The 65,941-nt window shown below is 42.2% G+C and overlaps 5 protein-coding genes across 6 annotated transcripts; 2 read left to right on the forward strand and 3 right to left on the reverse strand.

Moving 5' to 3' along the window:
- Positions 1 to 321: 321 nt before the first annotated feature.
- On the reverse strand, positions 322 to 4,402 carry LOC108430686 (interleukin-12 subunit alpha; the record flags this gene model as incomplete). The annotated part of the gene is made up of 6 exons (XM_017703324.2): positions 322 to 708; positions 804 to 845; positions 3,309 to 3,431; positions 3,511 to 3,552; positions 4,030 to 4,116; positions 4,211 to 4,402. Coding segments are annotated over 6 exons (624 nt in total), but the record flags the coding sequence as incomplete, so codon positions are not given.
- A 7,455-nt stretch (positions 4,403 to 11,857) lies between these two features.
- On the reverse strand, positions 11,858 to 31,641 carry zgc:153615 (uncharacterized protein LOC777747 homolog). The gene is made up of 7 exons (XM_017703373.2): positions 31,449 to 31,641; positions 28,285 to 28,403; positions 21,301 to 21,418; positions 19,659 to 19,859; positions 15,332 to 15,455; positions 13,440 to 13,533; positions 11,858 to 12,804 (listed from the first exon to the last, which is right to left on the reverse strand). The coding sequence occupies exons 1-7, from the start codon at positions 31,476 to 31,478 to the stop codon at positions 12,732 to 12,734; spliced, it is 759 nt and encodes a 252-aa protein (XP_017558862.1). The 5' UTR covers positions 31,479 to 31,641; the 3' UTR covers positions 11,858 to 12,731.
- Positions 31,642 to 35,614: 3,973 nt separating this feature from the next.
- Positions 35,615 to 46,629, forward strand: LOC108430723 (glutamate-rich protein 6). 2 transcript variants are annotated; one of them, XM_017703374.2, is made up of 11 exons: positions 35,615 to 35,961; positions 36,504 to 36,556; positions 36,808 to 36,921; positions 38,349 to 38,441; positions 39,152 to 39,324; positions 39,430 to 39,494; positions 39,789 to 39,955; positions 40,636 to 40,718; positions 41,705 to 41,854; positions 42,523 to 42,745; positions 45,104 to 46,629. In XM_017703374.2, the coding sequence occupies exons 1-11, from the start codon at positions 35,832 to 35,834 to the stop codon at positions 45,365 to 45,367; spliced, it is 1,515 nt and encodes a 504-aa protein (XP_017558863.1). In that variant the 5' UTR covers positions 35,615 to 35,831; the 3' UTR covers positions 45,368 to 46,629. The 2 variants fall into 2 exon arrangements, with proteins under 2 accessions (XP_017558863.1, XP_037401723.1); XM_037545826.1 differs by lacking the exon at positions 38,349 to 38,441.
- A 2,688-nt stretch (positions 46,630 to 49,317) lies between these two features.
- On the reverse strand, positions 49,318 to 59,019 carry selenot1a (selenoprotein T, 1a). The gene is made up of 6 exons (XM_017703375.2): positions 58,845 to 59,019; positions 56,552 to 56,662; positions 54,859 to 54,985; positions 52,124 to 52,211; positions 50,959 to 51,125; positions 49,318 to 49,874 (listed from the first exon to the last, which is right to left on the reverse strand). The coding sequence occupies exons 1-5, from the start codon at positions 58,973 to 58,975 to the stop codon at positions 51,001 to 51,003; spliced, it is 582 nt and encodes a 193-aa protein (XP_017558864.1). The 5' UTR covers positions 58,976 to 59,019; the 3' UTR covers positions 49,318 to 49,874; positions 50,959 to 51,000.
- Positions 59,020 to 60,225: 1,206 nt separating this feature from the next.
- LOC108430725 (stress-associated endoplasmic reticulum protein 1-like) lies at positions 60,226 to 65,230 on the forward strand. The gene is made up of 3 exons (XM_017703376.2): positions 60,226 to 60,450; positions 60,894 to 60,969; positions 64,493 to 65,230. The coding sequence occupies exons 1-3, from the start codon at positions 60,370 to 60,372 to the stop codon at positions 64,531 to 64,533; spliced, it is 198 nt and encodes a 65-aa protein (XP_017558865.1). The 5' UTR covers positions 60,226 to 60,369; the 3' UTR covers positions 64,534 to 65,230.
- Positions 65,231 to 65,941: the final 711 nt, after the last annotated feature.

Below are 65,941 nucleotides of genomic sequence, written 5' to 3' on the forward strand. Positions count from 1 at the left end.
TCAAACAGAATTAATTATATTAATTTACCAGTTATAACTTTCCACTCCGTCTTTTATGGTTAACCCCTCCTATTAGCCCCACAAGTTGTGATGTTTACGCTCACTCTGCTCTAAGTCTGGGCTCTGAAAGGGTCAAAATGTGATTTAAAACCCCCAGACTTCAACTGGCCGGTCCTGCTGAAGACCACTGCATCAAATCTACCATGAATGAAGCTTTCCAGAATATAAGATACCTGCAAATGTGTGTCTGAATGAGAGGATCAGGTTTTTACAGCCAATTGTTCATTCAATGAGGTAAAATGTGAAATTATCAGTCAGAACTTTTGTATTGAGTGAGTTTTATTCCTTTAAAGGCAAAACACTTGGTGAGCACTCAGCACTTGGCATTTTGAGGAACAATGCATCATTTAGAACATCAAATAATTTACCAATAAATATGAAATAAATAGGTTTAAATACAATTACAATAGTTCTTGCATTATGACACCTAGAACAATTAGGCGTACTTGTACTTGTCAAAATGACAAAATCATTGCCTTGGTCTGAAGCATGACTACGTCAAATGACATTTCATTCATCAACTCCCTGACCTGTGGTCAGGACATAGTTCAGCACTCGGTTGATGGTGACAACACGAATCTGGAAGGCCTTCAAGACTTTGCACAGCTTCAGTCGGCCCATGAAGGTGTTTTTATGCTTCATGGAAACCTGTGAAGAACACCAGGACATGTATTAGAGATGGATGACCAGGACAAAAAGAAGTAAACCAATGTTTGAGTACATGATTAGCAAGTAAGTCTTACCAGAGGCTGGGAACCATCGGTCAGTGTGGCAGAAAAGCAGTTCTGTTTGAATAAAACGTACATTCAGCTTTAGATAGTTATGATTTCGACTTACATTCAGTATCCTACACCGACTGACTACTTGGTAGACTTGCTCACTTGCCATTTTATCAGATACACCTACCAAATGTCTACTATGCAGGTATACAGTTACAGATTGTAGCCCATCTGTTGCCACACAATTTGTCAGTATCTTCCTCAGAGGCCACATAGAACCACTGGTAACCCAACTTGTATCACTTCCCCAGTGTATCTTCTAGAGCTAAAGCAGGAGTCGGCAACATGCAGCTCTTACTGCCCTGTTGCGGTTCCACAGCAGAATTAGATTTTTAGGTAAAAATAAAATAATCCACCGTTGCAGACTGCTGGTCACCATAGCAATGCAGACAACAGCTAGTAGCTAACAAAAGATCAAAGAGAGATTTGAGACAAATATCGTTAATTTTTGACAAATAGCCTTATTTGCGTTTATAATCTCTTAAGCTGGTTTCCTGATAAGTTTAATCTTCAACGAGAAACTGTCAAACACTAAGAAGTCATGAAACTGAAGTCGAATTTTCCCGTTCCACCTTAAATGGTGCAGCAGGTATATTCTGATGCCTGAGGAACCATTTAAGGTGGAACATTTGAACAAGAAGCTGGCAAAGGAGAAGCGACTTCAGCCTCGTAAAAAGTCAAACCTTGAGAGACATTTTACAAGAAACTATTCTACTTTTTTTACTTTCTACTATTTTACTTTTATTCTATATATATATATATATATATATATATATATTTTTTTTTTTTTTTTTTTTTTTTTTTTTACTTTTGGGTTGCCAACCCCTGAACTAAAGTATATTCTTATTTCATGCAGCCACCATCTTGAAATCCAAAGCGAGACTAAGGTGGGAAAATTATGGAATTGATACACATTGTATTAAAAAAAGGCACAAAGGAAATAAAAAAATAATATTTCAATTTTATCATTGAAGGAATAAGCATGTGTGCTCAGGTACTCAGTTACGGATGCCAATATTTTAACGCTAAAATTGCTATTTGGGAATTCATTCCACTTCATTCCGGAGACGGTGCAAATAAACAGGCTAATGTTTCACTGAAAGATTAAGAGACCCTTATTAGTCCCACAACGGGGAAATTCCACCTCCGCATTTAACCCATCCGTGAAGTGAAACACCACATACACACTAGTGAACACACACACTAGGGGGCAGTGAGCACACTTGCCCAGAGCGGTGGGCAGCCCAATCCGCAGCACCCGGGGAGCAGTTGGGGGTTAGGTGTCTTGCTCAAGGACACCTCAGTCACGTGCTGCCGGGGCTGGGGATCAAACCCCGACCTTCCTGTCACGAGGCTGGTTCCCTAACCTCCAGCCCATGACAGCGGTCATTTTTAACAGGACTGTAAATGTGACTGTTTTGCTTGTATTCATGAGTTGGTAGGCTGTATCTTAGCTACTTAGCTTCTCTGAAACACAAGAGCCTTAACGTAAGCATGTTGCTGAAGATGTGACTGAGAAGGGCAGCTTTATCGCCAAATAAAGTAAATAATTCCTCCAGCTGATGTTAGCTAACGTTAGTTCCAGTGACAGTGAGAATATATTTCTCCGACGGATTCCACTGAGGAGCAAAGACCTCGCGTAGGAGACAGCGAGTCCTCATCAGCAGGACTGACCATGCCTTAGTAGGTTAGCCTCAGTCAGCTAACCGGCTAACTTTATAATGCAAAACGTTTTTGGAGAAGTTTAAACATAATGTATGTACAATTTGTGAATACCTGCTATAGCGTGGTGTAGAACCATGGTTCTACTAGCTCTGTAGCCTTTAGCATGCTAACTAGCAAACTAGCCAGGTGAAGTGATGTTGTTTCTGCAGTTGTGTGTAGCAGAAGGAGTAGTTCGCAGTCTAAAGCCCAGCAAATTGGATGCTATGTTTTTGAAATGTTACGCATTATAAAGTAGTTTATTGCTATAGCTTATAAACAGCTTTGTCCACCATTATTTTGGGTTTTAAAACGGGAAAAATGCTGGGTTGCAGTGAATTCTGGGTATGTTCCATTGCTAAAATCGACTCACTTAAACTAACAAAGTATTGGAGCAGCCCTCAAAAGGGCGTTGGTGTTTTTCCATGAAACGAAATGGTGAATCCCACTTTAAATCCCAGTCTTATTGCATACCAAGGCTTATTATTCAGCAACTACAGGGACTTCATTGCAAACTGGTTGAGCTATTCTTAGGTTATAGAAGTGTATAGTAAAACTTTATGTCTGACAGGGTCATTTTAGGGGGTTAAAACCAGTATTGTGGGTGGTAGTGGTGGCATAATTGCAGGTGTTGCACTGGTATCAGACTACGGTGAACCTAGAAAGTGCACCTATAAGGTAGATGTACAAAATAGCCAAGCATGTCCAAAATGCACCACATCAGCCTGCAGTGCAAGCTGTTAATAGCTGTTAATATCCAGCTCATACCTGCATGAGGTCTTCAATGCTCCTGAGCACTGACTGTTCCAGGATATGGGCTCGGTCACTGTAAGCTTTAAAGGTTGCCCGGTACTGCCTGAGATCTTCCAGAACACTCTGGAGGCATTTGTCCTACAGGAGATATTTAGGTAATTACATGAAGAACATCAAGATAAACTGGGATTTGTTCAAATCAGACTAAATAGCATACCTGGTTGAATGTGAAGTCTGCACTGTCTGAGCACTTTGAGTTCTGTTGAATGAAGGGTAGATATGTTTTTGTTTAATGTCTTTGGTCTACCGTATTCATTGATATGCACACAGTCACGTCTGGCTCTAAAATTGCTGGAGCTTCTAGAGATAAGACAGTCATTTTAGGCCGTTTTTTAAAGTTGAATTGGGGCACAATAACATTACAGCCTATCTGAAGCACTGTTGAGAAAAAGAGATCAGTACAAAAGCTACCATCGCTACAAATGTTGATAAGAGCAGTATAAATGCTAATTTAAACACGATGTTAATCAATTTAGACTTAAAATGGACAAAAAAAATCTGTACCAAAAAAAAAAACCCACAGAGGTTTTCAGTCTGGTTCTTGTACCCCTCAATCCAATCCATATTTCTATTCTGTTCTAGCTCCAAATGAACCTGAACCAGGTAAACAAAGAATGTAGCATCCAGCAAAAATGTGGCCCAGGGGGGTGTCCCCTCCTGTGCCGATGTTCCTCACCTGGGGTATGCACACAGCTAATGTTTGGGTCCTGAGGTCCTGCTCAGCGCTCTGATCCGTGCAGTTCAGCCCTCTGAACAGCTGGTCCTGTACGCAGGCAAGACAGTTGCATTTAACTTCATGCTTTCCTCATCAGACACACTTTTTAAAAAAGATATAGTTTAAGTTAGACCACACTCACAACTGTCAGCGCTGCCGTCACGTTCCAGAGCAGAGAGCGTGCAAGGCCCTTGCATGAGCTTCCATCAAGGTGCAGCGATGGGATATGTGATCCCACTGGACTTGCAGTGCTCAGCCGCCATACTGAGGAGGAGAAGAGCAGAAGGAGGGAGCCTGCAAAGAAAACACACCAGAGTTTTGCAACTATGCTCTGTCATTTGTAACTTAAACCCAAGTGTAGAACAATGTTCTCTGCTGATAAAACTTGTAGTCCAACAAAATTCTGTTTAAACTTGAAAATAGCCTACAAATTTCTTTTTGAATTTGACTGTAACCTGACCAATTTCTGTCTAAACCTGACTGTAGCCTGATTAAATTGTCTGAACGTGACTGCAGCCCACAAAATTCTGTCTGAACTCGACTGTAGCCCTCGATATTCTGTCTGAACTCTAGCTCCACAAAATTCTGTCTGAACTTGACTGTAGCCCTCGATATTCTGTCTGAACTCGACTGTAGCCCTCGATATTCTGTCTGAACTCGACTGTAGCCCTCAATATTCTGTCTGAACTCGACTGTAGCCCTCGATATTCTGTCTGAACTCGACTGTAGCCCTCGATATTCTGTCTGAACTCGACTGTAGCCCTCAATATTCTGTCTGAAATCGACTGTAGCTCCACAAAATTCTGTCTAAATCGACTGTAGCCCACAAAATTCTGTCTGAATCGACTGTAGCCCACAAAATTCCTTCTGAACTCGACTGTAGCCCCGCAAAATTCTGTCTGAATCGACTGTAGCCCACAAAATTCTGTCTGAACCGACTGTAGCCCCGCAAAATTATGTCTGAACTCGACTGTAGCCCACAAAATTCTGTATGAACTCGACTGTAGCCCCGCCAAATTCTGTCTGAATCGACTGTAGCCCACAAAATTCTGTCTGAACTCAACTGTAGCCCCACAAAATTATGTCTGAACTCGACTGTAGCTCCACAAAATTCTGTCTGAATCGACTGTAGCCCACAAAATTCTGTCTGAACTCAACTGTAGCCCCACAAAATTATGTCTGAACTCGACTGTAGCTCCACAAAATTCTTTCTGAATCGACTGTAGTCCACAAAATTCTGTTTGAACCGACTGTAGCCCACAAAATTCTGTCTGAATCGACTGTAGCCCACAAAATTCTGTCTGAATCGACTGTAGCTCACAAAATTCTTTCTGAATCGACTGTAGCCCACAAAATTCTGTCTGAACCGACTGTAGCTCACAAAATTCTTTCTGAATCGACTGTAGCCCACAAAATTCTGTCTGAACCGACTAGCCCACAAAATTCTGTCTGAATCGACTGTAGCCCACAAAATTCTGTCTGAATCGACTGTAGCTCACAAAATTCTGTCTGAACCGACTGTAGCCCACAAAATTCTGTCTGAACTCGACTGTAGCCCCACAAAATTCTGTCTGAACCGACTGCAGCCCACAAAATTCTGTCTGAACCGACTGTAGCCCACAAACTTCTGTCTGAACCGACTGTAGCCCACAAAATTCTGCCTGAATCAACTGTAGTTCAACAGAATTCTACCTAACTAAATTCTGACCGATCCTAACTGAGGCCAAACAAAATTCCGTCCCAGTCCGACTGAGCTAAAATTCTGTCTGAACCTCGCCACCCTCTGGAGTCCAATGAAACTATTGATTTCCATAAATCTATCAACTATTATTTGAATGATGAAGTCAAGACCAATGAAGTCATCATGCCTTTTGCTCTATCCTCTCCATTTGCCACCATCATTCAAAGTTCAGTCGGTGCAAAAAGAGAGGAGATTTGTTTTGTTTATGGTCAATGACAAAAACAGGAGCCATATTGCCCCCTACAGTTCCTGAAGTGTACTGCAGCCTGCCAGAATGACCGCTGATATTACAGAGCATTGTTGCTGCTGTACTGTTATCTTCAGTCTTGTAGACCCTGGTGCAAACAGCACAAGTGGCTCAAGTATGCCAGATTTAAACTTGTTTAAGGCAATAAAAGCACCTGACAGATGTTTTAGAAATGATGTTCTAACCCTGCAAAACCTCAACTTGAATGACTGGGTCCCACTGGATTCAGACATATCTAGTCCCCTGCACTTTGACGCCATTGAGAAGCCACAAGAACTCAGCTATGTCAGCTTCAAAGAGTGTAGGAGAAGAAGGAGAAGAATGAGAGGAGAAAAGTGCAAGTCTATTACTTACAGTGGTACACAGTGGTCAGCATGGCTACAAAGGATGTTGTGTTCCAAATTCTTCATGTCAGACCTGATCCTGTAGGGTTTATATACTTCACTCTGAGGGACTTTCCCAACCCGACAGCAGCCCATTATTACAGATGAAACCAAAGTAAACAAAGGCTAACTGTTGTAATTTCCAAAAAATGATCGAATGCAATGCAGCTGCAGGGCCCATGCAGCAATGGGAATTAACGCACGTTTCGGTTTGTATGGCCAGACTTCACACATCAGGTTTTTGCAAGAGCCGCTTTGGTATTTCCTGTTTTAGAGCTCTTTTCTCAGGAAACATCCTTCAGAACCAACTTCCATCATGCCGTCTTTTGTGTTGAATTTGAACTCTTTTCAGGAACTTTGATTCGAGCATCACTTTCGTTTACCCTCATATTTTATTAACATTACCTTTACCTGCTGATGCCAGGCGCATGGTAAATTTGAAGATTGTTAGTATAAATTTGTAATAGTAATAGTAATAATTAATACATTACATTTATGTTGCCCATTCAATGTTGTCTCTCAACCAAATTGAAAAACTCTAGCAAACAGAGTATTATTGAAGTTTTAACCTCCTTTTGTCACAGTGGGTGTGACAAAAAAAGTGACGATACTTGCAAATGACCACAAAACACTTATTTATGAAATATTTCATGCTTCAATTATTACATTTCTTTTGATCTTATGTATCATTTTCCAGTGAGGATTTCTGAGACGTGTTGAGTCAAAATCATGTTTTTAACCCGTAAAATAAATTTTAAAAAATGTTCAATACAATAATAACTTATACCTATATATTTACATATATTGTGTTTACAATTCATATATATGAATTCAAAAAGAAATTTTAATTTGTATGTTTATTATTTGTTCAATCTGTCAAGGATTTTGAGATATTATACATTGTTAATTATATACTGCAATTTTCATTGATATTTTTCTGTGAAGTTATATGTGTATGTACACACACACACACACACACACACACACACACACACACATATATATATATATACACTGACAGGAATTTGAGCTATTATATATTAATTATATGCTGCAATTTTCCTTATTATTGACAACACTTTCTGTGACGTTATGTGGATTTGTGGATTTATGTGCACTGGGATTTGATCACTATTTCTCAAATTTATATATGTTTATATTATTATGTATGCATGTATCATAGCACATATAGAGGCAGACTGAGGTATAGTTTAAAAAAATAAAAAATAGATAAAAGATAGTATAAATAAATGTTGTTATTGTATATAATAATAATTTTTTCTCTCTCTCTCTCTCTCTCTCTATATATATATATATATATATATATATATACTTTTATAATGTTTTTGTTTTTGTCATCATTTGTAATGAAATTCCAACACACTGTAAAAAGAAGCCGTCGAATTCTGTAAGAAACATTTAAAATATATCTCTTGACTTAAATGACCATAATCAAAAGGTTAATGGCGTTCTGTGACTGCTTATCTACAAGGAATAAAAAATATTTTTGATGCAGACCAAAAACGGGATTTCTACTGCAGTTCTGAATGAAATGAAGGCAAATGTTACTGGGGGTCTCTGAAAAAGCTGCGTGAGAGAAACTGTAAAAGAAAGAAAGCGTTTTGTGACAACTGGGTCATTCGAGTACAAGCGCACTCAGAAAAGTATTCAAGCTGTGAAGAGAAACTCCAAAATAACAGCTGCAGAGTGTTGAAGTGAAAGTCTGATGATTCCCCGTTCATAGAAAACTCTGAGAGGAGAAATGTAGAACCTCCAGTGCAGGACCAGGCGAAAAGAAACATGAGCGGAGTTTGCACACAAGAGCCTTCTTGGCCAGATGAGGAGAAGGAGAAGCTTTGATGGACAGTGTGGAGAAAGAGAGGGAATCGTGGCTTTACTGATGATGTCAGCGATGATGGCCGAAACGTTGTGCCTTCTCAGGTTCAAAAACACCTAAAAAATCACTGGTGGAAGTTCGGAGCGCAGTAGGGCAGGGATCTTAAACGTACTGCCCGCCTGGCTGTGGAATTCAGCAGAAAGAAAAATCAGAACTTTTCAGCTGGCCATGTGGGGCCTCTGATTTCAGCCCATCTGAGAAAAGAAAAAACCCTGAAACACCACCTGAAGGAGCGACTCAGTGACTCAGAGCTTAGGTCGTTACTGCATGTGGCCAAATTCAAAGGTTGCGTTATTTTAGACTGCTAATCTTGTCAAGGAGAAATCTGGAAGCCAAACCCGTGTTGTTCTAATCAGCTCACAGAATCTCAGCTATTTTGAAAACGTGAATTTATTGCTACGATTTATTGTCGAATTTTCAGGTGCAGTGGGTAGCGCTGTCACTTCACAGGAAGAAGGGCCTGGGTTTGATTCCCCGGCCGGGTAACCAGGGTCCTTTCTGTGCGGAGTTAACATGTTCTCTCCATGTCTTTGTGGGTTTCCTCCCACAGTCCAAAGGTCAACTGGAGACAGCAAATTGCCCCTAGGTGTGTGTGAATGTGTATGTCTGAGTGTCTGCCCTGTACTGGACTTGGTGGCCTGTCCAGGGTGTTTCCGGCCTTCTGACCAACAAGGCTCCCCCTGTAACCCAGGAGGATAAGCGGCTTAGAAGATGAATGCTACCTTTTACTGCATGAATGTTTGCATGCAGTGGCGTAATTAGGACCACATGGGTCCCATACAATCATTACTTTCTCAATGAATAAAATAACCTTGTAATTTGCTTGTTATACTTGCTATCATGCTCTCAAGGCATGCCGTTCCACTGACTAGCATCTAATCCTGACCTACATGTTTACATTAGTCTCCCTGCTGAAGACTTGAATATATGATGCAGGTTGTGAGGGGTCCATCTGAAACGAATTATGGTGGATGACCTGCATTATGAATAAAATGAAGATAAACAGATGCCAGTTCTGTCTGTGTGGTGTTGATGGAGGATAACTGGTGAGGGATCTCTCAGTGAGTCATGGATGCAAAGATGTGCCAGTATCTACATGTTATGTCACTATATGTCTATGAGAACTTAAGGGGGCTTGGCCTCCATGGCCACAGTGGGCCCTGATCATTTAACTGGTTACCTGGGCTGACTGAGTTAAACAGTTGTAGGTCATTTGTGGCGTTAATCATTCAGTTCAATGTCAAACTCTGTTTCCACTGAATCTCCCTGAACTTCATTACTGGCTCATCCGCAAACCACTCAAGCGGTCAGTCCTTACCCTGTTTACATAGCATCGTTTACATACTGCACTGCCCTTTATATTGTCTGTTTGTGTATATATTATGTATTTGTCCACTCCACCCTGTTAAAACACTGTGAATGACTCATCTGAATACTATCAGCTCCACTTGCTGTATAGCTGCACTCTGTAGTTCTACAGTTACAGACTGTAGTCCATCTGTTTCTCTGATACTCTGTTACCCTGTTCTTCAGTGGTCAGGACCCCCATGGACCCTCACAGAGCAGGTACTATTTGGGTGGTGGAACTACAAAGTGCTCCTATATGGTTAGTGGAGCTGATTAAATGGACACAGGGTATAGATATAAGAAGAAAACCTTGTACTTGAATACTGACTTTTTTTTAATTTTTTACACGATTTAAAAGTTTCCACTGCGCTTTACATTGTGTGAAAATTCCAGGATGACGGTATCAATAGAAATGCTCCAAAATCTACAGTAAATTCCATTATAAGTGAGGAATCTATTACACGCTAGGAATCATTAGAAGTTAGATATATAATATATAAATGTATATATTTACCATATATAAGTGTAAAGTGGCCACGTCATACTGCTATCACACGCGCTCACTGAAATACCAGTGTGGCCTCACAGTAAGACTGAAAGTGTGCTGTACTACTTTACATCCTGTTTCATGTAATTTGGCCACAAAAGGGAAGCACATGCTCCAGGCTTAACCTCAGTAATCTAGTAGTTCACAACAGGCCTGATAGTGTGTTCAACCACAAGCAGTCTTTTGTCTTGTCTATTTCGACATTTGACATCATGTACTTCAGTTCACAACAGAAACGACTAAGAAACTAGTAATTTATTTTTCAGGAGGTGATTAGATAAAGTGTTAAGGCAAGTGAAAAACATCAGAGGAGTTTCAACATCAACAGTGCAGGAATTCAAAAACTGATTAAAAGCTACAGAGAAAATGAGACTCCTAACAACCACCTGGAAGAGCTGGTAGACACCAAAACTGCCCCCCTCAGATAAACAGCACTTAAAGCTTTCATCTCTGAGAGAGAGGAGAAAATCAAGCAGCTTCAGATCTGAAAACATCCACAGGTGTTTCTGTCCATCCTTCCACTGTGACAAGACTACTCAGCGCTGTGGGTCTGAAAGGATGTGTAGCTGATCAAGAAGAACCTCACTGAGAAAAAGAAACGGACACATCAAACAAAAAAGCTGAACAATGGACTGACCGCCCCGGAGGCCAGACCTCAATATCACTGTGTTTTGTTACTTGGATTGTGGGAAGCAGTAAGTGCAACCAATTTCTAAGACTGAACTTTGGAAGTGTGGAAAAATTTTTCGCTAAAAATGAAAAAGCGACATTGGGGTCGTTACGTTTTCTTGTTTCCTTCTTTTTGCATATCTTCTGCAAATGTTGGCCTTTGCAATTTCCCTCCGGGATCAATAAAGTCTATCTATCCATCCATCCAATCATCCATCTATCCATCAATCCATCCATCCATCTACCCATCCATCCATCCATCCATCTATCCATGCATCTATCTATCTATCCATCCATCCATCTACCCATCCATCTACCCATCTATCTATCTACCCATCTATCCATCCATCTATCCATCTATCTTTAGAGGCTCTTCGCAGAACATGATCTTCATATGTTTCATATTAAAATGCTCTGTTAATTTCATCACTACTTTCCAGAAGCCACTGCAGCAGCTTCAGCAGCTGTAAACTCTCTACACATCATTTCACACTAGTATCCGATGTGGACTGAACAAAGAATGAAGGGTTTGATGGTGACCTCCTGAGTGTCGAGTGGTCAGTTTCACACAGAAAGTAGACAGACACACGAGTCTACCAGTTCCACACAGTGAGAGGCAGATGACCTGCATCTCAGCCCCTCTTCACAGGCTCATAACTCCAGATTTGAGTCACGTATGATCTTGTCATACAGATTCAGGAAGTGTTTGAACCATATTTCTGCAACATACTGTCACAAAGATACATATATGAAATTGTAAAATATATATGTAAAATATAAAATAAATGAAATTGTATACTGAAACATATATGGAAACATCGGATTTGACGCAAGTTGGTAGAAACCAGAGTGATAATGGGCACTTTGACGGGAAATGAAATAAACGAAAGGTGGTCTCTGACTTTTGCACAGTGCTGTAGTTGGATCTTTTTTCTGCAGAAAAATGATAAAAAGGAAATGTTTGCAAGTGAATCATTTATTGATCATTTTTTAAACATTTCTATACACCATGATTTCAGTCATGTTGCAACATTGAACCCTTTGGAAAAAGCACCTTCATAAGACCTTCATGATGTCCTTCAAATGGATGAAAAATAAAGTTCACATTCTTAAAATACTGTTATAATAGTTCATTATGAACACAAAGGTTAACCACCTCCACATCTGGCCCCCACAACGTCTCCAATAAGTGTTTGCTTTTGATCTGACTATCTTACGCTTTCTTTCATGGAGAAAGGCCTGATTCAGATTCGATTAACGTCAAATGTGATTTGGGCTGCATGGCTGGTTCTGTACGTCTCACTTATGCCGGCATTCTCTTCACCTTGCTTTAGATACTTGCACTAGCTACATTAACATTAGCAAGCAAAGGAGCTGAAGAAGAATCCGCAGGTTACCGAGAACGTTATAAGAACGTTGTAATCTTTATGACTAACAAGCAGTCCTCAAAATTAAATATCACATAACGAAGAGAATAATAACACCCACAATCAGATTCCTATGGATCCATCTCCAGTGGATGGATCTGAGCTGTTAAACATTTAGCTTTGCACGTTAGGTTTGTGCCTGCAGGCTTAACACAGAGGATGCCGCTCCTCTGCTGCGGTGTGGACATGCAGGAAAGCTCACAGCGTGTTTGACCAACATACATCCACACAAAGCTTGCAACAAGGGAAAACAGACACGCGTCTAGAGAAACTGTGATAGAAAGGAAACCTTGGTGCATACGCTACCACGACACGTAGTGCTAACAGCTCTGACCCCAATAACCGTGCTATGAAGGCCTCTGCGAGGCGTGGAGGGGGAAGGGGCCGGGGGGGGGGGGGTCGAGGTCACAGGGAGCAAGCGCCTTTCCTTTTGCCCAGGGCCTTCTCTGCCATGTGTCTCTGCTGACTGTGTGCGTGCCTGGGAAGAAAATCGGGAACGGGTTAATAAATAAACCAGATTTGCATTTCCTGAAGGAAACAAAGTGCCTGCAAGCCAAGAAAATATGATCAAATCATATTTGTTAGGACTAAGTCCTAAGTCCATTTATAATAAAATATCAGAGAAAGAACGAAAGAAAGGAAGAAAAGAAGGAGAGAAGAAAAGGAAGAAAGGAATAGGAACAAAGGAATCTGAGAAAGGAAAAATATGTAAGGAAAAATGGAAAGACAGATGGAAAGAAGCAAGGAAGGACTGAAGAAAAATAAGAAATAGACAAAAAAGAAGGAATAAAAAGAGAAAGAATGGAAAAAAAAGAATGTAAGGAAGCAAGAAAATGAAAGAAAGAAAGAAAGAAAGAAAGAAAGAAAGAAAGAAAGAAAAAGAAAGAAAGAACACTTGAAGAACTGTCTTCTTAAGAGTGTTAGTTTTTAGCTGTGCACATGTGTGCAGTCTGTAAGCAGCTCTATAGTATAGTGGTTAAGTCACTCACTCTGACAGTGGGTGTGCAAACTGATGCTCTAATTGGGCTCCTAGCCCTGTCCTGCAAGTTTTAGGACTAGGGAGCAGAACTACTGTACACAGAAGTGGGTCCTTGTTTCTGGCTAAACCCTGACCTGGTCAAGTCCTCCACGTCCACCAGCATTGCATCCTGCTCCACATGAAGCTCGTCCCTCAACAGCAGCAGCTGTACCAGCTCCTCATTTAGACCTACAGAAAGATTAGGAGTCAGATCTCAAGCTTTGAGCAAATCCTAAGTCACACGTTCCCATTATTGCTTTTATTACTAAACACTGGCCTGATCATAAATGCCAATACATGACCAAATGTATGTGTACACCTGATATCATCACACCTATATTAGCTTGTTGGGTGTTGCACTCTAAAACCATGAACATTGATATGGAGTTATCCTCCTTTTGAGGCTGTAACACCCCAACACTCTTCTAGGAAGCTTTCCACAAGATTTTGGAGTGTCTGTGGGAATTTGTGCCCATTCAGACAAAAGAGCGTTTGTGAGCTCAGGCACTGATGTTGGACGAGAATGCCTGGCTTGCACTTAACGTTTCAGTTTATCCCAAAGGAGTTCAGTGAGGTTGTGGTCATGGCTCTGTGCAGGCCACTGGAGATCCTCCACACCAAACAAATCAAATCATATCTTTAGGGAGGTGTTTTGCTCAGTCATGCTGGAACAGGAAAGGCTCGTCCCCAAACTGCTGCCACAAAGTTAGAAGCATATGATTGTCTAAAATGCCTTTGTATGCTGTAGCATTAACATCACCCTTCACTGGTACTGATAAGCAGTCCCAACCCATTATCCCTCCTCCACCAAACTTTACTGTTGGCACTATGCATTCTGATCAGTAGTGTTTTCCTTGGTATCCACCAAACCCAGATTTGTCCATCAGACTGCCAGATAGTAAACCATGATTCATGACTCCAGAGAACACCAGAGTTCAGATGCTGCATGATTCACACTTCTCCAGCAGACACTTGGCATTGCGCATTTTGATTTTTGGCGTGTGTGCAGCTGCTCAACCATGGAAAACCATTTAATGAAGCTCACAGTTCTTGCTCTGATGTTGCTTCCAGAGGCAGTTGGAAACTCTATGCATTCAGCCGTCCCGCTCTGTGTGCTTGTGTGGTGTACCACTGATCCAGGATCCTTCCATTTCACCACAAAATCAAGTACAGATGAGATATTTCACAAATTGACTTATGGCAAAGGTGGCATCCTATGACGGTGCCATGCTTAAAGTCACTGAGCTCTTCAATTTGACCCATTCTACTGCAACCAAGCAAGCAAGCAAGCAAAAATTATTCAAATAGCAGTGTTGTTACACAAAAAAACACTGCCAGAGTTTGTCTATGGAGACTGCAAGGCTATGTGCTTGATTGTATACACCTGTTAGCAATGCGTGTAACTTAAACACTAACTCAATCATTAGGAGGGATGTCCACATACTTTTGGTCATATAGCACACAAACAGATAACTCCCTCAAAAATGCTCAGAGGTTTTGCTATGTTAGTGACATATAGCTACATCACTACATATTTAATTACATGCACATTTATGTAGTGAAGTACATTCACATTCTGTTCACGACAGGCTTGATTGCACTTCTGACCTTTTCCGCTATAAAGGATGTAAAGTTTTTTTATTTCTTTCCACTCAAAAAAGTATAATTTAATTCAAATCATAATAAAATATCTCGGGGCGGCACGGTGGCTTGGTGGGTAGCGCAGGCAAACTTAAATTACACATCACTATAACTTAGGAATAATGAGGCAGTTTGCACTGCAGTCCATGTAGTTACTGAGTGATAAACTTTACACTGTAATAAGCCTGAGATACTAAGAGGTTTAAAGAAGAAAGAGGAAGACTTGTTTCAAGGCATACATGGCATGAGGGACTTGGGAGGTTTACTCCCTGCATATGAATTACAAAAAGGTTTATTGTGCCTGTTTGCATTTGAGCATGAACAGTGAGCAGAGGCCTGGGCTCACCCTGAATCTGTGAGTGGAGGTCGTTGGTGATGACCTGTAGCTGACCCAGACTCATGTCCCTCAGGTCCACAGGCCTCAGGCTCCTCTTCATCAAACTTTCACTGATGTGGGGCAGGTGTGGCAACTGAAACAAAACGAACAACCAACACTCAGAACACATTTTATAGTAATCGTAATAGACAAAAATGACCAAATCTACTTTCTTTTGTAAGTTTTGAACTTCATGATCTGTCTAATGCGCTCTGAGCTGCTACTTGTATGAAAAATGCTTTATAATTAACGCTCAATACTAAGTTGGCTTGTTTTTTCATGATCTTCCTCTTCTTAACGTTATTACTCGACTTTTTTGTTCTGTCACTCAGGCACAGTGTTTAAGTGTGCTTATGCTTTTTGGGATCACACACTACTCCTCATAGACATTACAGACTAAATACTAGCACACAAATATACACTCAATAGCAACCACCTGGGATACCAAAGCAATGGCTTAGCAACACCTTAGCAACCACCTGGGATATCATAACAGCATAGCGGCACATTAGCAACCACCTTAGATAGCATAGCAACTGCATAACGACACTTAAGTTGCCACTTGGCATACCATAGCAACAGCCTAGCAACAGCTGAGTAACCACCTGAAATATCACAGCACCAGCCTAGAAACACCTTAACAATCACCTGGGACAGCATAGCAATGATGTAGCAACACCTTAGCAATCACTTGGGCCAGAATAGCAATGGTGTAGCAACACCTTAGCAACTACTTTGTGATATCAACAGTCGAGCAACACCTTAACAACCACCTGGGATATCATTTAAACGGCCTAGCAACACCATAGCAACCAGCTGGGACAGCAACCACCTGTGATATCACTGAAACGGCCTAGCAACACCTTAGCAACCACCTGGGATATCATTAAAATGGCCTAGCAACATTGCATCTTAGCATCCTGCATACCTTTGCACAGGCCACATTTTATGTTATTCAGTTTGGCAAATAAACAGTACTTGTGTATTTTAAAGTGCTCCATAATGAACGTGCTAACTTTTAACTGAATAGCACTTATGAGAAAAAACATAATTTGCATACGAATGTTTTATTAATGCAGAAACTATGCGAATCAAGTAAATTCAAATTAGCGCAGGGTGACATCAGTGTTATTAAGGGGTCAGCCTCAGCACTGTAAAGAAATGCCCCCTTTGCTCTAACAGTGGTCTGGTTTGAGAGAATGACCTTGAGGTTTTCCTGTGTCTAATATGAAAACCAAAAGCAGAAGCGCTCGGACTCGTCCACCGCGCTGCCACTCTTCACAGATATCCTTCATTTCATGGAAAGGCAGACACAGCGGAGTCCTTGTTGTGGTAATAAACAACAATCACTCATTTCTCTAATTGCATAAGGGACGGGGAGAGGTTCTCCCATTCATAGAAAGTGGTGTGAGTGCAGGGCTGATGGGAGGCCCCGGCGTGCTGAGCTGAGCTCATGACTGTGTGTGGCCTCCTGGGACTGGCCGCCTTCTTCCACTTTCTCAGAGGTCAGCGCTGAGCAGTCAGGCTCATTCACGCTCTCTCAGAGAAAGTGGGGTTTCTCCTGTGGCTGCAACTTCACAGGAACTTATACAGCTAATCCAGAGCCCAGCTAATTGAAAGAGAACCACTGAGGTCAGGGCGAGGGGTGGGCGTGGTGTTAAAACGCCTCTCATGACTTGATTGAGGTGAAGTCCATGAAAACTGCCCTTATCCTTCTGAAGAACTCTTTCGTGAGATCAGGCTGGACAACTGACTCTAACCTCAGAGTAAATAAACCACCACAGAAAATATGAGGCCCGTACACAAACAATGACCTCACACTTACACTCACTGACCGCTTTATGACAAACATATAACCTCTCAGTCCTCAATTATGAAAGATATAGAAACACTCATATTCATCCTTATTTCATTTTATACTCAATAAAGGATGATACAATGTAGATATATTATAAACTGGATATCAAACCAGATATGATAAGCTGTATTATGTAATATTGCAAGCAGTTTTGGAAGGAGAAGTTATTAACTGATTAATAGAAAGCGTATGTTTATTTATAGTAATTACTTGTCAAGTTATGGGCATCAAGATTTAATCTTTTTTTTTAAGTACAACACTTTCCGAATACTAATTTTATTAAAATTTTATTCTGGATATACATTTTATTACAACTTCATTCAAGAGATCATATTTTATAGCGTTATTCAGGATATTAATCTTATTAGAACCTTATTCTGGATATTAATTTTTATTAGAACTTCATTTTGGATATTCTTTTAATTAGAACTTTATTCAACATATGAATTTTTATTAGAACTTCATTCTAGATTTTCATTTTGCTCTGGATATTAATTTTATTACTACATTCAGGATATTAATTTTCATAGAACTTTATTCTGTATGTGTATATATATATATATATATATATATATATATATATATAAAGGTTATTACAACTATGCTCTGGATATTCATTTTATTTGAGCCTCATTCTGGATATTCATTTTATTACAACTTCACTCTGAATATTAATTTTATTACAACTTCATTCTGGACATTAATTTCATTCTGAATATGAAAGTATACAAAGTCCATTCTGGATATTAACTTACTTGAACTGTATCCTGGATATGAATTTATTAGAACTTTATTCTGCATATTCATTTTATTAAAACTTAATTCTGGATATTCATTTTATTAGAACTTATTCATTTTATTAGAACTTCATTCTGAATGTTGTTTCATCAGAACTTTATTCTGGACATTAACTTATTAGAACTTTTTTTCTGGATATGAATGGATTAGAATTTATTTATTCAAAATTCATTCTGAATATTATTTCATTGAATTTTTATTCTGGACATTAATTTTATTAAAACTGGATTCTGAACCTTACATCTATGAGAACTTATTCTGGACATGAATTAAAATTTCAATTAGATATTACTTTTATTTAAACTTCATAACAGATACTAATTTGATTAGAATGTGATTCTTGATGTTCTGGGTTCTCAGTCGTTCCAGAACCGTCTATAAACATTTCTCCATTTTTTTCGGACTTCCTGCGAATCATCTGAGTCCTGTGATTGTGCAGGATCAGCATCACATTAGCTTGCTTTTATTTCAAGCTCATTATTTATGGGGATGTAGTCCATCCACTTTATTAGAAACGCCTGCACTTCCAATCACTGGAGACTTTCTGAGAAACACTTCATGAGTTGAAATGGCAACAAACCAAAACTGCCACTGGATGAAGAAAACACACTTGGGCATTTCCTAAATGTCACAGAGCTGACCGGTCGGTTAAGGTGTTTAGGTGACGCTACTAAGAGAATCGGATTGGTCAGTCCTTAGAGGTCCACTATGCAGGTGTAGGATTACAGACTGTAGCTCTCTGCAGTTTATCAGGTCCCTCTACCTCACTCATCAGTGGTCAGTGGTCAGTTTCTGCTATCCAGGTGTTATCTGGTGGTTCTCATTCTCAGCAGTGACACTGACATGGTGGTGTGTGGTGCTGGTAAGAGTGGATCAGACAAAGCGGTGTTGCTGAGATTGACAGTGGACCACCGTCCAACAATATCCAGCCAAGAGCAGCTCTGAGGTCAGAAACTGACCAGTGATGGAGGACGACAGAGTGACAGATGAGCCGCTCTAACTGTACACCAGCAACAAAAGAGCATCTAATCAAGAAAATGTGGTTTTAAATAGTAAATAGAGATCCTGCACTCTTTATGACTGCGTGAAATATTGCAACATTCTAGATAAATATTTATATTATTAGATTAATATTATTATCATTATATCTTCATTTTGGATTTTCTTTAACACTTTATTCTAGATTTCAATTTTATTAGAACCTCATTCTAGACATACGTTTTATTAGGACGTTATTCTGGATATAGGATATAAATTTTATTAGAACCTCATTCTAGACCTTAATTTTATTAGGCTGTTATTCTGGATATTAATTTTATTAGATATTAAGTCTGGATATTAATCTAATTAGGACTTCACACTAGGTATTAGTCCATTTTTTTGTAAAATTTAATTTTAGATATTAACTTCATTAGAACTTTGTTGTGGATATGACTTTATGGACATTATTTTATGCATATTCATTTGATTTTAATTTTATTAAGGATAATAATTTATGAGAATTTTATGAGAACCTCATCCTGGACATTCACTTTAGTAGAAGTTCATAATGGGTATTAATCTTATTTGAATTTTATAACGGATGTTCTTTTATTAGAACTTCATTTTTAATGGCACTGAATGAGCGGGTGGAATGCTGACCAGGTCGGCCACAGGGGATCTGCGGTGCAGCTGGATCTGTCTCTCCACCTCCACCTGCATGCGGGCCATGGGCCGGGCGAGAGCGAGTGCCCCCCGCGCCTCCTCCTGCAGCCGCCGCTGCACTCGCCAAAACTCACAGTCCTCCTGCTCCAGGTCCTCCTCCCCCGTGTCCCGGTCCGACAGAGAGGAGCTCTGCTTACTCTGAGCAGGAAACACAGACAGACAGTGAGACACATCTGGAGTCAGGAGATAACAAGAGCTCCTCACTGGTCAGTACAGTCGGTCATCTTGCCTATACTCTGTTCGCCCAGGCATTCTCGTTCCATTTTTCGTTTCTCCATGCCACTTGTAACCTGAAACACCTGAATATTATGCAAAATTAATAATTCAGAGAAAAATGCAAGTGTGCAGTGATTTTGTAAGAATTATTTAATAATTAAAGGGCCCATATCACACAAAACATCATGTTAATTTGAAGAAAATGAGTAATTCAGGCATATTATGGCTGTAAGTCATATACCAGCAGAGGTCCATATGTAGGGGTGGGCAATATGACAATATTTATTAGTATTTGCGCACTGCAAAGCATAAAGCAACACCCAAGCCGCCACTTGGGATACCATAGCAACCAGCTTAGACACCAAAGCAACTACCTAGCAAAACCTTAGAAACCATATTGGACACTGTAGCAACCACTAGACATTCCATAACAACCCTTTCTGTGCCACCCTGGCAACTACCTGCAATAACATAGCAACCAACTAGCAACACCTTAGCAACCATCTAGCAAAACCCTAGAAACTACTTTGGACGCTGCAGCAACCACCAGACATACCATAACAACCCTTTCAGCAACACCCTAGCAACCACCTGGGATAACATAGCAACCATCCAGCAACACCTTAGCAACCACTTTTGATACCGTAGCAACCCCCTAGCAAAACCCTAGAAACCACTTTGGACACTGTAGCAACCACCAGACATACCCTAAAACCCTTTCAGCAACACCCTAGCAACAACCTGGGATAACATAGCAACCATCTAGCAACACCTCAGCAGCCACTTTATAAACTATAGCAACCACCTAGCAAAACCCTAGAAACCACACTGGACACTGTAGCAACCACCAGACATACCCTAAAACCCTTTCAGCAACACCCTAGCAACCACCTGGGATAACATAGCAACCATCTAGCAACACCTCAGCAGCCACTTTATAAACTATAGCAACCACCTAGCAAAACCCTAGAAACCACACTGGACACTGTAGGAACCACCAGACATACCTTAACAACCTTTTAGCAACACCCTAGCAACCAGCTGGTATAACATAGCAACCACCTACAATACCTTACTCACAATCTGGGGTACCATAGCAACCACTAGTAATAACATAGTGACTTCCTAAAATATTGTACTGACCCTTTGGCAACACATTAACAACCATCTGGAATTGTTAAGCTGCACAATCACTGCATTTTCTTCAGGAAATGCACTTTGTGGGTATTATTTTGGTTAATATAAATATTGTCGGTACTTAATGACCATCATATCGCATCTTGATGTTAACTTATTGCCATATTGCCCACCCTCACATGGAGGCATAAAGTTTCTCATATTCATTTAATAGTCAAGCAGGTACCATTGGAGATAAGGGTGTGTCCAGGCTTGTCTCTGTCCGGCTGTCTTCCGCATCGCTGTCCTTATCGCTGCTGCTGTCGTTCACAAAACACATCTGCAGGTTCACCCCATTCTGAAGCCTGAAACCCAAGAACAAAGAATCTATTTCAGGAATGAGTTGGTTAAAAATAAACGATGGATGAGACCCAGAAATAGCAGCGCTGTATGAAATCTTCTCACTCTGATCTGCACTGTCTGGAAGTATTTATTCCCATAATGCCATTGGTCTTCCTCAGTTGTTTTAAATAGTGAAAAGGAGGTGCATGTTTTTAATGTTAGATCTTAACTATGAAAATAACATCAGACGTGCTTGAAATAGACTTCACTTTATTAGAAACGCCTACCATATACTTCCACCAATTGGCCACTTTACTAGAAACACCTACCTTGTACTTCCACTCACTGGCCACTTTATCAGAAACATCTACCTTGTACTTCCAGTCACTGGCCACTTTATTAGAAACATTTACCTTGTGCTTCCACTCACTGGCCACTTTATTAGAAACACCTACCTTGTACTTCCACTCACTGGCCACTTTATTAGAAACACCTACCTTGTACTTCCACCAATTGGCCACTTTACTAGAAACACCTACCTTGTACTTCCACTAACCGGCTACTTTATCAGAAACATCTACCTTGTACTTCCACTCACTGGCCACTTTATTAGAAACATTTACCTTGTGCTTCCACTCACTGGCCACTTTATTATAAACACCTACCTTATATTCCAATTGCTGGCCACTTTATTAGAAACATCTACCTTGTGCTTTCACTCACTGGCCACTTTATTAGAAACACAATGTGAATTGCTAATCTAAAGGCATATGCTTAAATATTTTAAATTTAATTCTAAGACAAATATGCTGACACTGTTATTTTACTGAACACCATCTGTCTTGACAACTAATGACACCATCTGCCATGACATGTACAGATTCAGATTCCTTTATTGATCCCAGGGGGAAATTGCAGTTGTTACAGTTGCAGCCATTTATGTAAAAATAAACACTTAAGACAATATTAACGTGTTAACGACATGGTTAAGTAAATGTTAAGTGTCAGGGTTCCAGTATAGTGGGTACCTAAGAATGCATTTAATACTAAAATAGACATTTAAAATAAAACACAACAAGAAGTGTTTTTTAGTTAAAACGTGAATTTTAGGATTGGAAAACATCGAACCGCAATTACCATGCCATCCAAATGACTACAGATGCCTTGTTAAATGCGGCATGTATGTGCTTGTGTTAATGTCTTTGAGCCAGTCAGGTGCGTTGTTGATAAATGGGGTCTAAGTAGCCATATTTGACAGAAGGCCAATACTTTAGGTTAGCGGACTGTTACTTTGTAGTTTTAAAGTATTCATTATTATTCTATAGATGGAAAGAAAGAAAAACCTTTCTATGAGTAGACATGTCCAACCCTTGACTGGTATTGTATGAGGAGCCACTTTAGCATTTTTTCCACTGCAGGTTCGAGTAAAAATGCCACTGGAACAGTTACAAACAGTGCTTAGGACGGGTTTTTCAACACAGTCATGATATAAAAGACAGCAGTGCAATATTTACAATCTACTCTTCAGTAAATGTCAAAGCATTGATCTAACAACAACTGTTAAAACACTAAAAACCATATTGGACACTGTAGGTACCACCACACATACCATAAAACCCTTTCAGCGACACCCTAGCAACTACCTGGGATAACACAGCAACCATCCAGCAACACCTTAGCAACCACGTTAGATACCATAACAGCCCCCTAGCAAAACCCTAGAAACCACTTTGGACACTGTAGCAACCACCAGATATACCATAACAACCTTTTAGCAACACCCTAGCTTATATTCCATTTGCTGGCCACTTTATCAGAAACACCTCCCTTATATATATTATAAAGCATTAATCTAACAACAATTGTCAAATGTTTAAAGGCTCTGCGAACTGGGAGAGAGGAGCTGGTTAGCATTAGCTTAGCCAGCATGCTATCAGCTCATCTCACCATGTAACAGGTTCAATTCTGCCTAACAGAAGATGTAAGTTTAGACGATAATCTCAGGATTTGAGTTATTATCAAGTGGAGCAGATGATGTTGGACTGACCGAAAACCAAAATGAAACCTGTTCTGTTGTGTTTGGATCTGAAGCCACTAGCTGGGTTCATAGCAACCAGCTCCTCTAGCCTAGTTAGCCTGTCTTGTGGGCATTAGTTCCAAGCACCACAGATGGGTCAATTCAGTGTGCTCTCCTGTGAGAGAGCAAAGCTGAGTGACAGAAAGCTGAAACCAGTTCTGGAGTGTTTTAAGCTGTAGCCTGCAGGGTTAGACTAACATCAGTGTAACGTTAGCTTAGCAGGCCTAAAGCTTCCACCCACCGCAGTGCAGGCTCGGTTCCAGCTTATTAATACTCGCACCTGTTCAGAGGAAAAAGTCTCCAAGAGCACAAAATCAAGTGACTGGCGCTGGAGTTACACCCAGAACTGAATGTGTTGTGTAGCGTTTAGCCTGTTGGCTGTTGCTGAGCAGCTGAACAGTGCGGAACCGCACAGCACAAAGAGGCCTTTGACTATTAATGATACAGGGTAAGACAAAAGAAAGAGTTGGCTCAGCAATTCGCATTTATAGCCACCATTCATAATCACATTCACTTCCCCCTGCGGACCTCCTGCAAAACCCCTTACTCACTCCAACCCTGTTCATTAGGAACCATCTGTCTGCTCCATCAAAACAAAAGTGACCATGTGAACAGAAGCTTTTCCCACTCGTACTATTTCTTTGCCCACTTCTGCTTATGTGGTGCCATTTCACGTGTGCCTAAACCTCTGGATGAATGACTTACACAATCGTAACTATGGCAGCAGGCCGCAGGTATCTCTCAGTCCTGCTGCGTAAGGTTGTGGTGGCGATCGCAGACCGCAGTACATATAACAGATAATGCCACCAAATGTTGACAAGCCAAAGGTAATTCCCCAGCCCAGTTAAAAACGATGTCAACATGGGCATTTCTTCTTTTCTTGCTTCCCATAAGATTCACTCTGGAGACCCGTCACAGAATTCAGTTTTAATCACCCTCTCAGTATCATTTGGAAGCATAGAACAACTCGCAGTGAGAGTAAGCCGTGCTGAAGTACAGCCTCCACACGGGGGGGTTAGTTTCACCACTCTGTGAAAACTATGCCTCCGTACGTCATTTCAAAACTTTTTTTTGTAATGTTTTATTCCAAGATGGGTCAAAATCATTCAATAGATATCAGAAAAAAATGAAACATAGTGCCGAATCTCTTCACTAACCATATTTGTTATGATTTGCATATCTTTGCGTATTTATGTTGGAAAGGTCTGGCTCAAACGACAAACTTCTGCTGAATTAGTTGTGCTTGCACCCATTCACCAGACATTTTGGTAACTGCTGCAACTATTTCTGGGTCATTCTACAGCAAGAACCACTTTTCTACCTGTCCATAAATTGTCACTGGTGTTACCTTTCTTAGGCTTGGTGACGCCAGTTTTGGTGAGACAGTTTTAATGAAAAATGCATTTTATAAAAACGGCTGCTACACAGCATCAAACCACATGTTGTCAATCATGGAATCTCTACTAAAAGATGTCATTTAATCTGTTTGTGTTCCGTTTTTTTCACAATTACCTCAGAATAAAGTCGGTCACACCAGTGACGTCAGCTAAAAGCTTCGTATGAGATCACGAGCTCAATGAGAAAATCTCTGAGAACTGAAAAGACACAGTGGACTTACCGCGTGCTTTTTTCTTAGATCCTCAGAAGACAGGTAAAAGGAAGTCAAGTGATGTCATCAGTGTGACTTTTATAATCAAAATAAGAGATTTTTTTTTGTCACGCAGTAACACCGGTGACACGACTCCTGGGGACCTTTCATTATTTATTTGGCGTTTGTTTTCTTTATGCCATTTAAATGATATATTTTATAGTTGTGTACAGATTATTGCAGTTAAAACTGCAGAAAAACATGGTTTTACCTCAAAATACGGCCTCACCCTTCACACGTGACTGTGACGAGGAGCACTTCTGTGGTGCTTGGAACCCTATATAACTGATTTAAAAACCAATATTGCTAAATTGAGGCTCAAGAAGGTGTAACTGTTAAAATAACTCATTGTTTTATTTTGAAATCGAAATAAAATCTAGTAACCGTAACATGTTTTTCAAATGTAATATATCTGTAAACACGAGGGACATTTATGTAGAATGACCCTATTTTTATAGATATTTCATTCAGTGTCAGAACCCACATAATCTACGTCTACATGAGACGCCACGCGGTTTAATGCGTGTGATGATTTACGTATGCTGTTAGTGCCAAGCTGATAGGAGAGGTATAAGATCCTAATACGTTACGTTGTGACAACCTATTGTCCCACGACGTTGTCACAAGGTTAAAATGTAATTCCTCAGAAAACTATGACAACAATATCTGACAGCATAGTGGCAACATTGTCAATAGGGGCAGTCGTGGGTTGGAGGTTAGGGAGCTGGCCCTGTGACCGGAAGATTGCTGGTTTGATCCCCAGCACCGACAGTCCATGACTGAGGTGTCCTTGAGCAAGACACCTAACCCCCAACTGCTCCCTGGGTGCCATGGATAGGGCTGCCCACCGCTCTGGGCAAGTGTGCTCACTGCCCCCTAGTGTGTGTGTGTATTCACTAGTGTGTATGTGGTGTTTCACTTCATGGATGGGTTAAATGTGATTAGCCCAATTAGATTGTTAGTGGAAAATGAGCGATGATAAGTGGAACTTTTTGTAATACTCTGTTTAACCACCAGTGAACCACCCAGAAAACACTGAGCCAAACGCCAGTGGACCACCAGCCTCGCCATCAGTGGGCCGCTACATTAGGCTTGTGGTGCGTTTACTGGGTTGTTAGCTACATTAGGCTTGTAGCTCCAGTGCAAAACTAAAGAAGCAAACGTCAGACACCAAACAGGTCATGGCCAGTGAACTATTCTATTCAGGATAGCATTCCTGTATCTCAACATCAGGTCTTCACAGTAACAATGACACTCTGCCCTCTAGTGGGGGCTGAGCCAAAAGGCTCTGGCTAAATTATGAACACTACAGGCCAAAATTAGGCCTATGCTTAAACCAGGGCACATATCTGGTTCTGGAGGGCCATTATCCAGCACAGTTTGGCAGTTCTTCAGCTCAAACACTTGCAATTAATAGAGGAGTTGATTCAGAAGTCACCGAGCTATGCTGGATATCGGCCCTCCAGGACCAGACTAATGCACCCCTGGCCTAGAGTTTCCAATAGCAGTTCACTTGTGGCACTGCAGTTTAGCCCAATGCTAGTCTTAAGCCTTGTCTGGGGGAACCCTCAATCTGTAGGTTCTCAAAGTGGATGTCCTAGAACCTTAGAAATGGTTTTGTAACCCTTTAGATTGAGACACTTATTAGTCCCACAACGGGGAAATTTCACCTCTGCATTTAACCATCCGTGAAGCGAAACACCACATACACACTAGTGAAGATACACATTTAGGGGCAGTGAGCACACTTGACCGGAGCGGTGGGCAGCCCTATCCACAGCGCCCGGGGAGCAGTTGGGGGTTAGGTGTCTTGCTCAAGGACGCCTCAGCCATGTACTGACAGCACTGGGGCTCGAACCAGCAACCTTCCGGTCACAGGGCCGGTTTCACTATGGCGTAGTGAAAACATTGTGACAACCGCATCACTCCAGGGGTAAACTTGAATATGAGCGAGGTTTAACATCCAAAAGGACCGGCTGTGTTCAGTCGGCTGAATCTCATTATCAATTAAATTTGGTTCATTTGCTTGAGCAATAGGGGGGCAGGTAACCATCACATGGGTGGTTTGCATGCTGGACAGCTCCTTAAATAAAATGTAAAAATGAAAAAACGAATTTAAAAACGTGTTTGTGTTGGAAAAGGTCTTCTTTGTCTAATATTACGTTTTAGAAGCAGTCGCTGTGACGTACTGTCGCTGTCCAATGAAAATCATGTATCTCCATTTCTTGGCGATTTTTGCTTTTCTGCACCATTTGAGCTCAGCAGCTGCCCTTTACACTGTGTGAGAATGTCATGATGATTGCACCAACAGAAATGCTCCCAAACTGCTTAAAATAAAAGCTCTTTCCATTAACTTACATTGAAAGCAAAGAACGTTTTTTGCCCTCTCCTGTAAAGTTACTATATCAGAGACGATATGCAGTAATAGAGAAAATTAAGATGGGGCAGATACTTTTTCACAGTACCACGAAGGTGAAGTTTGTGAAGTGGCCGGTGAGTGGAAGCACAAGGTAAAGCGGATGGCAAGAGGATGCTCGCTCTTCTTTGGGCGTGCAAACGTTTTGGCGCCCCGGGACAAATGACATGTTTCGTTGAGTTTACGTGACAATAAGTGAGGCACTCTACAGAGAACACACTTCGGCAACATCCTGGGGGGATGGGGGAATAAAACAAACCAGTTCTGGCACATTTCCTACCACATGCTTTATTTTTCCAACGTGATAACTGTTTTTCCAAAGTGTTTAACTGAAATTGTGCACTAAAATCGGCAGAACGTGCCATATTTAAGTCCCTTCTAAAGGAAAGTTTTAACTGATCTTCACTCACCAGATCAAAAAGCATGAGGATGCAGTCCAGGGGAGCGCAAACTTTTGCATACTAATGTTAATCTGCTAAGCCTGGCGTACCAGAGACAACGATATCCTAGCAGCATGTGTGGCTTAGCTGTGTTTAGGCATTTCTTCACTCATTTGATCCTAAAACGCCTTTTTTCAAATCCAGTAAAAGTGAAAGTTTGCCGTAGGACTAGTGGCCCCTGCAGAAACGTAGCTTCAAATGTCTGACTTGCAGTAAAATGGAGGCCTGTTGACGAGTTACTTGCAGACATATGGAGAATAATCAACGACAGCATGCACAAATACGCACTCCAGCACATTTCCACCCACCGTGAGGACAGGCAGTTTTTGCCGCCCTTGCTGCAGCCGGTGAAGAAAGCGGGGCCGTCGTCATAGAAACTGCCAAGGGCCAGCTTCTGCCTGATTGACTCCCTCTCGTTCCTCTGGGCCTACACACACACACACACACACACACACACACAGTACGCATGTTAAATAAATGATGAAGCTAGCTCAGCCGTGAAGATCCAGCAAAGAGCACTACGCGCTGTTTACTACCACGGGCCAGGAAGATGGGAGTAGTGTGTTGTAAGACTTGAATTAGAGTGGTCACTATGGCCAGGGTGGTCAGTTGGGTGTGAGTGGGGAAGGGGGGGGGTTAGGAGGAGAAGAGAGGAAAGGATAGAGAAGTCAAGTCTGTCCTGGTGCTGGAGAGGAAATCATTGCTCTCTTAGTGAACGGAAGGCATGTTGCCATATCACCAATACTGATATACTGCCCACCTATTAGTGAGAAAGAATGCAGCATTTGGCATGACAATATACATCTTCCTTTCACAATATTCTGGACAATGAGTGACCACCCGCCAAACACAACGCTCGCTAAGTTACACGCATTATCTATATCAAAGGTGCCCAGACTTTCTGCCTTGTAATGTTTGTGGTGAGCAAGACAAAACAGGTCAATAGTAACTAGTAACTATGTTAGTTTTGGGGATTTGGCGACCTCTCTGGTGGAAAAGTGCAATTGCATGTCAGCATTCTGTAATGTAGGTTGTGTTTCGGACCCCTTCCCCGAGCAGACGAATCTGATAATCTGATTCTGAGAATCTGATCTGATATACTATACTTTACTGTACTTACTATACTACACTTTACTATATTCATAAGAGCTTAAATCTCATGTACATATTGCAAATTTCTGTTTATCTTTCTTTTAAATTATTAATGTGTTTATTCTTTTACATATATGGTTGATTCTGATAAACATAAGCACACTGAATGTATTAAAAGAGACCTCAGTCAGAACTTGGTGAAAGATGTGTCTTCCAGGATGTGAGTGAATAATCTACTATTGTCATCATATTTTCATTAGTGTAAAGGTGATTTTGCATTTGAGGTCTAAACATTGAGCTGGACCTTCTTTTTGAGCCTATGTGTGTGACATTAGCACGTACCCGACCTGACACCTCGGACTTTTAAAGCAGCGATATATCAGGCTATGTGGGTTTTTTTGGTTGAAATGAAAAGAAGGGGCTTTACCGCGTCAGAAGACAAGAACACTAAAATATGGATCTAATAAGTCACTTCCATCCTTACACCTACATCCTTAGTGTTCTCTTTAAATACTCTTTCAACGTTCTCACAATCTTCAGGTTCATCCACTTGGTGAAGTGGTCCGAAGCACAATCCATTGCATGCAATTACACCTTTCCACCAGAGGGGTCTCCAAATCCCCTAAACTTACATAGCTCAGCTTTAAATGATTATTTCAGGCTTATGCGGTGACTTGCAGCAGCACACAAACATCATACTGTAATTTTTTTCTTCCTGATTCAGTAACGCTATTTCTTCCAGTGCGGCTTTAAATACTGCAGTGATCTTCTTACATATCAGGCACACATCCTTGCTTTTCAATTCAGCTGAAAGATATTCTTCATACTGGTAGCCTCCTCTTGGCTGTATACACCATCTATTATACTCCTAAGCTTGTATTCCTCCTACACTGTGAAAAATAGATGAACAGTGAGCGTCACAGAATTCACACCAGCATAGGGAGATCGTGAATTCGATTTCAGTGCCATCCTTGGCCAGGAGACCAACGCAGCATGTCGGAAGAAAACCTCGTATCTCCAAAAGGGTAACTTTACAGGAGACGAAAAAAACCTACTTTACTTTCAATGTTAGTCAATGGAACCGGACTTTTTTCCCAGTCATTTTGGGTCATTTCTTTTAGTTCATTCATCATGAAATTTACAGACAATGTAAAGCGTAACTGGTATTTTCACGTTATGTCAAAACGTCAAAAATGGAGATACGAGGTTTTCTTCTGACATCGGCGACGTGTTCACAGTACTGTGAGGCCTAGGAAGCCCTAAACAATAGGTGGGAGAAAAATTTTGATTGTAGCTATATTTCCAGAAATAAGTGTTATTTAACATTTTTGATGACACACGTTTGTCTGTTTTTTTTTCTGGCATTTATTTCATGTTTTAAGAATTTTGCAAGACTTTTGACTGTTTTTCCAGCCTTTTTGTACAGTGTGCATACGTCTATTGTTAATGAACTTGAGGAATTAAGAGAGCGTGCTCCGAGGCCTTGCACACGTATATGCTTCATCTTGACCAAAATAACTCCAATGTACCTGCTGCTATCTCCCATAGCAACACAGGTTGGTCATGATGTGGAGCAGCTAATGCTATTTCTACTCTCACCATCCATCTCCAAGACACAACTCCACGTTGTTTTCCTCCCTCGTCTTCTTCCTCCCCCCTTCCACCCTCCTGGGACTGGGCAGAAGGTGCGGATATTTTCAGGTGGACAGAAGCCAACCCCTTCTCATTCCCCAGAGCAGAAAGGGAAAAAAACCTTTTTCCCTCAAAGCCACACCCCACTCGCTTCGTCTCGCTGTCAAATTTGGCAGCTTCTCCCACTGGATTTGGGTTAGTCAGAGGTAGGCCCGCTGTGGATCGATGTAGACGAAGACGGATTTCGTGACGAAGCCTGTGATGTAACGTCGTCAATCGAAGTCAAGCCGCTTTCTGGTACATTCTGAGGAGCCTGAAGTCCTCCCACTCTACGCTAACGGCTGGGAGAGGAGCAGGTCCGGCCGTTCCGTAGACTGATAAAGCCCTTTCCGGGGCAAACACCTACTCACATTCCCAGATTGTTCAAGCAGACCAGCAAAATTGCAAGAAGAATGGATTTCATCACTCGAATCAGCACCAAACCAACATGTCATTAACATATCAAACCAATCTGTTTTCTCTGAAAACACAGGAACAGCCTTGATCTCTAAATTTTATGCATAGAGATTTTATCGGCTCCACCCGGCATCATGAAGCCGTCAAGAAACAGCAATCAAAACAAGCCCTTTTCACAAGTGGAACCAAGGCCAAGACACCTAAATATAGACGTTTTCCCACACGCCCAAGCCAGTGCAACGATGAGGTGGTCCCAAAACACTAATGTAGAGGTTACACAAGGCCTGCTCACCTGGTAAAGGCATTTCTCCTGGTGCACCATCCTTCAGCATGGCAGAGTGCAGCAGCAGCAACCGCCCTGCCTTACACTGCAGTGTGTGAGACGCTTCCCCAGAGAGCAGCTCTACCTTCACCGCACACACACACACACCCTGCACAGAGCGAAGGGAGGAGGGAGCGTGCGAGAGAGAGAGGGAGCGTGCGAGAGAGAGAGGGAGCGAGAGAGCGAGAGAGCGATCTTCCTCCCAGGCACTGTAGAGAAGGAGAGAAAGGGACTAAGTGCCTATAAGAGTGAGGATGGGAGGGGGTCCCACGCTCAGGCTCTTGGTCAGACTGTGCTTTTCCTATCCGTGTCACGTTTAAGCTGATCAAATGGGAGAATATTGTATTGATTTGATTCAGCAGGTGGGTGAATTTCACGATCGGGGGTCTCGCCGACATCACGTTCACAAATATGAATATGGAGTTTCTGAAATTAAAGTATGTAAACATTATTAGTTTTAAAACATCCATACATTCAAGACCATATCTGGAAACTAAGCCCTTAAAATCCCAGGCTTATTACATACTAAGGGTTATTATTCAGTAACTACAGGGACTTCAAACTCTTGTTCTGTCATCTCTATAACTATAACATCTTCAGACGCTGGCACAAAGACAAGTCTTCCTAGTGTGTCTTGAAGTCATGAACTAGTGAAGAGCATCTGCCAAATGAGAGTGTAAACTCTGAATGCGGCCCAAAGAAACGTGCAAAATTACGGAGCCCCGCCGGTGACATCCTGTAGAAATAAAAATAATACGTGGCCACAACTTAGTAAGGCATGGGAACGAGATCCTAATGCGTGGCCACGACTTAGTAAGGCATGGGAATGAGATGATTAAGTCATGGCCATGACTTAGTAAGGCGTGAGAACGACAAAGCGGCATACTAAGTCATGGCCACGACTTAATAAAGCATGGGAACAAGATTCTAATGCGTGGCCATGACTTAATAAAGCATGGGAACAAGATCCTAATGTGTGGCCATGACTTAGTAAGGCGTGGGAATGAGATGATTAAGTCATGGCCATGACTTAGTAAGCCGTGGGAACGACATAGCGGCATACTAAGTCATGGCCACGACTTAATAAAGCATGGGAACAAGATCCTAATGCGTGGCCACAACTTAGTAAAGCATGGGAACAAGATCCTAATGCATGGCCACAACTCAGTAAGCCGCGATGTTGTTCCCATGCCTTACTAAGTCATGGCCAGGACTTAATCATCTCATTCCCACGCCTTGCTAAGTCATGGCCAGGACTTAATCATCTCATTCCCACGCCTTGCTAAGTCATGGCCACACATTAGGATCTCGTTCCCACACATTATTTTATAATTATACAGGATGTCCTGTAAATCCCTCTTGCGTCCACAGGGAGGTAGAAAACATTGCCATAGGCCACTGTAGTCGTGCGTCATTCTGTAGTCCACGTTATGCCCATATTAGGAACTCCGGGTCTAAGCTCCATTTCTCTATGGCCAGAATGAATAGGGTTTTCGAAAGATCCTCTAGTCTCTAGCGCCACCTGTGTTGAATAAAAATGTTCAGAACCCAATACGTTTTGTCCTGTGAACGTTTTTCTCCCAAATATCTGGATCCTCTGAATTACAATGTCGTTAAAGAGTCTTAATACCAGTATTGCTACATGCGAGCTAAAGCTACTGCACACCCATTTCACTAAGCAACACGACACTGAGCCAGGCTGTGGCGGTGCTCTGACGAGCTGAGCTACCACATCATAGCACATAATCACACGTATAAATAAAACTTGGGTGGGATATTTTGATAAGCTGAAACTCTTCACACTGCCCTCGTTAAAACGACGAGGCTGAATGTAGCTTCTTTCTCCCCGTTCCACCTTAAATGGTACAGCAGCCGTGACCAGCTTTCAACCCTCCATGAAGCGGGTCAGCTTCTTTTTCGCCAGCTGCTTGTTCAAATGTTCCCGTTCCACCTTAAAAGGCGTGACTGCTGCACCACTTATGTGGCGAATGTCCTGAGAAAATGTCTTTAGAAAATTTTACCGGCATTAAAATAACAGTAAGGATACTGTAATAGCCTAAATCAGGCGTTCAGGGGGCGAGCGGTGACATTAAGCCGAGTCTGTACTGGTCAGTCTGAGTGCAGGAGCTTTGGTACGGCTTCTGAAATCAAGCTGTCGTGTTTCAGTGAGAATAAAATGAAGAACAGAGAACTGCAGGCAAACCTGCTCCGTTTGTTCGGACTCCTTTTCCATGTCTGTACATGGAAATACGCCACTACACTGGCAAAGTGTGCATCTTACTTACAGGCCATATCACCCCACTTATCTGACGGTCACCTCACTGACCCCTTTCTCTGCCACTATATGCCCTTTAACTGCTGCTGCACTCAGCACTTTAACTTTAGACCTGTAATTTCTCATTGTAAGGTTTACAGGTCTGAGTGTGTGTGTGTGTGTGTATTTGTGTGTGGGTGAGTGAGTGAGTGAGTGTGTGTGTGTGTGCACGTGTGAGTGTGTGTGTCTGAGTGTGTGTGAGTGTGTGTGTGAGTGAGTGTGTGTGTGTGTGAGTGTGTGTGTGTGAGTGTGTGTGTGTTTGTGTGTGGGTGAGTGAGTGTGTGTGTGTTTGTGTGTGTGTGTGTGTGTGAGTGTGTGTGTGTTTGTGTGTGGGTGAGTGAGTGTGTGTGTGTGTGTGTTTGCGTGTGTGAGTGTGTGTGTGTGTGAGTGTGTGTGTGTGCGCGTGTGAGTGAGTGAGTGTGTGTGTGTGTGTGTGTGTGTGTGTGTGAGTGTGTGTGTGTGAGTGAGTGTGTTTGTGTGTGTGTGTTTGTGTGTGTGTGTGTGAGTGTGTGTGTGTGAGTGAGTGTGTGTGTGTTTGTGTGTGTGTGTGTGAGTGTGTGTGTGTGAGTGAGTGTGTGTGTGAGTGAGTGTGTGTGTGTGTGTGTGAGTGAGTGAGTGTGTGTGTGCCTAAGTGTGTGTGTGTGTGTGTTTGTGTGTGTTTGTGTGTGGGTGTGTGAGTGTGTGTGTGTGAGTGTGTGTGTGTGAGTGAGTGTGTGTGTGCCTGAGTGAGTGTGTGTGTGTTGGTAGGAATGCATGTTTTATTGTATTGTATTTTGTTATATTTCATATTTATTTGATCTCCTCCTCTACATGTGACCGTCTGTCTGATGCTGCGCTCTGTGAGCTCCTCTACCCAAAACCAGATTCCTTGCATGCGAAGCCTACAAGCCTGCCTGACCAGTAAAGCTTGATTCTGACTGGCGCAGCGCGCTAAAGGAGGCTGCCAGTCGAATGACGTCAGTTCAGGGCGCAGTAGCTTTAGCTCACATGTAGCAATGTTCACATTTCAACTCTTTAACCACCGCGTAATTCAGAGGATCCCGCGAAGTTCGAGAGGAGAGTGTTCACAGGACAAAACGTATCAGTTCTGGGACATTTTTATTTAACACAGGGGGCGATAGAGAGAAAGCCCTATTCATTCAGGCCGTGGAGAAGTGAAGCTTTGACCCGGCGTTCCTAATATGGGCATAAGAGACGTCCTATTTGGTGTTCCTATATAACTGTGTTCATTATGGGACATCCATACGGTTCAAGGTGTTTAGGGATCACTTATTAACAGATAGTAGTTATGTAATAAACCTCTTACAATTATGAATAGGCCGCTGTAACACAGGGCAACAATGAGCTCCTCTACCCGATTAATATAACTATGTGATGAAGCTGAATAAGACCAGAAACCAGCAACACCAGATGTTTACCAGTTCAGATGAATGTGGGCTCACTATTTGGCTAGCAACAGGTCGCTGTTGCCCTTTTCATTTGTGCTATGAACAGATATTAAAGATATTTAAGGTGGTTGTGACCTTCAAACAGTTCAAAAACCCTTGAAAAGTGTAGTCTTATTGCAAAGAGGTGCCTTAAACAAATTAGTCTACCAGTCAGACAACTGGTCTATAACAAAAACAGAATCTGGGTCGGCCAGGACGATTCATGAGCCCTGTTTTCAGACATCTAGCTGACACAAGCCCAGGACGCTGGACCTCCCTTTGTACTCTGGCCCTTTGATCTGGCTGGCCGCCAGGACTCCCCGCAGGCACTGATATTACAGGCCCAACCACTACCCTCGTCAGCGCTCTCCAATATCCATGGATACCATCAACACTGTAGAGGGCACAGTGGAGCCACGCACCGCTGCTCAGAAGTGCCATGAAGGTCAGGGAGGTTAGTAGGAGCCTGGATAGCCTTTGGAGCGTCTCTATGTCCCGCTTTTGCCGTACCTGCCAGGTTCTGGTCAGCCTAACGACAACCGAGGAGAGGGAAAGTCTGCCGAGGGGAAGTCAACCTTAAGTGGATCAGGTTTCCTCGCTTTCTTTCTCTGGATGGGACTGATGGAAAGTGGAGAGGCCTCAGGCGAAAGAATGTCCCACACCAGGACATTGACACGGGACAGTGAGACGATCCACAGGATCCAAGATGCTTTGAAAGAGCAAGACAGCAGTTGGAAGTCAGGTGAGCGGTGGGATGAAGCTGCATGCTTGATTTTTCTAATATAGGTACTTTAAAGCACATTTAGACAGTAGTGGTTGTATTTAGTAGTGATCAGTGGCCCACACCAGTCTTGGTGGACACATCCCTTTTTAGGAATATATTAATTAACACACACACACACACACACACACAAACACACACACACACACACACACACACACACATACACACACACACACATGTCTTCGGACTGTGGGGGGGAACCGGAGAACCCGGCGGAAACCCACACAGACACGGGGAGAACATGCAAACTCCACACAGAGAGGAACCTGGTCGCCCGGCCGGGGAATTGAACCCAGGCCACCGTGCCACCCACTTAAAACCAGATGATCTTTAAATAAATAAAATCCAAAAAAGATATGAAAATGACACAAAAAGGCTCAGGTTTGTGCCACTGAACTGCAAGATAGTGTGACTTTTTAAATTCTTTTATATTAAAAAAAAACTTAACAGCATGTGGTTTTCCATGATATGGACCCTTTAACGACGTTATAACGTATTAGGTGCAGCTTCTCCGATCGGAGACCCTGAGCCTGGAGAAAACGTGATGGATCCGGTAAGAAAAATCTTTCCTCCCGCAAATGCAATGACTACGAACGCTAGAGTGCAGGCTTACCATTCAGTTCTTACTCTTAAGGCTTATCATTCAGTAACTATGCAAGTTATGTAAGTGAACTATGTACGTTATGAGGACCTTATGGGCCTTTAAAGTTTAAGGTGGATAAAAACTCACTTGCCGGAATTTTCTTTGGTCTTCAGTCACTGTATTCCCTCTGCTGTACTGCTGGCGTGTTTGTTGTTATATAGCCGACGGAGCAGGATCATATACAGATGCTGGAAGCTCCACTGGATCCCAGCCATGGCCTGCACGGTGTCCTGAGATACAGGAGGGAATCACAAGAGAGAAGAATCAGTGAGGAGGTAGCTCCTGGAGACAAGACTCACTGTCAAAGTTTTTGCGTGATCAGTGTTTCCCCTGTGGAGAGGAGTTCACGGCAACTTGAAGCGAATCACTACAGTGGAAATACATGAAATGCAATGAACACATACCATTACTTTTCCATACAGACATGCAGAATATGTGCCAAAATGACAAACAAAACATTGTTTTCACTTTCACTTGACCCCTTTACTGAAAAGCAGTGCATGAGGATCGGCATTTTAAGAATGAAATGCTGAATTCAGCCCAGAATTGGAACTATATTACTTTCCACAAAGTGCTTAGAACAACAACAAATCGTTGGCATGTTTTCCACATGTTACTGTTTCAGTGCAGTCTCATATGTGCACAGCATTTCACTGCTTTGGTTGCATTTCAATGACGCAAACACAGCTAAAGTAGAAAAAAGGTCGAGCAACGTGAAAACAGCATAGTGGGGGTTTTGCTTTTCATTTTGGCACTTACACTATATTCATATGTGCATTGCATTTTTACACTGTATTCATCGCTTTTCAGGCACAAATTCCACTTAATATTCTCCTACACCTTTATAGACCCTTCACAGTAACCAGTGTTGTTGTGGTGTCATTAAATGCAGCAATGTATTAACGTCATAGATGAAAAAGTCATGTATACATGTGAACACACCACGTTATGCATTCTCTACACATTTATTTTAATAGTGTTTTAGTATTTGTGATTGATTCCAGGGGTCCATTTATAGTCCGTTTATATGAGTCAAAGAATAATTTGCCTATGTTTCTGTCAAAATGTATAAGAATAGTTGTACAATTCCTTAAAACTAAAGTAGTATGTACAGTAGTAGATGTACAAACTTTTTTGTAACAACAGTACATATTATTTGGACCATGAGGTCTATAAGAGACCATAAATAGATCCGGATTTGATTATAAGGCCTTGTAAAAAATGCTGTAGGAAGTTGACTGTTATGCTTTTCAGGAGCACAACACATTTAGTAACACTAAAACAAAACAACACATTTCAATTAAACTAAAACCACCCCAAAATAATATCCCAGACTGCAGAAAAAATTGTTTTAAATAAAAGTCTGTGATTAAAGTCTACTGTAGCTACACACCAGCAGGCTACGCTGCTCCTTCGGCACAAACCAGCTCACCTCTGAATGGATCTGCGAAAAGAGATTTGAATTTAGTGCATCGTCAAATTTGAAAAGACGGTCTAAAACGATTACAAAAGAGACTATTTTGCCCAAAATTGAGAGAATGCAACACAAAAAGTGAACGCTAGGAGGCAAATGTTACATCCTATTGTCCGAATCTCATCCAAGCCGGGCAGCACGCGAGTTTATTATTGTAAGTGAAACGCTGATCATATTGTCCTCCATGATAAGCAAACAATGTGAATAATGCTATCTGTGTGGCTTTAGCCTCAGCCATCCAGTGACCAGTCAGCGTGGTGTGAATTTTGCGGTGCGACAGCCAAACCTCCTCTGGATTCATTCTATGGAGAGGAGCCAAAGGTGGGTTTAAAAACAGACCAGATTAAAGCAATCGTTCAACGGAAAATGAAATGTACACAGTTGTACCCTCACTGCAAATGTGGTCGATCAGCCAAGACCTGTTTTCGAGTGCTAAGTTTAGCACTGAAGGCTAATGCAGCTAACGTGTAGGCCTGTGCCGCTAACCGAATCCTTCAGGGAAATGCTTTTGTTTGATTATGCTAATTTAAAAATATCCAAGTCAATTTCCATTCTGCCAACAGACTGACCACAAGGGGGCCAGTGCTGTCACTGCTTCTACTCCCACATCCACTTCAGAGTTACGGCCAGCCTCAAAATGACTAAAAGAGAAAGTGTTGCTCTTTTATTAGTAATAATAATATGTCGTATAGTACATTGTCCTCTTTGAACTGGCCACGAAACTGTAATTAATCTGGTGAAAAAGGCTGTAGTTTGGACTTTTTTCCACTGAACTGTTCTTCTAACACTGTAGACTGGGGTTCAATCCCCCACCAGGCCAAGCACGCTACACTATATCAATGAGTCCTTGGGCAAGACTCCTAACACCACCTTGGCCTACCTGTGTAAAATGATCAAAATTGTAAGTCGCTCTGCATAAGAGCGTCAGGTAAATGTTCTAACCTCAGGATACTTCATTAGGGTTAAACCAGAAGAAACAAGTGCTTCATTTTTCGAGAAACACCTCAAAGCAGCCTTCACTTGTTCTCCAGGAATTCTGCTGTCAGCGGTATAGGGAGGTGTTTGAGGAGGTGGCCCAGGAGAGGAGGTTTGTTCTGAAGCTGTGTGAAGAGAGGCCTAGAGGGATCATAGGAGCAGGAGACTTCCACAGCAGTGTGGAGGAGGTGGAGCTGGAAGCTGGAGAGTGGGACAGCGAGGAACGCAGGTCAGTGAAGCCCATGAGTTTGAATGAAATCCGTGACATCCGCTGCACACTGGGATTGAGGGTGACCCATTTGCTCTTGGTTTCCCTCTTGTGGCTGAATTTAAGACTGCAGCAGAGAGAGATGGAGAGGTTCTACAGAGAGGCCCAAGCAAGACTGTCATCAGAGATCAGTAAGTAGGCCGTCTTATTCTGATGTGCCATATGGGCCTAAGAACTACGGGACGTTTTAAAAATCACAATAAACTTAAATGAACAGCCCAACAGTTTTCAGAATGTGTTACAGTTTTCAGAGTATATTTGCTTCTGTGCTGTGGCCTTAACCTCCCATAGGCTTCTATAATACAGCTTTCGGCAATCCCAAGCCGGAAAAACAGCACAACTACTTTAATGCATATGTAAATTCCACTTAACTGGCAGAAGCGGAGAGAAATTACAGTATGACTACAGATTCTACCTCTCTACAGGTTCGTTTCACACCCAGACAATCAATTTCCAGCTTTCCAGCTGTGCGCCCATGGAAGAAAGCTTTGCTGTAAAGAAAGACTCCAGGAAGGAGGATAAGCCAGAACCGTGGGACTGGAGTGAGCCTTCTGTGTCTGGACCGATGGGGTTTGGTCTACACAATCAACAGGTACATGCCTGGAACATCAGATCAGTAAAGAGTTCTTCAGACAACTGATCAGTTTGTAACAGATAAGAGAGTTTTTTACTGAAGACTCAGGGAAGCCAAACCTTGTTCTTGCAGGCAAACAGTAAACATGTGTTAAGTTTAGCCTTTCAATGACCATAAATGACCGATATATTTCTCTTCTCTCCATGTAAACTGGGCAGTCCTATTCTTGGGTACCTCTTCGGTAAGCATTCCCCTGACCAATCAGAGGGCTGACGTCTCTTGCCCCGCCCACACAAAGCAGTTTCAGAGTCAGATCATTTACACGTTGCTTCGTCCGTCTGTTCATCTGTGATGTTTTCCGTCCAGTTAGGGTCACATAAAAGCCAGACAATGATTTTAGTTCTGTGAGGGGGCGGAGCTAGGAGTGTTGGTCAGGGAGCTGTCAATCATGCTACTTGCCTGCCACACCCACACAGGTCTCAGATTTGATCAGCAGTTTTTATCACATTCATCATTTTTTGTTCATTCACACACTGGCCCAGGGTGTGTCCTGCCTTCTGACCGCTGGGATAGGCTCCAGCACCCCCTGCGGCCTTAGAAAACTACTACAGTATTTTGTTGTATGTTTTTCTGTGTTTGCTGGGACTTGAATTGGATAAAAAAGTACTGTTACACCACGTAGCCTTCTTTTTTTCTAGGACAGTGCAGGTTTCATACAGAAGTTTTACTCAAACGGGAACAAATTCCTCACCGGGTTTCCAGACGGCTCTGCCCAAGTCTTGTATCCTTTCAGAAATAATTCATTTTAGGACCTTACAGTTACTTAACGCTCCGCAAGAACGGAGGAACCTTTAACATTCACTTTAACACCAGCAGAGGGCAGTAAAGGTTAAAACCTTGTGGTTCATGAGATCCTCATCAGAACTACATACGTCACAGTTGTCGGAAGAAAACCTTGTATTTTGTTTCATTTTCAGTTTTTGACATCATTTGAAAATACCTGTTACCCTAAATTTCATGATGAATGGACTAATAGAACTGACCCATAATGACCTGGGGAAAAAAAGTCTGGTTCCATTGACTTGCATTAAAAGTACAGTATGCTTTTTGCTTAATCTGTAAAGTTACCATTTTGGAGGTACGAGGTTTTGTTCCGACCACAGCGGCATGGATTGTCCACAAGCACAAACATACTAATTCTCACTATCACTATTATTATTTCCTCAAGCAAAGGTCCAGAAGATCATACATGTCTGACTTGCATTGTGACTCAGTGCCACGTACTGTCTACGGAAGTAGCCTAGTAGGAGTATCAGCATCTTATACAGTCAACAACTGAATATCAAACCAAATGAAGTCCAATTCAGTCAAATTTCACGCCATGTGAAATACCTTCCCTCTGACTGACTAGGAATGTTACGGCGATTAGATTAGGACCACCCCATCGAGATCAAATAATTCTCTATAGCTTACCGGTTATAGGCCCAGGTCCGCATATGACAGCGTCTGGGTCCTGACTCAGACTGCAGTCCGCCTATTAGTGACCTCTGCTATACAGCCACCAATACTGGAGTACATCTAATATTTTATAATGTACTAATATGTTAAACATAGCAGACAAATCAGCAAAGACTGGTCATTTCAGTGCTCAGACTTTTACACACAACTCTAATCTTTACCAGGCCAGAGATGTAACCTGAATGCTGTGTAGGCCCCGTGATCTCTATAGGGATGCCATCCGTTTTCTCCCTAACGTCAGCAACGCAGCTACCCTTCCGGAAATCTGGCCATCATCCTTCTCACAAACGAGGAGAGGGTGTGCGTCATCCAGGATGACATCACACCAAACGGCCCAATGAGAGCCTTGTTCCAGTCCAGCGGCAGAGCCACCTGTTACCACGGCAACGGCGGGGTCTGGTAAGGTCAAGGTGTCGGCTCTGTCTGTGCTCTGGTTATTGATCGACGCGGTAAAACGGCAGAGCAGCTCACTCAAGAGAAAGCCAGTTGTTATGCAGAGGAGCATCAGACTAGGCCACGTTGTTCTGGGTGGGCGCAGTTCAAGACAGTGTTATATCTCGCAGTTAGTCTTAGATGAAAGCTAAAATGGACCGCGCTGACCGCGCTCATCGAAGACCACATGCCATACACTTATCAGAAAATGGTACCGTGTAGCTCCACTTTCACCTGTTGATGCACATTTTGCTCTACTCATCCTCTAGCCCTTCATCAGTGACCAGTTTCTGACCACAGAGGCACTCTTGGCTGGACATTTGGGGTGGTGGACCACTCCTAGCCTAGGAGTGGCAATGATGTGTGTTAAAGTCCCAACAACTACTCTCAGTGGTAACTCTGTGCTGAGAAAGAACCACCATCCAAATTATATCTGGTCAACAGTGACCCTGTGGTCACAAACAATGATGAATGGGGGGTCAGGGGGGCTTATATAGTGCCAATACACCTACATAGAGCATTTATAAGGTAGGTGCAGCTCATAAAATGGCCAGTGAGGGGAAGTAGATCTAGGGTTTCTAATAAAGTCTGTATATGTATTTGTATTTGTAACACAGCTGCGTTATCTCTTTCAGGCTGAATATGGACATGTGGGGAGGGCAGAGTCTCGATGAAGGAGGAGCCAGGACCAGAAGATGGAGCTGGAGTGACCATGCCCAAACCCCCACTCCCTTCAGGCCCATCTTCCTGTCACTCAATAAAAACGTGGGGGTCAGAGTTCTGGGACGACAGCATGTCTTCGTATCCTTCCTGGCCTCGGGACAGCAGGCGAGGTTCAGCGTCGGCAGCTGCGTTAAGGTACCGTACCTCTTTAATCTGACACTTTAAGTCTGCCATGTCAAATACAGACAGACTAGACTCTAGACACGCTGCATAGTGTGAGAGTCAGCTGTCCTAAAGCTGTGAGGTCACTGAGAAAAGATGAATGGCACTGTTTATTCTGTTTAGTGAAGATGTTCAGTAGCATCAACATTATACTGTGTTCAGTTTAGCTACGGAGAACCGTGACTAGATGTAAGGTAAACCTTCAATTTAGGCCACCAATGTCAAACTTCAGCCAAAACACGAAGGAAAAACAACTACACCATAATACTCATTTCTTCTAGTGTGGCAGCGTTTTAGGGCCACTGTTAATAAAAATAAAAACAGTAAACTTCAAGAATAAAGTAGTAATATTTTGAGAAAAAAAATCATTCTATTTCAGGAAAAGAAGTTGTAATATTTTGGAAAACAATCTTAACAAAAAAGTTGTAAGAGTTGTAATATTTTTAAAAAGTCATAATATTTAGAGAAAAAAGTTGCACGATTTCAAGAAAAAGGTTGTAATATTTAACAAAAAGTAACAATATTTAGATAAAAATAAAAAAAAGTCATACTATTTCAAGAAAAAAGTCATATTTAGAGAAAAAAGTCGTACTATTTTAAAAAAAATCATAATATTTAGAGAAAAAAAGGTGTGGAGTTACGACAGAGTGGCATTAATACCAGGAAAGACTGCAATATTGTTCCCAAAGGCTTTACAAAGGGAAGGCAGGCGTTGAGGAATTGGTGGAGTTCATCGAAATGATTGATCCACCAAGAGACAGGAGTGAGTGGAACTCACAGCAACCGAGACCCCAACACATTGTGGCAGCCCCCCTACAGTAAGCCCACTTTATCCTTCAAATATTATGCCTTTTATCTCAAAATATTACTACATTTTTCTAGACATATTACGACTTTATTCTCGAAGTCTACTATTTTTATTTTGATTAACCGTGGCCATAAAACGCTGTTGTACTTCTAGCGTGTCTGTTAGCACTAAGCTAATGTTGATTTCCATGCATTTTTGTTTCTGTTCTAGATTAAGACGTTTGAGGCTTCGAAAAGATTTTCTGTGTTCTAGCATTTTAGCATTTTAGTTTTCCATTTCTAACCCACTGATTAGGCTGCTGCTCGTATTCACAGCCACTGTCGTGTCTAGGACTTCAGGAAGGCCTAGAGTGATGTGTCTTCTCATGAAAGTGGTCCCGTCTTTTGGAAATAAAAACTTTATTGGCTGCTTTCTGTCACTTCGTAATTATGCTGATTGTCGAGCCTATCGCAGCGCTCATTGGGTGGAAGGCAGGAAACGCCCTGGACAGATCACCAGTCCATCACAGGACAGACACACCGAACTACACATACTCACACCTAGGGCCAATTTAGCATCTCCAATTGGCTTGACCGCATGTCTTTGGACTGTGGGAGGAAGCCCACACAGATATGGGAACAACATGCAGATTCCCTACAAGGACCCTGGTTGCCTGGCTGGGGATTCAAACCCAGCAAATCTAGATTTGACTTCTGAGTTTTCATATGTGATGTTGATGATGGGAAAAGTTTCCTTTGGGGACTGTGTTGCCTAAAAACACCCCGCATGTACCACTCCACCATGAATTGGGTTAAAATATATGTTTTAGGTCAAAACTGTGAAAAAAACAAAGTTTCAGGAATGATGCAGTTATTTAATGTAATACCATATCAGTATTCAAGGCACAGTAAATGTATGTCCTGTTTATCTGTAAGGAGTTGTAACGCTGGGCAGTGATGATGAGGCGGACGCACATGCTGAGAGAAGCGAGATTTATTAGATTTATTAGGGACAAATCCAGATTCAGGGTCTAAACAGTCCAGGGTCAAAGAGCCAACACGGAGAGAATGATGGACAGACATGACAAAAAGGAAAACAGACTAAACACAAAAACAGAGATTAGGAAATATAATGGAGGCCAGAAGATACAACACCAAACAGAAGATACAAACCAAACAATAAAATACAAAGACCAGCAGATAACTAGGGAAAAACAAAGGGCTTTGATACTAGAACAGGGTAACAAGACACAGGTGGTTAAGAGGGTTAACAAGACACAGGTGAGAACAATCAAGGGCGGAGTCTAGAAACAAGGGGGCAGAACAGGGAAGAATCAAAACAAGGAAGCACATGGACAAGAAAAAAAGGTAAACACAAGCACATGGAGGACTGGGAGGGGACAATCGTGACAGAGTACAGAAAGGTTGCAAACGGTTAATGAATTAACACTGTTTTAGTGCATCTCTCCACACCAACATCATATGTGTCCTTCCAGAAAAATGTAGAAACCAGCTCACGGTCCATCTTTCTCTGCATGCACACAGTCAAAGGACTACGACTCTCTTCGTCGAGGACCGTCCCCGTGTGAAGAGGAGCTCATCCTGCTGGCCTGCCAGTTTTACCTCCCGCTGACTCTCACTCGTCTGCGCTGGTGCCACCGTTTCCCCTCCAGCCCCAGGCACCGGAATATCAAGCCATCTCCCGTCCTGCTCTCTCTGGCTAAGAAGCTTTTGAGCGTGAGCCACAACATGCACATGAAGGACACGGATAGGACCTTCATTCAGCACTGCCTGCAGGACTGCCAATGACCCCAGGCTTCAGGAACAACTTAAAAGCCTAAAATGTTTGTAGCAGGTGCTGGAAAGCAATATGAAAAGGAGAAAATGAAGATTAAAGGTGCAGTGTGTAAGATTTAGGGGGATCTATTATCAGAAGTGGAATACATTATGCAAAACCCTGTTTTCATTAGTGTATAATCACCTGTAACTATGAATTGTTGTGTTGTCTTTAGCTTAGAATGAGCCCTTCTTCTTTACATATGGAGCAGGTCCTCTTCTGGCAAGTTGCCCCACAATGTTTCTACAGTAGTCCAGAATGGGCAAATCCAAACGCTGGCTCTAGAGGGAACCTTTTGCATTTCTGTGCAGAAGCAGCAGTTTGAATTAGGTGGCGCTGTAGCTCCGGTTGGAAGACGTATAAAGAAGGAGAATCAGAGGTTGCTGCTGGTGCTGGCTGAGCATTTAGTGACATAAGAACCCAAATTTGGACAAGTGGAGGACCAAACTTATGATTTAGCAAAAGAAAAAGTGAGTTAGGGCCAACACTCGCCGTCAAAGAGGCGGAAAAACAAAGAAGCGCAGTGGAAATGTACAGAGCCCCACTGGTGATATCCCCTATAAATAAAAATAATGCATGGTCACAACTTAGTAAGGTGTGGGAGCGAGATAATTCAGCCTTGACCACAGCTTAATAAGGCATAATTTCGTTCTCACGCCTTACTAAGTACTGGTTGCAACTTAATTATCTTGTTCGCACACCTCACTAAGCCATTGTCACGCATTAGGATATCGTTCTCAAGGCGTGGCCACGTGTTGTTTTTATTAATATCGGATGTCACCAGAAGGGCTCCGTAGAATCGGGACAGGCGACAGCAGAAAACCCATCATAGGCTCTGCTACACGCTTGGAAAGGGAGGGGTGAGGGAGGGGGATTCAGTTGGTTGCAATCTGCAATCTCACCACTAGATGCCACTAAATCTTACACACTGCACCTTTAAGGCCTACTTTAAGTTATGAGTACTCACTGGTACAAGCATCACTTTGTTTGGAAAAGTGGTGGGAACAAGAACAGAGAAAATAATGTAGGATATTTTGCATCATGCAGCAAACACACAAGTTACACATATAGTACAATCGCTTTTTGTTTGTTTGTTGTTAAGGAGCTGCACTGACTCCTCACCCAAGAGGTTACACTTTTAAGTCCTGGAGCACAAAGATTGTTGTTTTTTCTTCAAAAGGTATAAGCACCCTTTTGGTGATCTACAATCTATGCTGATAAAATCTCCATTTGATTACTGTAGTGCTTCCCATCTCCTCTCCAAGATTAAGAAGATTTTGAGCTTGTAAAACAATATTCACAAAGGTACTGAAATTCGCAGTTGTGTTTGAGCATCTACACACTCGGAAAATCCAGGTTAGGCCACTTTAATTTGCCTCTCATTCAACCCAGGTGGCCAAGCTTAGGAGTCGCTTCCCGCCTTCGTGCCTATAGTGGCCGTCATCATCATCCTCCCCTCTCTGGCAGCTGACGTCCTCCTCCCGCTGTCTCTCGTGTCCCTCGGTGGTATTCAGGACTCATGCGCCACCCCGCAGTTCTCACCCCGCCGTTGCTCATAGTTCGGGCCCTGCCTTCCTGCCAGCTCTCGCCGCCGTCACCGGGGCACAGGGGACGGGTGCGTGACAATATTATTATATTGATATGACTGCAAAGTCAATTGTCCATAGTGTTTTATTCTACTACCTAACATGCACACATACTGCTAGAATCAGATACCGTCCACATACACCCTCGGTCGAAGCGCCATTAGATCTGGGTACCAGCAGCTTACCAAAGCTTTGACTGACACCAACCAGTCAGGGTTGTGATTGGGTAAGTCAAACTCGCTTTCTGATTGGACCAGTTCTACTTTCTACTGCTTTCTACTGAACAAATGAGGGCCTATGTGGGTGTGGAAGCCATTATTTCATTATCTGCACAGTGCACTACAGACAGTAAGGAGCCATCTGAGATTCAGCCTCAGGCCAAGTGTTCCCTCAAAGATTGACTTTCTCTGCCTTAAAGGGGAACTCCTTTGACTCTTTTTTTTTATTATATATATTATATCCATCCATCCATCCATCCATCCATCATCTTTCGTTTCTCCGGGGTTCGGGTCACGGGGGCAGCATCTTAAGCAATGAGGCCCAGACCCCCCTTTCCCCAGCCACTTCCACTAGCTCCCTTGGGGGGACTCCGAGGCGCTCCCAGGCCAGCTGGGCAATATAGTCACGCCAGCGTGTCCTGGGTCTTCCCCGGGGTCTCCTCCCGGGTGGACTTGCCTGTGACACCTCCCAAGGGAGGCGTCCAGGAGGCATCCTAACAAGATGCCCGAACCACCTCAACGTGGAGAAGCAGCGGCTCTACTCCGAGTCCCTCCCGGATGACCGAACTTCTCACCCTATCTCTAAGGGACAGTCCAGACACCCTGCGGAGGAAACTCATTTTGGCCGCTTATATATATATATATATATATATATATATATTATATAATTTTAAAATTATTTTTGACAGCATTTTATATGCATTACTACAGTGTCTGTTCCAACTTGGAATGAAAAGGCCGATAAGACTGAACATCTGTTGTGTTTAGAGACTGTAGCTCATCTGTAGATGCTTTTTGTGCTATTCGTCCTCTATCAGCGGTCTGCATATTTGTGGGTGACGGTTCAATCAGTGACACAGCTGTGTCTGATGCACTCGTAGTAGCACCACACACTACGCATTACCACCAGTGATGACTTGGGAGCAGAAGGATTAAGTGTAGCTGTACACCTGTACATTGGACATACACCAATCAGGCCCAACATCATGACCACCTCCTTGTTTCTACACTCACTGTCCATTTTATCAGCTCCACTTACTGTATAGCTGGTCTTTGTAGTTCTACAGTTACAGACTGTAGTCCATCTGTTTCTCTGATACTCTGATACCCTGTTCTTCAGTGGTCAGGACCCCCATGGACCCTCACAGAGCAGGTACTATTTGGGTGGTGGATCATTCTCAGCACTGAGGTAACACTGACGTTGTGCTGGTACGAGTGGATCAGACACAGCAGTGCTGCTGGAGTTTTTAAATACTGTGTCCACTCTATTAGACACTCCTACCTTGTCAGTCCCCCTTGTAGATGTAAAGTCAGAGACGATAGCTCATCTGCCCACAAGACGCTGTTGGCTGGATATTTTTGGTTGGTAGGCTATTCTCAGTCCAGCAGAGACACTGAGCAGCACTGCTGCGTTTGTATCAAAAGGAATGATGTGGACTCTTTGCTCTAAACTGTAGACAAGCTGAAACCAAAGTTCTGGAAAGACCAGCTTGTGTGGATTAAGATAATTAATGTAATCTAGTACTAAGAGATAAGACATCTAACCTGAAGTAATCTTATTAAGACCCAAGACTGCTGCTGCTACTATCTAGGGCACAAAGATTTAACAGTTCTATGCCACTAATCCCACCTATTTTCCACTTTCCTACACAAGTAAATCATTAAAATGTAGTCGTTCAGAGTGGTCAAGTGTGAAACGCACATTTGTAGAGTCTAAAGTGGTTTATAGTGACGGTGATGGGAACCAGATGTCTGACGCACCTCTAAAAGGCCTCCTTAAGGCCTCTAAAATACTCTCAAACGACAGTTGACACTGCAGTTTAATCTCACAGTCATTCATTTCAAACCTCATGTAGCGAAGTACAGAACCAAACACCTACTGCTTTACTGTCCAGTCACTGCGTATGTCAAAACAGAAAAGTCTTAAAATTGCAGGTTTAAGGTCTTTGCAGTGGCTCGGTAGCTCTTTCCAATGTTCCTTTCAAGTGTTGTTCAATCATATTGCTTCTGAACTTCTGGAAGTCCCTCCTTCACCATAATAACACCAGGTGCAACTTCCCTTTTTCTTAATTTTCTTAATATTTTCAAAAAATTTTATAGTTTCAAAAGACATCAGACTCACCTTTGATAGAATTTATTTTATTTTATTCTCAGTTAACATGGTTGGCTATAGAAACGAATACAAAAGTTACAGGAGGTCAATAAAACAACCCACAATCTGTCTAATGTTAAATAGCCATGACTGGGTCAGTTGAATAAGTTACACGTCGTCTTCAATCTTTTATGAAAGAACGTAAAGACCATGTTTGAGCCATAGGATGAGCATTAAAAAGGCGGAAGCTGAAAGACTCCCCAAGATTCCCGTAGTGGCAGGAACGCTTGAAGCAGCTCAACACAAACTCTACAGATGAGCTTCAGTGCAGATTCTCTCTTACCAAAATCTACATACATGTTAATCCTGAACTGAATGGTTGTTACACAGCATGTGGGCTTCAGTAGTAACAAAAGGCCACTGCTGTTGCCGTGGACCCCAAGCCGGTATCTGTAGGCGGGCGTCTCCGGGGGGTGTGGCGAGGAGCGAGCGGGACATCCGGCCTGCGCTAGTAGATCCACTACTTTCAGCACAAACCTTCATAAACGTCGCCTCGCAACCGTAGGAGAGCCCCACCTCAAAACTGGAGAGAGGAGTGAAGAACACAGTGAGCGCTGGGTGATATGATGACATCGTTATTGTAATAAATTACAGCACAGTGCCAAAACAAGCGGATATAAAGCGGATATCGTCAGCAACTAATACCCCCTCTGAATGTCTGATAATAAAAAGAGCCTTCAGAGCAGAGAATATGAAATGTTTAATACAAATCATTTTTGAGCATATTTTTTAAAATGTTGCTGTTCGGTAACACTTTACATTTATGCCATTTGGCAGAAGCTCTGATCCAGAGCGACTTACAATTTGCTCGTTTTTTTTCTACATCGGTAGGTAGTGTTGGGAGTCTTGCCCAAGGACTCTTATTGGTATAGTGTAGGGTGCTTGACCAGGTGGGGGACTGAACCCCAGTCTCCAGGGTAGAGGGCAGAGGTGTTACCCACTACACTAACCAACCAATATTGGTCAACAACATACATGCATATGTGCAGCCCTAAAGAGATCCCGACCTAAACTGTTCATGTGAACTTCCCCTCGAGTCTTAAGTACTAAAGAAGGAGCTCTAGGGTCAATTTGGAAGGTATTTGTGACATTTACTCGTCGATACTGGCAAAGTATTGTTTCAGTGGTCAGTTAGGGACATAGGCTTTAGACTTTCTGGGCCAAAGTGCCGTAGATATTATTGTTAACCCTCGTCTAACTCTGAATTCAGTTCATGAAGACCTTGCCATATAGCTGATGAGCTGAATCAGGTGTGTTTAATGAGGTAGTGTGCTGAAGTCTACGGAGTTTTGGCCTGCAAGGACTGAAGCCTGACACAGGTGTTTTAAATGCAGCTTACATTTTGCACTCATTGAGAAGGCCAAAGACAACGGATGTGAGAGAAATGTTCGGAAGCACCAACTGATGAGTGCAAGTAGGTCACAACTTCAGAAACTTGATTGATTTTTAAACCATTTTGGTTTTATGATGTACAGTACTGGAAGAACTAAATTCATCTCTAGGGCAATAATTGCAGGTGTCAACAAAGAAAGAACTGAAGAGCGTACCCTTCACTATATAAAGTCCTGAATGATGTGGCATGTGGACTGTCTGGAAGCTATACGTACATGGAGGAGTCCTAGGCTCCAGGCAGTGGGGAGGAGAAAGGGTTACGAGTGATGGTGTGGGAGTCTGTCCATGTGCATGTTCATCTTCATCTCGTTCTCCAGGATCTGCACCAGCTGCTGCATGGAGGGCAGGTGGCCGGACTCCAGCTTGGACCAAACCGGAACATCTAATAAAAACAAACATTACCAATATACTGATTTCTGATGCCGCATACCTGGGTTTTGTGCCTGTTTTAGTCTGGCAGTGAACTGCGGTTCAACACAAACTGCTTCCCCATTTTGAGGTCATTGTAGTCTTCTACTAAGAAGGTGATGAAAATGGGCAAGACTGAATGTGCTGAAAATAATTTGGATGAAATGCACAAAGAACCAAATTAAGAACGGCGCAGAACAGCACATTTCTAGATTAATTTACAGGGGAAACAAAGACATTTAAAGGATAAAATTGAGAAAATAAGGAATCCTACGCATGCCAATTACGGTTTAATGCGCAAACTTCCTATAAAATTACGTCAGATTCAACAAAACACTCACTGTAACACAAATATACATCATTACATCGAGCTATATAACAATACTACTTATAACATACTACCAAATAGCAATAAAACACAACGTTAAGGTTTTAAAATCTGATGGCCATGTTTGAATACAAATTAAATTTGATAATTCAAGTTAGTAAAAGCCTATATCATTATTAAACAAACAATATTTATATTAGTCTGTTAATTATTAGTAAATAGTATTAAAATGCACTGCTGCATTTTTGGATCCAAATTAAACTCAAATTCAAGTGACTAAGCCTACTGTTAATGAACTACACAGCTTGGCTATGTAATAAGTAATAACGCGGCTGTGCATTGCAGTGATTTCAGTGTTGGGCACAATCCCTAATCCCTGTGGCTTAATGCTTTATTAAAATGCTCAAATTCTACCAACAACAATCAGTAACATGGAATCTTCTACACACGTCTAACGGAAACGAATCCTAAATTAAACCTCAGTAAAACCATGTTCGTAGCAGGTTTAAGACAAACCTCAGTTAAACCTCAGATACAACCAAATCTAGAGGCAGGTGTATGACTTAAACAACGCTGGTTTCATTTTAAACCGCAGCTTCACAGGATACAGCACAGGACACAGAGCACTGATTTAAAAGTCTTACCGTTGAGCGTGATTTCAAAAGCACCCGTAGACATACACTGATTTTCAATCATATTGCTGAAGAAGAACACCATCATGCAGGCATATACCTGCAAACAAACACAAACAAACAAATAAATAAATGGACATTTAGGTGCAAACCCATTTCACCTCTCGCCCCTACCACTCAGCCTCTACCCCTCTGTTTTGCGTGTTCACCTCTAGGGGTAGGATGTCCTGATTCTTGTTGAGATAGAGGGGTACGGTGAAGTGTTTACGGCTACATGACCCTCCAAACAGAGGTTTTTCAGAGACACTCCAAACAGAGTTATGAGAAAAAATAAAAACCGGCAAGTTGGCTGAACAAGAGACCAAAGAAACCCACAAATGTGAGATTTTTCTCCGTAAAAAATGTACCAGATATACATTTTTACATACATACATGCACCAGAATGTAACCAGTGCTCCATTTAAGGTGGAACAAGCCAATTCAAATAAGAAGCTGGTGAATATCTGACAGCTTCACATCACTGAAGAATAAGGGGTGGGTGATGATAAATTTTCTACCCCGTCTCTGAAGGCACATCATTCCGTAAATGTAACTAAAGACCAGACTCTTGATTTGAGGGTCCCATGTCGTAGGGAAGATTTCAACCACTAACAACTGTAACTCGGTTCCAAGGGGCAAAGTGACACTTGAAAACAAGGGATGGGGTAAATATAAGACATGGGATTGAGCCTTAGTGTCACAAAGTGATTCTTAAAACATGATGCAAGGTGTTTTATAGCTCAACCGTACATTCTCTGAAAAACAGAGCCATCAGGTGATGCTCATTAGCACGGAGACATCACTAACATGAGCTAAAATGTGATTACACAACAGAGACCAAGAAGAGAAAAATTATCAGGGGGGTGACCAATGAGCTTCAAGCACATCCACAGGGGACTGATGGCTGGAGGCTGTTTACTCACAGAGCACCTTGGAGAGGCTAAAGCTACAAACACAACAGTTTCCATTTCCCTCACACAGATTAGGTTTAAGCCTTCAGATTCATTTTTAGTGGTGAATCATCACTGCCCTTTACCCACTGCAGTTAAGGAAAGTGAGCGCTAGTTTACTTTAACTCGCCAACCGCTCTAACAGGAGTAGAGAATACATTATTTCAGCCTGACTAATATCAGTTGATTGATAACATCAGCCGATATTGATGGAATTAACAGCACTCAAAAGAGAACTACTGAAAAATAAGAAAACAAGATGTAATCAACAAAAATCTAAATATCTGTAGGTGGCTTCACCCACAGTGCTATAATATTTATATTATTTAAGATTGATTTTATGAGTGTTAAAATAAATAAATATAATAATAATAAATCATAATAACGTTACATTTATATAGCACCTTTCACAAACCCAAGGTCGCTTCACACATCAAACTAAGCAGTGAAGGAGGAAGAAAAAAAAATGTGCATTAAAGAGAAAAGTCTTTAAGTCAGATTTAAAAGAGGAAAAAGAAGGGGGGTCCCGGAGGGATTGAGGAAGAGAATTCCAGAGTTTGGGGGCTGTGGCACTGAAGAACCTCCCTCCCAAAGTGGAGAGTCTGGTGCTGGGACAGCAAGTAAGTTATTACAAGAAGACCCGAGAGAGCGCGAGGGAGTGTAAGAGGTCAGCAGCTCTCTGAGGTAGGGTGGAGCAGGTTATGCAAGGCTTTGAAAGTGAGTAGTAAAATTTTTAACTTCATATGGGGCGAGACCGCCAGCCAGTGTAGCTGAGAGAGCATGGGTGAGAACGTACTGCTCTTGAATCAATTTTACAGGGGGACCAACCAGGGGCACATAATGAAGGCATGAAGCAAGCACAAGAAAAACAAAGCAAAAACAAAACACCAGCGAGTTGTGGCAGCCAACACGCACAGCGTACACTCAAAGCGGAACCGGAAGTGATATATAACCACAAACAACCAGCACCAGCTCTCAACTGACAACCAAGAAGTGTGTCAATTGAGATGTGACACTCATATCTGTCAGTAAGACATTATAAACTGCATTATAAAATTTTAATTTAAATACACTGTGATTCAAAAAGATTCATCCGATTTCAAAGTGCCATAATTTTACAGTCGTGAGGCGTCTAGGAACCAATCACAATCCAACTGTAAGAGGGGGTCATAGAGTTTCTGACCGGCTCCCTTCAGTCTGAGAGGAGCTGAGACCCCTGAATGTGTGTGAAGTGAATCCATCAGAACTGTGCAGCCTGATTTTCACGGGCAGTGAAGCTCCAGCAGCTCAGAGCGTTCGGCGTTGGTTCCACAGCACTGGATGATCTCCGAAATCCCACTGAAAGAGCCGTGAGAGCAGCGACGCCCGACACGCTCATTCCAGTCTGGGATGAGTGTGACTGTGGTGTTGATGTCGTCCGTACAGCTGGAGCAGGTTCATGTTGAGCACTTGTAAAATTACATAAACTTTATGGTCAACTAAACCATTTACAATATGCATTCCTCTGTAATGATTTGCAAGTGAAATAAATCACTTTGAATTCAGACGAATCTTTTTGAATCACCCTGTAAATATTCAACTTTATGAATATTATCGACTATCAGACTTCCTGCCTCTTAAAACTGGCATCAGCCTGTCACATCAGTCATGCTCTACTACAGACACCAGAAGCGAGACAAAGTTTATCTATCTATCCATCCATCCATCCATCCGCAGCTTTAGGTGCTGAAGTGTTGACACACATGTTCAAGCTCTCACCTTATTCTCTTGACTCCAAAGCCAAAGTCCTGGAGTTGGCATACCGAAAAGGGCAAACGGGTCCTTCCCTACGACAATCACTCCGATCACCAGCAGTTTGAAAATAGACAGAAAGGAAGCAACGTACCTGGAAGAAGAAAAAGAAGGAGAAAAAAAAAAAAAAAAAAAAAAAAAAACACAATTTGTTGATATTTCTACAATAAATCAGTCGAATCAGTTGGTCAACATAAAAAAAAAAAACATGCAAAAGGTGCTTTTTCGCTCTCATTCGACATTCGATATTCTGAGCTTGCCGGTTGGTGCGAAATAAGGACTGTGTTACGTGATGATGTCATCGTGTAACAAAGGAAAAGGGCTGGAATTCCAACGAGGCTTTTCAGGCAGCTGAGAAAAGTGGTTTCTGTCCACTTTGAGTTCTGTGACTTCATACACTGTTTACCTGCACTAAAAGCTACAGTAAACACAGTAAAACACAGTAAAGGGAAAAAATAGCAAAGCATAACAGGTCCCTTTTAACAAACACTGAACACTGCATGAATCATTAGAGAGAGCATAATCCTGTTTCACTGGATTCATCGCAGCGTCGTATGTGAAATGCTGAATAAAAGTCATGATAGTCATTATTAATCATACTTATTATATAACAACTTACCACCTACCCAAGTTCAATGATTACATAATAAAAGTGCAATAAGGTTAAAGGGGAATTCCACTGACTTTTCAAAATAATACCCATCATTCAGAGTGGTTACTGCGAAATGCCCTGTTATAGAGAAACTTAGAGTCAGAATCGTTCACAGTGGTGGTGATAGGAACCAGACGTCTGAAGAGTTTAAAAGCTACCTTAAAGAAAGTTACTACACACATACTTTACCTGAGGCTTCACAAATTGTTATACAGTCCTGCCAAGATAAGACTTCTGACCTATTTTTAAAAAGCCATCAGTGGGGGACTTGTTTGAAAGTCACTTTAAGGCAAAAAAAGTCCTCAAAGAAACCTTTTTATATTGTTTTGCTGGATTTAACACCATTAAATACAATGGCTATACTTGTGTTCTGGACATCGAGACCTCTGGTTCCCAACACCACCTCTATAAAGAATTTCTATACCATTCGCCAAACGTGTGGTCTGATCTTCAGAGTCGGACCAACTCAGACTGAGCCATAAAACTGACCCAATATCAGGTTCAGCTCAGTTTGGTCAGTTTTTCCAGATCAGTATTAATGTTTTGATCCAGCCGGTCTGTAAAGCTTCTTACAGCCCATTTAGTTTGGCAAATGGTGTTGGGTTCATTTCTGGCTGATTCCAGGCTGTTCAGCTGTTCTTCTGTCACAGCTGCCGACTGAAAAGCTGCTCAGTTGTGACGGCAGTTTGGGAATCTCTTCTTCAGAGTCTGACCAAATCAGCTGTTGGTCTCAAAGCCGTTGCTTGGCAACAGTATCTCATTGTTCTCGGAGTGATACAGTGTTTGTGAAAATAATGAGACATTATGGCAAAGTAACAGCTCGTTTAGAACGCTTCTCAACCAATCAGCTCACATGGCCGGAGCTAACTGCTGTATAAAATGCAAAAGCTGTTTCTTTTGTAATCAGACGATGACGCAACAGCTGTCAGACTGAATTACTGTCCATCATAATAGCAGGAACAGCTATAAAAGGTTTATGATGCAGTGCTGAATGAGCCCCTCTCTCACCTGTAAACAGGCAGAGGAAGATAGTTCTCCCCCTCTATGCGGATGTCTGGGTACCGCTGGTACAAAGCCTGCGTGTACTCCTCAAACACCCGCTTGTACCCTCAGGAGATGCTGGAACAGAACACAGAGGATTTTAGACAGCAACACACAGCAGTCTGTACACAGAAAAAAGGGAAGCAAGGACCCAGGAAAGATCATGTGACAACCACCGCTGGGAGGGAGGAGTAAAAATAGGACTATGATCTCTCCTTCCACAGATTTTCCCTTTGTTTCTGTCTAAATAAATAGTGAAGATGTAAACAAAGTCCTACAGAGCGGTTTGATGTGAAATGCTCACAGTGGTGCCTGTGTGTGTTGTAGACAAACCCCTGGACCCCATCACCACCAAGCTTAGGCAACCGTTTCACACCAAACCACTTTGAATGACTTTACTTGCCTCTTAATGACTGAACAATGCAGAAACTTTGAATCAATCCAAGACTGACCATCAGGGCCTCCCCCTCCTCACCATCACCAACCCGCTCTCCCGTTCATTTCTGCCAACCGCAACACCCTCAATTACATCACTGTGCCATCCAGAGGCACCAGCATTGAGATAGGATGGGACTGTTTCAGCTCACTCCAACTTTTCATAAAGCCTCCGCCAGAGACCGCCTCCGCCAGAGACCGCCTCCGCCAGAGACCGCCTCCGCCAGAGACCGCCTCCGCCAGAGACCGCCTCCGCCAGAGTAGCCATTACTTAAAAGCCCTGTAGCCATTTAAGTAAGCCATAATAATGATATGGTTTCCCTTAATTATGACACAGCATCTAATAATTATGATTTGCCATCTCAAAAATACAACTTACTGTCTCATAATTACGACTGACTTTGTAAGTCCTAATTGTAAGACAATTTATGATATAGCATCTCACAATTATGATTCAACGCCTTTTAATTATGACTTAGTGACTCATAATGACTTACTATGTATACACAATTATGCCCTAATCTCATAATTACGACTTACTATTTCATAATTGTGACTTAGCATCTCAAAATTACGACTTAAAGTCACGATTATGACAATTACATAATAATAATAATAACCTTTTATCTCGAAATTACAACTTGCAAAGTCATGATTACGAATTACTAGCTCATAACAACGACTCTGTGTCTCAAAATTATGCTTCACAAAGCCGCGATATTACCTTATAATCTCATAAATGACTTAAGTTTACACAATTACGGTTTACAAAGTCTCGATTATGACTTTGTATCATGTAATCACGACTAACCAGCTCATAATCATGACATGCTTACTTATAAATAAGACTTAACAGCTCATAACAACGACTGCGTCTCAAAAATCACACCTCACCAAGTCATAACATTGCCTTATAATCTCAGAAATATGACTTAAGATCACATAATTACAATTTACAAGGCCTTATGACTTCTCATAATAACGACTTATGTCAAAATTACAGATTAAGTCATGATTGTGACGTATTCTCATAATTATGACTTGGTGTCACATAATCACAACTAATCATCTCATAATTATGACTTACTATGTCAATTATAACTGGCTTACTTATAAATATGACTTAACAGCTCATAACAATGACTTAGTGTCTCAAAATTATGCCTCACGATGTTGCCCTACAATCTGATAAATATGGCATAAGATCACACAAATACGACCTACAAGGTCTTGCTTATGACTTCTCATATTAGTGATTTATTATCTCAAAATTGCGCCTTAAATCTACTTAGTATCACGTAATCACGACTAACCATCTCATGACTAAGACTTGCTTACTTATAAATATGACTTAACAGCTCATACCTATGACGCAATAGCTCCTTAGCCTTCTGTCACGATTACGAGGGCAATTTCTCACCATCGTGAGGCATCAAGTCGTTTTTTATAAGACATTATTAGGACTTTTCTGTTTTCAAGTGGCAGAAACGGGTTCGCACGCATCAGACCTGCTTAACCTGAGGAGCAACGGCTGTTAATCGGATTAGAGTCCGCGGAAGCGGCTAGTTCAATTAGCCAGGCTCTTCACACGGCTCGGCCGAAAGCCTGGCTAGCTTTCTCGAAGCGAGGGGAACATTGGCTCGGCTTCTGGGCTCAGCTACCGAGACAAGTGGGACAAGCCGCGGCCGCAGCCGAACCCCGTGTCTTATAACCGGGGTCAGAAAACGACCGTTAGCCACTGCGCTAAAGTCAACATAGCGTTAGCTTACCGGTGTATAGCCTAGCGCTACCTGAACACGGAGCATTTCTAGAAAAACCGTCTCACCAAATCTGGAACTTGAGCAGCGGCCCCGTCGCGAACTGCATCTTCATCTTCTTAACGCCGGTGTTTTCGCCGGCGGCGCAATAAAACGCGCAAATCCATAAAGAGAGAAAGGAGAGCGCGAGACACCGCATCCTCACCGCAGCTAGCCCAACGGCACAGCATCCGGGAACCTGGACGGGGCTTTAAGGGGTGGCGTATGCGCTGGCGTCACCCGGTCGCCTGGCTGTGGAGGCTGGCTGCGTTCCAATAACATCTTACAAAGCCAACACATGGTTCTTTAATGGTTCTTTAAAAGGCAATCGTCCTTTTAGAACCGTGACTTCTATGTAGAAGCATTCGCAGGCTTGAATGGTTCTTTGCATGGTGAAATAGTTCTTCTGGTTGATGGAGAACCATCAACCTGACTTGACTTGACTTGACTCGAGAATGTGCTGTATGTGGTTCTACATGGCACCAAAATGGTTCTTCTATTATTTACAGCGTCAAAGCTTGTAACCTTTTTGGACTGTATAAAACCGTTTTCAGAAACGTTCTGTATAGAACCTTGTACAACACGTTTTCTATCAGTCTGAAGAGCCATTTCGCCATGCTAAGAACCCTTTAAGCACGGAATGGTTCTACATAGAACTCGTGGTTATAAATAGAACAAATGCATTTACTAAAAGACTGTCCTTTATGAGAGCGCAGGAAGCCTGGTGTTGTGATGAAGGCAGCATTAGAACGGCTCATCACGTAGCAAGTGTGGAGTGAGCAGTGTCGATTTGAGATGCGGCCAAGCTCCCCAAAGTCGCTACGCATCTAAAATAGTGCAAATTTCATATATTTTTTTTTCTTTAACTGGGAATGTATTAAAGCACTAAACTGCATTCTTAGGGCAATAATAAATGCTCATCGTTGTAATAAATAACACTTCGCATATTTCGATCAAAGCAGAATAAACGCACTAGGGTGGAAAAAAGTCCAACCAAACCTCACACATATTGGGATGCAGAGTGTGACCATGCAGCAAAGCAAAATTAATGAGAACAAACACATTTTGCAACTCTGGGAAGCAGTAAACTCTTCAGTAGCCCTATTGCTGGTTGATGGTTTGTGGAAATGTTAAAGGGAAATTTCACCGATTTATCAAGATGTATATATATAATTCAGTGGTTGAGATGCAAACAGCATCATTCAGAGAGGTTTGGTTAGAGTCGATTTATGAGGAGAATAGACACTCCATATTCCCCCTTTATAACAATAACAAAAATAAAAATGAAAGCATTTATGAGTGCAGAAATTTAGAAATTTGGAAAAGACGGTGGAGCTGCCCTTTAATATAAACAACCAGGCTGAGATTGGTTGGACCGAAAGGCTCTGCAGCAACGGTTTTCCGGTGGAGGCGGAGTCGAGGTTTTTGAGTACGTAGACATAAGCCGAGATAACTTTTTCTTTCTCGGTCTTTTAGAAGCTCGTTTCTCGGCTTAGTGCAGACTTCAACTCGACAGCTATTCGACACCCAGGCTTCACCCAACCTTCTGCAAAGATGGTGGCGAAACAGAGGATCCGGATGGCGAACGAGAAGCACAGCAAGAACATCACGCAGAGAGGAAACGTCAAAACCTCGGTACGTTAAGCTTCACCAACGGGCGAACAGACCGATTAAATAACGGATAACCGGTCAGATTTACCCCGTTTCTCATCCTTATAAACTCTAAATAGCGTCTAAAATGGTTTACAAGTGCTAATGTTTCGAGATATCAACGTTACATCGACGTAAATCTCGCTTGAATCTGAGGAAACGGTCGTTGGCGTCGAATTCTCCGCTCCACCTTAAATGGTGCAGCAGTTGCGCGCTGGCTCCTCAGGCGCCAGAATGGAACTGCTCCACCATTTAAGGTGGAACGGATAGTTGGAATAAGAAGGACGTTACAGCGCTTTCTTTCTGCTTCCTCTGCTTCTGTGCAGTCTTTTTCTTGTCAGATAACGAAGCAGTGCCTCCGTCGTCAACACGGTGGTCGTATTTTACGCCAAAATCTCTTCAAAATCTGTTTTCTTTCTTTTCCACAGAGAAACACCACAGAGGATAAAGTCTCAGTGGGACCGTGGCTCCTGGCTCTCTTCATCTTTGTGGTGTGTGGATCAGGTGAGCAGAACAACCAGTTTGATTTATTTGTGCATCAGATTTCACTGTGACACTTTTTTCAGTGCTGCCTCTGTGCAGAGAGTTCTGCATATTTGCTCAGACATATCTCTGTATCTCTGAAGTATGCCGTAAAAAATCAAAAAGGCGTTTATTTTTTGCGTCTGTTTTGGTGTTGACTCTTGAAGAGGATAGAATATTCGGGAAACAGAGATGTACAAATGTGTACAAATAAAATGGCGAAGTAAAAATATGCATATTACTAAGTAATGCAAATGATATCCTAATTTGCTGCTAAATGATGGGCAAACATATGTATGTATGTATGTATGTATGTATGTGTATATATTGTCACTGTCGTGCAAATACCCAGATTTATTTTTTCCATAATTCAGTTGCATTAGAATTTCATCATGACACAAATGATCCCGTTTACTTGAAACAAGTATATAAGTAGTATTTTCATATATATATAATATATAAAATCTATAGGGTGTCCATGAGGTCATCGTCGTCCGTGAGGGTGTCCGTGAGGTCATCCGTGTCCGCGTAGGCGTCCGCATCCGTGACGGTGTCCACGAGGGCATCCGCGTCATCGAGGGTGTCCGTGAGGACATGCCCGTCAGTGAGGGTCTCCGTGAGGGCGCTTGCATCAGTGAGGGCGTCAGCGAGGGTCTCCGTGAGGGCATCAGTGAGGGTCTCTCCGTGAGGGCGCCCGTGTCCGTGAGGGTGCCCTTAAGCAAAACCTTGAATTACAAGATAAGAGTGTTTTTTGAGCAAAGCTGGCCTGATAACCTTTTTAGACGGCAAACACCACGAGCCTGCAGGTGCAGCAGCTCCCACGACTGTTTTTGAATCATTCTCGCAGCAGAAATGCCAGCAGAGTTGTCTTTGCCAGTGGCCGAGGTTCTCCAGAGTAACTTGTATTACTTAGTTAGTTATATACTTACACATTTGCCTTGAGATTGGAATGCAAATGTTGGCAGATTCTTTTGTCCAGCCTTCTTAATCTACGAATAATAGTTACAAGCTTAAAATCAAGGCCACGATCCATCACAATGTCAGTTATCAAAAAGGTAGTCTGTTCTGGAGTCTGATTGGCTGAGCCGCGTTGCAGTCCATTGTAAAATGTTTGATATACAAACGCTCACTAGCACACATCAGAATTCAGTTTTAATGCACAAAGATAGTAACCCTTGTGTTTGTTACTCTGTGGTCTGGTCAACCCACCACATTATTGTTTTTCAAATCAATACAGCCATAACAGTTTATGTAAGAATACCAGATGTTTAAAATACCACAAGTGGCCAGCGTAGGGTTCTCATTTAGCAGCTGTAACCAGTCAGCAGCCTGTCTGTGTTGTCCACCGCCTCTCTTTCTCTCTTTCAGTCGCTCGCTCACACACACACACACACACTCTATCAGCAGGCCATGTAGGAGGAGAACAGAGTGAAGGACACAGCACCAACACACTTTTACTCCCTGTGGGCTCAGCCCAGCACCACATGTGTGATATAAGTGTGTGGGGGTGAACAGAGTGAAGACCCTGAAAATGGGTTATTTTATATGTTCTTCACAGAAAACAAGCAAAGACCAAAGAATCTACGGTTGAAATAATTTTTATTTTTGGTAAAGAGTCAAAATGGATCCCCCAGACCTGGAACGCAGTACCGATAGATCAGTATGTATGTGAAGTAAATGGCCTGAAACCTCATTGATCATTATTGTACCCTACACAAGAACCTGATTTTGTTTAAACTAAAGGGTTGCTGCTGTATTACGTTCATGACTAGATGACCAAAAACTGAAAACGGCCCAGTCTGATTTCGTAGATCGGATGAGGGCCGCTCGTTCATTTTCAGTGTATGTGAGCTCTTACTCTGATTTCTTTCGTTTTTCTCAGTCTGCGCATGTGTGAAAACGGAGCACATTCTCCATCAATCCGAAGAGCCCTTCCATCATGCAGGAACCTTTTAATCGTGCGAAAGGCTCTTTGAGTGTTCATGGTTCTCCACAGAACCATTTCCTTTACTAAAGAACCCTTGAAGCAACGTCTTTTTTTTAAGAGTGTGTAGCACCAAAATTGGTTCCACTATTGTTGCAAACAACAGAACCCTTTTCTTGGTATTCTATAGAGCCCATTGTGCTAATAGTGAGTTTAAGGGTTCATGTTATGCAGAGGTACTTTGAACTTTAGAATGGTTCTTCACCCTCGCACATCTCATCTAGTTCTGTATGGTTCTCAGTCTTGGCGACCCCTTTTTTTTTTTTTTTTTTTCCAGCGGTTTCCTGACTCCACGCTGTTGACCCAGCCAAAGAGGCCCTTGTTAATTAGTTAATCAGGTGTGCTCACAAAAATATGCAGTGTTTGGTTGGAAGGACTGGGGATTGGGAACCCCAGCTCTAAAGAAGCATCCACTGAAAAGGCTCTAGGGAACCAGAAGTGGTTCATCTTTGGCATCAAAGTGAAAATTCGGTCTATTTTTTCAAAACATCAGCATAGCGAAGTACTTGAAATGTAAACAAAGTCATTCGGAGTGGTTTGGAGTGAAGTGCTCTGTTCTAGAGAAACCTGGTCAGAATTGCGCACAGTGGTGGTGATAGGAACCAGACGTCTGAAGCAATTCAACCTGTACATGATATGGTTATGGATACTTTGCAGGGTGCCTGAGACATTGTTATATGGTGCAGTGCATTGTTATTTTTTTATTACAGCATTTTACCATCACCAACATCACATATACAATCTCAGTAGGCACGTGTGGGTTCACCGGTGGTTCTGGATAGTAAATAAAGCGGCTATATTTGTCTTGTAGACATGGCAACACCTGGTTCCTATCACCACCACTGTAAAGAAATCAGCTTGTGTCTAGAGTTAAGGTAGATGTCTAGAGTTATCCCGAACCTCTACAATGAACCATTTCAATGAACCTCTAATTATCCTGAACCACTCAGAATGAAATGTTTACATCTCAACCCTTGAGTTATGCAGAAATTTTGGAAAATGGCTGGAATTCCCCTTCACAACAAGAGCCCATTGGTTTTAAGAGCGTGCACCGGTCATGTTTTTGAAACCCTGCCAATGCTCTCTGTTTCTCTTCTCTCTGTTTAGTGTTCCGGACAGTATTTGCATTAGATATTTTGACATTTTCACTCATGCTTTTCTCCCTTTTTGCGCTCTCTCTTGTTTGTACGCCCTGGCATTTGTTGCCCCGGTGGTTTTGGCAGGCAGTTATCTGATCCCAGTCGAGGGGTTAAACAAGCACAGGAACGATGCAATCATTCAACTCTCCTTGGAAAAGCCGATAGCTGGCTTTTGTGTGGCTGAAGAAAGGAACATCAGTGTCCACTGGAATAAAGTTCCAGACTGCTTTAGAAGTGGCGCCTCAATGTGGTTCTCATCATAACCTCTGCTCAAAGTTCAAAACCGCAGCGTTTTAGTCTTTCGCAGCCGTCTGTTCATGTTTTCCAGAGTTGCATTGTTGGTCGGCCTTTTTAACGGGATTCTGTTTGTTTCCGCCCTCAGCGATATTCCAGATCATCCAGAGCATCCGGATGGGAATGTAACGAGGCGTACGATTCCGCTGTCCGACCACAACTCAGCATTCCGGCCTCCGCCTACTGCTCCTGATTTCGCAGCGGAGGAATTTCTGCCAGAAACTTCCAGTTAATTTACGTGTAATATACTGTAATCCTGTTCCTTCTGTCAGACGTGGACCAACATGCCGTTCCTCCTCTGTGCCTTATCATGATGAGGAGAAATCAAGCTATAAACCGCGGTTCCAGCGTATTATTCCCTCAATAGGGGCTCTAGAAATATCACGATGTTATTGTGTGACTTAACATTCCCCTGAATTCTGTTGAAATTATTTTGCTGTAATTTCGTATTCTCTGCAAATTAAGGGGCGTGTCCTGATTCCTGTGTACTAATGATCGAACTGACCAGTAGTGGACGCGAGCTGGAACTTTTTCAGACAAAAACTCAACACAGTCGACAGAGTCTTGCGCCTATGATTTGTTTGATCATTTGTTTTTCATTTCTTTTTGATTCTAACAGCACTTCTGATAGCTGTGTCTGCGCGCGTTGCTGAGAAGTCAGTGTTTTTTGCTGGGCTGCATACAGGCTTCGTCTCATTTACAGTTCTCAGGCACATATTGCTCTCGGGCAAACCCCACGAGGGGCATAGAACTGTCTCAGATTTAGACTGATGCCTCTGATGGATCTTGGGAGAGTTCAGACTTAAATAAAATGTCACTGAAAGCATGTGGTGTGTGTTGTGTGTGTTTTGTTTGTGTGTGTGTGTGTGTGTGCTTTTTTTTTTCCCCCTCACCAACATTGCATACGGTGTGTTCTGCAGTCTCAAAGGGTCATCCCATCATCCCACAGATACTTCAGAATTTCATCTTTATTAAATGAAAGCTGTTCTAGAGAAACACAGTGGCGGTGATGGGAACCAGACATCTGAGGAGGTTAAAGGGGAATTCCACCAGTGATTCAGATTCTCGTATTATTCAAGCATGGAGATGTTAAAAGTCATCAGGAATGGTTTAATGTGAAATGATTAATTATATAGAGACGTACAAACTCCGATGTCTTTACAGTGGTGGTGATAGGAACCAGGGGTCACCATGACTACAACCACTTTATTTACTATCCAAACCACCAGTGGATATATTATTGTGTGTGTGTGTATATATAATGTATATTTATAGTGTAGGATAATGTATTACCATCCTTTGCATCTCTAAAGGTTCAAAAAGAGGGTTAAGTACTTTCTTAAACAGCACATCTCTATGTTCTTAGATATATTAAGCTCTACAGAGCTCTCTTCAATAGAGGCAGCCAGGGGTGCACACAATCCTGGTATACAATCAGGGAGTGCTTATCGTCCAAAGAGTTGGCATTTGTGTAAACAAGAAAAAAGAACAGGAGATGAAGCAGAACTCTGCGGAAGCCCGGATTTAGAGCCTTTTA

The sequence above is a fragment of the Pygocentrus nattereri genome, chromosome 2 (assembly GCF_015220715.1).
Source record: "Pygocentrus nattereri isolate fPygNat1 chromosome 2, fPygNat1.pri, whole genome shotgun sequence".
Lineage (NCBI taxonomy): Eukaryota > Metazoa > Chordata > Actinopteri > Characiformes > Serrasalmidae > Pygocentrus > Pygocentrus nattereri.

Bases quoted from the DNA above. Each gene is read 5' to 3' on its own strand.
- zgc:153615 (XM_017703373.2), bottom strand. From the start codon at position 31,478: ATGGTGCACCAGGAGAAATGCCTTTACCAG. The intron at 15,456-19,658 runs GTCAGCATTCCA...GTTTTGTTTCAG, and splicing joins GATCCCCTGTGGCCGACCTG to TTGCCACACCTGCCCCACAT. The intron at 13,534-15,331 runs GTGAGCCCAGGC...ATCTTTCTGTAG, and splicing joins CCTCCACTCACAGATTCAGG to GTCTAAATGAGGAGCTGGTA.
- LOC108430723 (XM_017703374.2), top strand. From the start codon at position 35,832: ATGGGACTGATGGAAAGTGGAGAGGCCTCAGGCGAAAGAATGTCCCAC. The intron at 35,962-36,503 runs GTGAGCGGTGGG...ATAACGTATTAG, and splicing joins AGACAGCAGTTGGAAGTCAG to GTGCAGCTTCTCCGATCGGA. The intron at 36,557-36,807 runs GTAAGAAAAATC...GTTGTTATATAG, and splicing joins GAGAAAACGTGATGGATCCG to CCGACGGAGCAGGATCATAT.
- LOC108430725 (XM_017703376.2), top strand. From the start codon at position 60,370: ATGGTGGCGAAACAGAGGATCCGGATGGCGAACGAGAAGCACAGCAAG. The intron at 60,451-60,893 runs GTACGTTAAGCT...TCTTTTCCACAG, and splicing joins GAGGAAACGTCAAAACCTCG to AGAAACACCACAGAGGATAA. The intron at 60,970-64,492 runs GTGAGCAGAACA...TTCCGCCCTCAG, and splicing joins CTTTGTGGTGTGTGGATCAG to CGATATTCCAGATCATCCAG.